Here is a 69,288-nt window from a genome sequence, read left to right as displayed (position 1 = left end):
ATGAGTGTCCCCAGTGTGGAAAGCGGTTTTGCACCAGCTCAGTTCTCCGTGTGCACCAGCGCATCCACACTGGGGAGAAACCCTTCCAGTGTGGGGAATGTGGGATGAGTTTCAGATAGAGGTCCCACCTGATCGACCACAAGAGGACCCACACCGGGGAACAGCCCTACAAGTGTGGGGAATGTGGGAAGCGCTTCAACAAGAGATCCAACATGATCACCCACCAACGCATCCACACGAGGGAGGGGCTCTGTGCGTGTCCCGAGTGTGGGAAAAGGTTTCAGACCAACTCAGATCTCCTTGAACACCAGTGGATTCACACAGAGGACAGCCCCTTCGCACTGCCCCAACTGCAGGAAGGGCTTCAAGCACAATTCCCACCTCATCACCCACCAGCGCATGCACAAAGGGGAGAGGCCCTACCAGTGTGGGGAACGTGGGATGAGCTTCAGCAGGAGCTCCCCCCTGATCTGCCACCAGAGGATCCACTCCAAGGAACAGCCCAACCAGTGTCCCAATGGTGGGATGAGCTTCTGCAGGAGCTCCAACCTGATCTGCCACCAGAGGATCCACAGCAAGGAACAGCCCGACCAGTGTCCCAGTGGTGGGATGAGCTTCTGCAGGAGCTCCAACCTGATCTGCCACCAGAGGATCCACAGCAAGGAACAGCCCGACCAGTGTCCCAATTTTTTGATGAGCTTGTCCAGGAGCTTTCACTTTAACAGACACAAACAAAGCCACCACAAAGGGAAGCCCTGTGAGTGCCCTGACTGCAGGAAGAGCTTCCTGCACTGCTCCAACTTCATCCAGCTTCAGAGGACCCACACTGGGCAGCAACCTGGTGACCCACATTCCCAGAGATGTGCCTTGAGAAGACAGTGGGCTGATGGGCTTTTGGTTTGGTGGTCCCAAATATTCTTTTGATTCATCTTCCTCCCTTTATAAGACAGAAAACTGGGGGGGAAATCCACAAATTCATCAAGGGTTTTTAAAGCCCGACTTTTTATTAGTGTTTCAAGGACATGTAGGATTCAGGGAGATACTTTGGAGCATTCATGGGGTTTTGGGGATATTTGGTGCAGTTGTCTCCATGTCTTGGCTCTCAAAGAGACAAGAGGGTTTGATCTGTCATCTCAAAACCACTCAATGCCACTGAAAACTACTCAATCCCACCCCAAAAATTGCTTGATTCCACAGCCTGTCAGGGTGGGATGGGGTTGGAAGTGGATTGGGTGAAGTGGGTTGCAAATCAGGAGGGGTGAGGTAGGCATTGCATGGGGTGGGATGGGGATTGGGAGATGTGAAATGGGGGAAATAGGGCTGGAGAAAGGGGTCTTAATGTCCAGCATCGGGGGGGGGTGGCTTGAGTTAGGACTGAGGAGGTGGGGTGGGGTCTGAAATGAGACAGCCAAAGCTTCGGGATGATGAAGGGAGGGAGAGCCCATTATGAGGGAGTTTTTGATATTCCAAGTTCTTGTAGAGATTTTGGGTATCTCACATTTTGAGGCGGTTTTGGGGCACTCCCCAACTCTTGGGGGCTGTTCCTGAGAGGAGCTCCATGGAGCCCCACTGCCAGGGGTGGTTGCCTTGGGCACAAGCTCAGAGCTGCAGCCACAGTCCGTTGCCTTAGTGCTGGAGAGCAGAGAAATGATGAATGGCCCCAGACATCTCCAGGGTGTGTTTGGAGGCCAGGGCAAGTTCTGTGTAGATAGGTGGAGCGGTCACTGCCCCAATTGTGGAAGTGACCCAGCCACTGCAGCCTCTGGGCCAGCCCCAAAGTGGCTGCCAAGCCCCTGGCGCCCCAAAAACCCCACCTGTGAGAGGGACCAGAGCAGGTGAGGCTGTGACACGGCTGTGACACTGACACATCCCACAGCCCCAGTGCTCAGGGCAGCTGAGATGGTGCTGGATCCAAGGGCAACTGTGGATCTCTCTCTGCCTCTCTCTCTTCTCCTGACTTCCTCTGCCCAAAATCTGGAGAACTTGGACAGGTTAGAGTTTGCTCAGTCAGTACTGTGTGCAGTGATTTAATAAAGTTCCATTTTCATTTAAGATTTCCCACGTACCTCATTCTCTGAAGTTTGCAACTAAAAGTTTGTTCTCCACCCTCCTGAGGAGTTTGTTGTTTTCTCCCATGCGCCGCCCAAGGGGATTGAAGTTCCTCAAGTCCCTTTCCAACGCCGGCCCAGCGAGCCTGGGGCACAGCAGCAGGAGCTGCAATGCTGAGCAAGGCCTGGCTTGGCTGCAGGAGGCAGAAAGGCCAAGCCCTGAGCCCAGGCCTGGGACAGCAGGGCCTGTCCCTCACGGGTGCCTCGGGGCTCTTTGTGGGGCAGTGGGATGGCAGGGGCAGCAAGGACAAATGTCACAGAACTGCAAGCCCTGCCAGCCTCCTCAGGGAGGGCCCAGGCAGAGCCAAAGCGCAGGCCCTGAAAGGAAAGTTCCTTCTGTGGGGCTGCAGAGGCGCTGCCAGAGCCCAGGGGACAAAGGCGTGGGTGCCTGTGGCCCTGCCAGCCCTGCCCAGCCCGGGGCCATCTCTCCTGCAGGCTGTGCCCCCTGTGCGTGCTGCTCCTGTGCCCTGGCCGGCTGCACTCGCCCATCTCGCTGTGCCCCCAGCATTTCTCAGCCCAGCATTTCTGGGCCCTCCCTGGGCTCCCTGCACCCAGCGCTGCCGGCTCCTGGCACACACAGCCAGGCCATGGCCCAGGCTCACGCTGGGACACCTCCTGCACCAACATTCTACCCTGGCAGGGACTTGGCTTTCTCCTCACCTCCAGGCTGACCCTTCCCAGCTGCACTTTGGGGAGCTTTCCTTCTCTTGCCACTCCCAAGAAAACTCTGTCTCCTGCTGTTCACACACAGAGAAGGGCTGCTGGGGGATGTGGTGCTCGGAGGCCATCTGGGGTACAGTGACCATGAAATAATCGAGTTTGCAATATTCACTTAAAGAAGGAGGGGGCATCAACAAAACTTCTGCACTGGACTCCCAGAGGGCAGGCTTTGGCCTGTTCAGGATGTTGATTTGGAGACTACTGAATTAGGTACTGATTTTTTCAGGGAAGGAGGCCTTAAACAAAGGGGTCCTGGAAGAACTGACATACTTCAAGAAAAACTCTTGAAGACACAAGACTGTGCCTATGTGCTAAAAGGTGAGCTGGCAAGGAGAACGACTGGCCTGGATAGGCAGGGAGCTTTAGCAGGAACTCAGGGCGAAAAAGAGGGTGCACCACCTTTGAAATAAAGAGAAGGCTGCTCAGGAAATATTTAAGGATGTCATTAGGTCATAAGAATGAAAATTAGAGATGTGAAAGCTTAAGAAGAGCTTAACCTAGCCACTTCTGTGAAGGTTAATAAACAATGTTTTAAAAAATACATAAATGGAGAAAGATGGGGCAAGGACAACCTGCACTCTTTATTGAATGCAAGTGGGAATACAATAGCTAAAGATGAGGAGAAAGCTGAGGTCATGAGCACTTTCTTTGCCTCAGTTTTCAACATGAAGACAGGTTGTCCTCAGGACAAATGTCCTCCTGAGCTCGTGGATGGGGTCACAGAGCAGAACAGCCCCCTGTCATCCAGGAGGAAGCAGCTGGTCACCTGCTGAGCCACTCAGATGCCCACAGGTGTATGGGATCAGATGGGATCCACCCTAGGGGGATGAGGGAGCTGGGCAATGAGCTCCCCCAGCTGCTCTCCATCCTTGCCCGTGGCACTGTGGAGGTGGCCAAAGGGACCTTCCCGGAGCTGTGTGCACAGGAATGCACAGGAGGCCAGAGCTGGGCCGCTGCGTTGTGGGGCCGGGCCGCAGCTGTGGCCGCTGGCCTTGGGGCGTCTCCAGGGAGGGAAGGCTGGGCCTTCCATGGCTGTGGTGTCACAGAGAGGGGAAGGCTGGGGCTGCCCTGCTGCTGCGCCGTCCCCGACAGCTCTGTCAGCACCTGCAGTGCACACAAAGGCTGAGGCAAAGGGGAGAAGTGCACAAGGGCCTTGGCTGGGAGGGAGGCAGAGGGAGGATGGAGTGCAGGCAGTGGCAGGCTGGGCATCCCTGGGAGCAGTGTGCAAGGGCTCCTGGAGCTGCGGCAGCCTTGGGGCTGTGAGCACTCCTTGGGGAGCGTGGTGAGTGGCTGAAGCCCCTGCAGAGGAGGAAGCTTTTGCTGATCTGCAGGCCGGAGCTGGCCAGCCGTAGGCCTTTCCTGGGGTGCTGTCCCTGCTCCCCCGAGGCCCAGGTGGGAGCTGGCTGTTGTGATCCGATGGACAGTTGTGATGGTTCGTTTTGATTTCAAAGTGCAAAAAGAGCCAATGAGCACTTAGTTCATGTAAAATCACTTGTATCTTTAGTGATACACTCAATTATGCGATAGAAGAAAAGGGAAAGAAAGAGAGAGAGAAAAGAGGAAAAGGGGGGGTCATAGCTACCAATAAACAGACGTGAGTCCTCCTGACGCTGGAAAGCAATAGACCACCTTTGCAGTCCTCGTAGCGCACACCAATAGATCTGTCTTGTCTGTCCGGGAGGTCTCAGAGGTTCTCTCTTCAGGGGGAAGCTTTTATAGTCATTTCAGAAGCAGGGGGTACCCGATCAATGCAGGCAGAGGCCGGGGGGCACCCAGCCAATGTGGGGGGAGCCAAGAGTCATTGTGAGGAGGCTCGTGTCTCTGGGAATCAGGTGCAACCGTTCAGATCAGGCAGGTTTGGGACAAGCAGGTCTGGGCTTTGCAGCAGGTACAGAGCAAACACAGCCCGGCAACCACGGCCCAGGAACTGTAACAGCGTCCATTGTTTCTGAGGGGACGTCTCGGTCCAGTGGGTGCACCTGCAGGGAGAAACCTGGCTACCACCTGAATCAGGCCAGAACTCCTGTGCTGTGGCCCAGGGCCCCTGCGGGTCTCAGCTTCTGACAGTCATGAGGCAGATGAGGGATCATCGGACCGACTCTTACACTGCCCCAGCTTTGGGATGGGCCCTGGGCCTACAGCAGGAGCAGCTCTGGAGGGCCCCAAGGTGAGGGCTTTGCCCTGTGCCTCTGTCCCTGCAGGCTGTCCTCATCCCCCGGCTGCCCCACCTGGCTGGCCCCTTCCTTTGCTGACAGCTCTGCGTCCTGCCTGCCTCTGCCTGGGCACACAGAGCCTTGGGCTGCTCCAGACTCCTTCTGGGGATGTGTTGCACCACAGCCCTGCCCTGGGAGGGAAATTCCTTTCTCCTGATGTCCAGTCTGGGCCTCCCCAGCTGCCCTTGGCATTAATTCTTTCTTTCTCTGGCTGTTTTCCACTAGGTGAAAAGGATCCGCCATCTCTGAGACCACTCTTTAAACACTCTCATGGCTCTCCTCCACTGTCCTCAGTCTCCATCCCAAGGAGCACAGAGCTCCTTTGTCCCTATCTAGTGCTCATGTGCCTGAGGCCTCCAAATCCCACCTTGGGAGATCACTGGGCCATCTCCAAGGTGTTTACAATTGAAAACATTCTGCTCATAAGTCTGAGAAAAATCACCAGAGGACAGGGCCAACTTGACATTTTTGTCCTGGCTGATTTAGTCTGGAAGTAATCATTGGATATATGGAATTCGGGACGCCAAATTCTAATTTTGCTCATGGTTCCTGGACAAGAAGGCTGGTTCTTTTCAATAGGAAGGAAGGAACAGAGCCCCAGTGCTTCCCAGGAAGATGCAAGGTGTCCACCAAAGGCCAAGGCCAGTGCAGGTTTTTTTTCTGGGAGATACCCTTTCAAATAGAATATTTTTTTTGGAGAGTACCAATTTTGGCATAGGACATATGAAAAGACGGAAGGTCTTTTCCATAGCAAGGAAAGTATGGAGCCCCAGTGCTCCAGGAGCTGAGGAGAGGCTGCCCTTGACATTCCAAGATCAGACAGCCCTGTCAGGTGGCCCCAGGGAGGCCGAGCCAGCCAGACCTGTTCCATGTTCCCTCGGTTCCAGGGGCCCCACAGTGTCCCAATGGTCCCTTGCTTCCATGAGGCCCTGAGGTGCCATAATGTCCCCTTGGTGACACGGGGCCCTGAAGGCTCTGAATGGTCTCCATGGTTCCATGAGGCCCCCCAGAGTCACAATGGTCTCTGGGTTCCATGGAGCCCCGCTGTGTCACCGTGGCCCCTTGGTTTCATGGGCTCCAGGGGTGCCACAAGGATCCCTAGAGCTGCCTTGGCATCTCCATGCAGACCCCATGCCAGGGGTGGTTACCATGGACACCAGCTCAGCCCTGCAGCCAGAGTCCGTTGCCATGGCAACCATTTTCCATCCCATTCCCATTCCCATGGGATCCCAGAACCACAGAATTGGCTGAGCTGGGAGGGACCTCTCAGGATCCTCCAGCCCAGCTCCTGGCCCTGCTCAGAACACCCCAACAATCCCAGCCTGGGCCTGGCAGCGCTGTCCAAACACTGCTGGAGCTCCGAGAGCCCTGGAGCTGGGACCCTTCCCTGGGAGCCTGTTCAGTGCCCCAGCAGCCTCTGGGGGAAAAACCTTCTCCTCACATCCAAGCCAAACCTGCCCCGACTCAGCTCCAGCCGTTCCTGCACTCCTGTCCCTGGGCACCAGAGGGAAGAGGCTCCCACAGCCCCAGCCAGGGACCCGCTCCCAAGGCTCTTGCCAGGGCAGCCAGGGCTGGCACCAGCTGGGATGCTCGGTTTCCATGGGCCGGGCTTTAGGAATGGGATTCCCCAATTTCCTGCTCCTGCTAAAACCGTGCTGCCGCTCGCTGCCCTCCAGCCTCCCCCTGAAAGTACAAAAGGCAAAGATGCCAGGCTGGGAGAAGAACAATTTACTGGGAACAGCAACAAGATAAGGAACAAATGGGAACAGAAATATGATTGATAACAGAAAGGATAAGACAAACAATACACAGGGAAATCAATACCAACACCAACTGACTCTTTCTGGCCATGTATTTCCTCCTGCCTGGATAGGACACCCTTCTCCTTGGGCAAGAGAGAGAGTCCCTTTCCTGTCCCTGGCAATGACCTGAGGTGAGATCAAATACAATGACGAGTCCATGGCCAGACTCTCAAGTTCTGAAGTTCTTCAATCCCACCTCACATCAGTCCCATGGAGAATGGCAGAGAGAGGGACAGGTGACTTCCCAGCATGGATCATGGGAAATATGGGTCTTCTGATGGGGGACTATGTTTGAGACGCATATAGAGCTCTTCCAGCAATCAGAGCACTCACAGGGCTTCTCTTACCGGTGCCTCTGTTGGTGTCGGGTGAAGTTTGAACTCTGGGTGAAGCTCTTCCCACACTGGGGACACTCGTAGGGCCTCTCCCCAGTGTGGATGCGCTGATGGGTGATGAGGTTGGAGTTGTGCTTGAAGCCCTTCCCACATTCAGGGCAGCGGAAGGGCCTCTCCTCTGTGTGAATGCGCTGGTGCACGAGGAGATGGGAGCTGGTCTGAAACCTCTTCCCACACTGGGAACACTCGTAGGGCCTCTCCCCAGTGTGAATCCTCTGGTGGCGAGTAAGTTCGGCGCCGTGTCTGAAGCTCTTCCCACATTCCCCACAGACGTAGGGCCTCTCCCTAGTGTGGGTTCTCTTGTGGACATTCAAGTTGGAGCTGTGGCTGAAGCTCTTCCCACACTCCGCACACTCATAGGGCCTCTCCCCATTATGGATCCTCATGTGCACAATCAGGTCAGAGCTGTCTCTGCAGCCCTTCCCACATTCCCCACACTGGTAGGGCCGTTCCCCAGTGTGGATCCTCTGGTGGCGGATCAGGGAGGAGTTCTGGCTAAAGCTCTTCCCACACTTCAAGCACTCATAGCACCTCTCTTTGTCATGACGCTGCTCATGGGTCATGAGGTCTGAGCTCTCGCTGGATCTCCGGCCACGTTCCTGGCACAGGGTGGGTATTTCCTCATCAGAGGACCTTTGGATGTGTTTGGAGCCCCTCCTCATGTGACATCTCTGGCGCTTTTCCTCCCTGTTGGATTCCTGTGCTGTAGATCCACTCAAAACAGCCTCTTCCATGAGGTTCTGCTGCAGGGATTTATCCTCCCTGATCTCCATCCTCAGCTCCTTGTCTGGGGAGGAAGGACAAGGACAGGATGGGATTTGCCTCCGTGCCAGAGGGAAGAGGAAGGAGATCCCCCCAGTCCATCCTCGGCAGGACGGCGTCGGCAGCGGGGCTGTCCTGCAGCCGGGGCCAGGCTGGGCTGGGAGATGGAGCAGGAGAGAGGGGAAAGGGGCAGTGAATTCTTCCTCACCTGCCTGAGGATCCCAGGGCATCTTCCTCTTCCTCACAGCCTCCTTCTCCATCTGGCCAAGGTTTGGGAATGAGAAATCCTGGTTTGGGGAAAAAATGTGGGATGAGCACGTTGACTTTGAAGGTCCATCTGCCCAAGTCCATCTCTAGAAGTCAACAGCCATCAGGGGTCTATTAAAACTTGCCAAACCTCATGATTCAGCCCTGAAAATGCCTCCCAGTTCCCTGTCTCAGGGCTCTCCCCTTTGGTGTTCAGGGCTTCTCCCCTGTCCCAGCTGCCAGGGGTCACTCTTGTATTGGGGGTCCCCCATCTACTCAGTCCCTGCCCTCCCCAGGCTGCTGAGAGTCCCAGGAATATGAAAAGCTCCCTCCTCTTTGGTCTCGTCACTTAGGGATGCTGGGGAACTTGGGGTGTCCCAGGGTCCCTTCTCCCCTTATTCTCTGCTTGGGGTGCAAGGAGTCCCCCCTGCCCCTCTCCAGGCTGTTGAGGGTCCAGTGAATTGCAGCGCTCCCCCTTCTCTGGGCTCCCCACTTTGGGATCCTGGGGGTCACAGGGCTCTGCTCCTCCAGGCTGCCTGTGCCTGCAGCTGCCACTGGGACCTCCCAGTGTCCCCCCCAAGGGATATTTTGCAATCAGCTTTGGAGTTCTTAATTCTTCAAACATCCCCCTCCAGAAAAACTCAACCCAAGCCCCCCCAGGGTATCTGGGCCTAGTTCCCTGTCTTGGTTTGTAAGACAGATGTCTGCTAAGGAAGGCAGCAGCCTCTCTTCAAATGGAAAATATAAATCCCCTCCATGTGAATTATAATTTTGAAATTAACAAGCTCTCAAGCAAAGATATGGGAGTAGGAATAACAGTTCTTTAGTAGGAAAATTAAACTGAAAATGCAGTAGTAAAAAAAAAAAAAACCAAAAAAAAAAAAAACCCAAAACCCAGACACCGACAGAGTCAGAATAGAACCTGATACCTGGTTACTCAGGGTGTTGGTAGCAGTCCAATCAAATCGTGGCTGCATCCTCCTGGAGTCAAAAATGTGCTTTTGTTGAAGCAATGAAAGCAATGAAAGAAGGGTGTAGTTGTCCTCTGAAGGTCCAGTGCTGGTGTAGATGGGTCTGGTCTTCCTCTGGGAATCCAGTGGAAACAGGCTGCTTCTGGTGTTTCCCATCTCAGATTATATCCAGGTAGGAATGCCTGGCTCCTCCCTGTGGGTGGAGCATCTCACAATGGGATGATGAAATTTTATCAGCCATGCAGGGAGACTCAATGGCCCATTAACAGAAGATATTCCCCTGGAGGGAGGATGGGTCATGGAAGAGATAAAGAAAACTGCCCTGCCTGGTTTTAACAGTGGGCCCATTAACAGAAGATACCCAGCCTTGGAGATATGAGGGATGGGTCATGGAACAGATAAAGAACACTGCCCCACCTGGTTTTAACAGATGGTAATCGAATAGATAGTTTTGGTTACAGCTTGCATTGCAACCCAAGACAATTTATCAAATGCATATTCTTGAAGATTATACATATTTAAACATTTCTTTGAGTTCACTTGTTCCAGAAATTCTTTAGCTTACTTCCATCCCAGACCTCATCTTCTTAGAGTACATGTCACAACACAGACATGATTTTAAAACTTTTGTATTTTATTTCTTCACAAGGCCTCCTGGTCTGTGGTTTGACAGTTATTGATCACTAAATCAGTTATTGATTGGTCGGTGGTGGATTCCTCCTGGCTCTTAGAGTGTTATTTGCCCAGTTCTTTTTAATGTTATCTTATCATTCAGATGTTTATTTTTACTTTCAATCAACATTAGCTATTTCACTATTGTCAGTCAGTTACAGAAATGAAGGCATTAGTTATTTCTCAATCACTTCTGCAAAAGTTAATGTTATAATATACAGCACATTTTAATATTTAATATGAATATAGTTTATTTTATAATATAATTTTTGTATTTGTATTTGTATTTGTATTAGTATTTAGATTTGTATTCATATGTCTATTCATATTCTTTATATTTAAAATTATATGTTTATAATTTTATAATATACTCTATCTTTTGGTATTTTGCAAAAGCCTAAACTATAATATATATATTACACTAAAATATGCAGTCTCCAGAGGGATTAGGGTATTAACCATAAAAGGCCGATCAATTATACTATATCAAAAGCAGTTAAAAAGAGATTACAAACTGTATTCTATAAAAATAATTTGCAAAAGACAATAGTCTTGGTTTAAGAAACAGGTATCTGCTAGGGAGTGGTAGGACCTCCCTAGGAATGGAGAATTCAGATCTCTTCCCTCCAAATTATGATAATTTAGAAAATTAAAGGGGCTTTCAGGCAGACCTATGGGGCTAGGAATAACAGGTCTTTACTGGTATGTATAACAAAGCAAACAAACAACAACTACAGCATTAATAATAAACAGAACCAGGAACCTCGAGGGGCTTTGTTTCACAATGCCCGGGGCAGTCTGATCTCGGTGCCCCTGTGGGACTCTGAGAGCACCAGGCTGGAAGGGTGGAAAATCCCGGGGTTGTGGATGAGCTCAGGAGCTCTGCGATGGCAGCTGGAACGGCGGGGATGTCCCGGCAGGGCAGGGGCAGTGCGGGGCCACAGAGCAGCAGAAAGCCCCAAGGCAGGGCCAAAGAAGCAGCGGAGGTGGGGCAGGGCCGGCCCAGCTCCTGCAGGGCAGGAGGAGGCGAGCTCAGAATTCCTGGGCACACGAGCAGATGGTGGTGGATCTCCCAGGACAAGACAGGGTGGTGACAGTGAACTCCTCCCGCAGCGAGCAGCAGCCCGGCCGTCCTCTCTCCAATGCTGAGAGCAAGAGAGAGAAACTGCCCCCAGCCCTGTCCTTTACCTGCCCCCAAAACTCACGTTGTCTCCCCCCTCCTCGGAGAGAAACTCCCAGAGACCCAAAGAAGTGTAGCCAGGTGCCACACTCCTCTCCTCTGGCCCCTTTGTTCTGCTTAAGTACACTAACAACCCAGCATTTAGTTTCCTACCAGCTTATGGGAAAAGTTCTCTACGTAAAAAAGAAACAAATCTAACCCCCAACACCAAGATATAACAGCAAAAGCCAAGAACTACGCAGTTATTTCTAACAGGTTTCCTGGCCTAACAGAATGCCAGGACTGTGCTAAATTATCAGATTTCAGGAAAATACAAGTAGGCATACTAGGAATACTGAGGATACATGAAAGGTATCTAAATGAAAAGGCAAAAAATCATCTTGACAGTTTAAGGCTGTCTTGGCTTAAAAAGTCATGTAAAGGTGTAAACCAGAAAAATCTTCAATTGTGTCCTGTGATACTCCACCAACCCCCAAAACCTCCACAAATCCTTCTTTTTTTGGTCTAGGGTAATGGCCGTAATTGCTTACAAAAATTCTACGTACATAGTTCCATCTGTTCTATCCAGGAATGCTAGTAACGCTCCATTATGTTTTTGTTATGTCTAGGATTTAGTTAACATTGTAAAAGGTAATGCTACTGAAATTTAAACTAGGCTTTAGGGCTTCTCACTAATACCATCTCTTATTTACTCAAGGAAAATATTCTCTACTTGTTTCAAATTAAACTTACATTTCTACCTCATGTCTGCAAGGATTTCTCTAATTTCTTTTCTCTGAAGGTTTTGATTCAGCCCTCACATTTCTGAGTACTTCTGAGCCTGTGTGAATGGGGCCAAGAGTGATTTGCATCCCAACAACCTAGGGGTGCCAACCCCAACCCTGGGGGACTCCAGTCCCAACCCTGGGGGACTCCAATCCCAAACCCTAGGACTCCAGTCTCAACCCTGGACACTCCAACCCCACCCCTGGGGGATTTTAAACAAAACCTGGGGACCCAAACCATGGTGAAGCCACACCCCAACAGTGTGTCTTTGGTTGAAAAATGTAACCAAAAATGTGTATTCTATTTTCATCTGTTGAAGTCTGTTGGCATTATTGTTCTCTATCTCCTGTAACTCTAGGGGGGAAGAGGGCAGATGCCTTCTGTTAATGGGACACCTGATAACACCAGACAAGGCAGGGCCTTCTTATCTCTTCCTCCACCCATCCTACTCCGAGGGATATCACCTGTGAATGGGCCATTTAAGGCCTCTCACAAGACTGATAACATTACTTCGTTCATTTGTGAGATGCTCCACTCAGTGGGAGAAGCCAAAGCCTTTCCACCGGGATAAAACCTGCAATCCCAAACACCAAGATAGCCGGTTTTCCACTGAATTCTCCGAGTAAGACCAGACCCATCTTGCCAGCACTGGCCCTTTTTTTTTTCCTACAGGATCATTTCTACTTCACAGAACAACATCTGTTACTCCAGGAAGACTTATTAGACCTGCTACCAACACCCTGACAACAGGGTATCAGGTCGTATCTCTGACTCTGTCAGGGCTTCTGGGACTTTTGTTTGTATGCTTGGTGTTTTTATTGTTTTTTGTTTTGGGTGGGTGGGTTGTTGTTTTTTTGTTTTACTACAGCATTTGCATTTTTAATATTCCTAGTAAAGAACTGCTGTTCCTATTCCCATATTTTTTCCTTAAAGCTCCTAAATGCAAACTTGTAATAATTTGGAGGGAGGGCTTGTTTTACCATCTCCATTCCAAGGGAAACTCCAGTTTTCCCTGACCTGTCTTTCCAAACCAAGACACAAGCTAATGCTGGGAGTCAACTGTGCACACACTGGGAGAAACTGGGAGCAACTGGGAATGACAGGATGCATGGTGGTGAGAACTGGGATGTACTGGCAGTGACTGGGACAAAACTGGGGAAAACTGAACCACGCTGAGAAAACTGGGAGTGCCTGGCAATGACTACGAGAATATTCAGGGCAACTGGGATATACTGGGAGTGCCTGACACCATGCAGGTGGTGACTGGAACCACACTGGGAACCACTGGGAATGTGCTGGGGAGAACTGGAACCATGCTAGGGGAAACTGGGAGCAAATGTGAGTGACTGGGGCCCTGCTGGGAGAGACTGAGATCATCCTGGACTCGTTCTGGGATCGTACTGGGAGTTACTGGGGCTATGCTAGGGGTAACCAAGAGAACTGGGAACACACTGGATGAAAGTGGGAACACTGGGAGCAACTGGGACCGTGCTGGTGGCAAATGACATCATAACAGAGAATGACTGGGAGTGACGGGTGAAGGAAAGGGGTGACCGGGAGAACTGGGAGAGCAGGGAAGGGGCTTTGGGGCTTCCAAGGCTGGTGGAAAAGGGGAGGCTGGGGGTGGGTAGAGGTAGGATGGGTGGGGTTAAGGGGGTTCCTGTACTTTGGAAAGGGAGCTCCAAGGGTCCCCAGGGTCCCCATTCCCAGCACAGGGCAGGGAAACACCGGAAAGGTTTGCAATAGGGGTCCCGGGTGTCCTCGGTGTTGAGGAAAGGAGCGGCTGGGTGGTGGGAAGGGCAGGAATAGGGGACCAGAGGGTCTCTGGGTCACGGAAAAGGGGACTCTAGGGGCAGGGAGAGGCGGGATGGCCGGGAAAGGGGTGCGGGGGTGGTTGGAGCCGGATAAGGGGGTGCAGGGTGGAACCCATGCCCGGGAATGGGGGTTGGGGGGATGGCAGTGCCCAGGAATGGGGGTTTAGGGGCCCCTCGGTGCTCCGCAATGGGCGATCAGAGAGTCCCGGTGCCGGGGGTCCCCCTCACCTCTCGCCGCCCCCCGGGGCTCCGGGAGCGCCCCCGGCCCCAGCGCTGGAGCCATCGCGCTGCTCCGCTGCGGCCCCGCCCACAGCGCCGGCCCCGCCCCCAGAGCCGCCTCCGGCCCCGCCATTGGCGCCGCTCTTTGCTGCCCGCCAATGGCAGCGCGGGGGTTTAGTGACGTCCCCGCTCTCTGGGCAGATCCCGGCGGCGCAGGGCGGGGCAGGCGGCAGCGAAAGTGCCCGAGGGAGCGCGAGGGGAGGGCAGGGCGGAATTCCAGGGAATTCCCCGGGATCCCCTCCTGGCATCCCCCGGGACCCTCCTCGGCCACGCACTGCGGGACCCCCGCGCCGGGCTGTGCTCAGCTCCCGGGGCCTGCGCTCAAAGCCAGCCTGGAACCCCCTGCCTTCGGCCAAAGCCCGGCAAGCACCGGGAGCAGCGGATCCTTTTTTTCCTGCGGCTGCGGCTCCCGCCCCCGGCGGAGCAGGACTGGGCGCTGGGACTGCCATCCCTGATTGCCAATGGCCTGCTCTGGCTCTCTCCTGTTCTCTCCCTTTCCTTCGGGTGATCATCAATCCCCGAGCGGCTGCGGAGCCCCGTGCCCAGCTCGGCTTTCCCAGGAAAGGGAGGCCGGGGGTGCGGTGCTCCGGGCTGGCCGGGAATGGGGGTCCGGGGGTGCCCGGGCTGAGGCAAACAGGGGATGCAGGGGCTGGGAGAGGAGGATCCCCGGGAAAGGGGGTGCAGGGGGTGTCAGTGCAGGATAAGGGGGTGCAGGATAAGGAGATGTGGGGGGGTCCCAGTGCGCAGGAATGGGGATTCCAGGGGGTCCCAGGGGGACACTGGCAGGAGCTGGGTGGAGCAGGAGTTGGGTCACGAGCTCTGGGGAGATAAAAGGGGGTGACCCCGGCATGGGGGGACATGGGGGAGTCACAGGCGCTCCGAGGGGGGGACACGGCCCCCGGGGACCCCCCTCACCTTCTCCCGCAGCGGAGGCCGAGCCCCAGCCCCGGCAGACGGAGCCCAAGACGAAGCCCCCGAGCCCCGGCAGCGTCTTGGGGGGGCGTCCGGCGGCAGCTCCGGGGCGGGAGGGGCAGGATCCGGGAAAGGGCGGCGGCTGCTGGGAAGGGACCGGGATGGACTGGGACAGGCTGGGGTGGACTGGGACAGGCTGGGGTGGCCTGGGACACCGGCATACACTGGGATACACTGGGATACACCGGGATACACCAGGCCCAGGACTGGCACCCACTGGGAGCAGGATCAGAGCACACTGGGACCCAGCAGGACCAGGACTGGGCAACAGGGATCATTGTGGGATCAACTGGGATACTGGAATTAGACTGAGGGTGACTGGGATCATACTGGTGGAAACTGGAACCTTATTGAGGCACGTGGATGTGACTGGGAATGACTGTGAGTATGCTGAGGGAAACTGGGATATACTGGAAGTGTCTGTGACCATACTGGGGGTGACTGGGAACACACTGAGAGTGACTGGGAGTGAGTGGGTCTACACTGGGACCATGCTGAGGGAGACTGGGATCATAGTGGACTCATACTGGGATCATACTTGGAATGACGGGGTCTCTGCCAGGGGCCACTGAGTGTAACTGGGATCAGACTGGGAGGAAGTGGGAGCAACTGGGATCATGATGGCATCAGAATAGGATCATACTGGGGGTAACCGAGTCTGTGTTAGAGGTAACTGGGATCACACTGGGAGGAAATGGGACCATGCTGGGTACAACCGGGATTGTACAAGGAGCAACTGGCACGATGTTGAGGGTGACTGGGGTTCTTCTGGGATCATACTGGAAGTGGCTGGGAGCAGGCTGAGGGCAACTGGGATATACGGGGAGGGACTGGAATCATGCAAGGGTTGACTGGGAGTGGCTGTGACCAACTGGAACCATGTTGGAAGCTACTGGGAGATACTAGGGATGAGTGGAAACACACTGGGGGCAACTGGGCTATACTGGGAGTGACTGGGATCACTGAGAAACCATAAAGGAAGTTACAGGAATAATATTGGGAGTATTTGGGAGTAACTGATATCATACTAGAAGTGACTGGAATCATACTGGAATCATACTGGGAAGGATTGGAGCCATAGTGGGAGTGACTGGGATCATACTGGGGGTAGCAGGAACCATACTGGGAGTAACAGGAACCGTACTGGGAGTACCTGGGTCTATAGTAGGGGTGAATGGGAACACCTGGGACCATGCTGGGATCACAGTGGGATCATACTGGGAGTCACAGGGAGCCACAGGGCCCATGCTGGGAGTGACCTGGGCCCCCTGGGAGAACTGGCCCAGCTGGGGCTCAGGGTTGTTCTCCCCCAGGGCTGCCCCGGGTCCTGCTGCCACCCCTGGCCCCACAGAGCCGAGGGACAGGGGAGAGCCGAGGGACAGGGGAGAGCCGAGGGACAGGGGACAGCTGAGGGACAAGGGACAGCTGAGGGACAGGGGACAGCTGAGGGACAGGGGACAGCCGAGGGACAGGGCACAGCCAGGGAACACGGCCTGGCCCAGGGACACTGAGCTCCAGCACTTTGGGCTGTTGTGCCCGGGCTGTTGCCCTGGGCTCCCAGCACAGGCCAAGGAGGGGGCCTTCCACACAGGTGTGTCCCAGGTAATGCTTCATCTGCTCCACCATGGTCCCTTTGGATTCCCAGCACCTCTGGCTGATCCAGGTGGCACCGTCAGACACTGCAAAGCTCCCAGATCCCAGCTGGAAGGAGGTGAAATCCCACCCATCGTAGCCGTTCCTGTGGGATCCATGGAGGCTCTGTTGGACAGGAGGTCACAGCTGGAAACCTCCTGCACCGTGTGGAGACCTGGGAACCAGGGGAAAACAGACCCATGGAATCGTGTCCCCGCCCTGTTTGAAAGCAGATAGAAATCTTCCAGGGCCCTCTGCACACAGGTTTAGAGGCAGAAAAGAGTGCAGGGGTTGGTTTGAAACCCTCAGAGAAACTGGCAATACATAAAGTCACACAGACATCAAGTGGGAATGTAAGTTTTAGTTTTAGGTGGGTAAAAATATGCCTGAAGTGCCCTCAGCAAATAGGAGGCTGTAATAGTTGATAGAAAAGCCCTTAAGTCCAGTTTAAAGTTCAGCAGCATTACCTTGTACGAAGTTAACTAAGTCCTAGGCATAACATAAAGATAACATAGCACTGCTGACATTGCTAGACAGAATAGATGGGCTGTAGGTGTAGGCCTTGTGTGAGAAATGATGACCATTGTGGCACAACTGTGTTAGACCAGGACAGGTGCAAAAAGACAGTGATAGCATCGTGTTTGTAGCTGCTTGGATGATTTATGAATAGAATGCATTGTATCAGGCGTGCTGCTGCTGCTGCTTGTGCTTGGGACCTGGGGACTCTGTGCTAGAAGGCATTTTGCATGATGGCACGGACTGTAACGCTCTGACCTTTGTGAGACTGATGTAGCCATGTCATAAACTCCTTTTACAACAAGCAGCAGCCTCTCTTGGTGCTCGGTTGGCCCGCTCAAACTGACAGCTGTCCATCAGCAATGTGCCCGCTGCTCCTGCCTGCTGCCAGTCCTTCCCTGCAGTGACAGCAGGAGCTGCTCCCTGCCGCCGGCAGCTCCTTTGCCTGCAGCCCCTTCCCGTGCTGGCAGTGCGAGCTCCCTCTTGCCTTGAGCCAAATGCCTGCCTGCACCTTGGGCTGCCTTTGACAGCTCCTTTTCCAAGCCTTGGACTCCCAGGCTTCTTCCTCAGCCTAGAGACATTGGTTCTTTCCATCAGCTGCTAGTTTTACACCATGAACCATTCTGATTTTGCTTAAGAGGTGAATCATTAAGATTGTGGTGTTTTCTTGTACACAATGTCCTGTTGAGACCAAGAACAAGCTGTTCTTACAGCTGGGATTGTGGCTGTTCCTACACCATTTATTCCACACTGCATGACTTAAGAAAATCTATAATTTTCCTTACTCAGGTTAAGCTGCAGCTTCGTGCAAATCTGTGTTAAAAGAGAATGAATGCAATAATCCCCTTTTCTTTTTCTGTGTACGGATGGATACCTCCCAGACGGATACAGAACAACTCCAAAATGTTGTGCATACAATGAAGAAAATGCAACACAAAATTCCCTCTGGATGATGAGATTAGAAAACCTGTTTTAATCCATGTCAATGTTTCTCACCACATCTACTTAAACATGACAATAAATTAAGCTGATTTTCTCCACACTGAGGCAGGTTTGCAGTGAAGCAGCAGTGTGTCATGATGGTAAATAGGAATCTGGCATTACCTCTAATGTTCACTGCTACAAAGTATATCAGGACACAGCAAGGCAGACTGGGTTATCACAGTTATTCCTCCCTTCCCTCCTGTCCATCCCATTGTCTCCTCTGCAGAAGAGGCAGGCCATGAAAACAAGGCAAGGTTGCTGCCTATTTTTCTCCTCCCACAGAATTTGTTAGACACCATGTTTTTTCAAAGGACTGCATGTGCCTCTGCCCAGCTGGCTTATTTCTCCTTCTACAAAAGAATCGAGCTGAAGGAGTTTCAGGCATGTCAGTGCCTGATCTCTCTTTCCCTCTAAAGGCTCTGCCTGCCCAAGCCCCGGTTCCCTGCTGTGCTTTGGCAGGAGAGCCATTCAAGCCCCAAACACAAGGGCACTGGGCTTCAGCTGCCAAGCCTCCCTTTGCCATGGGATTGCTTTTACCCTGCAGCCTCCACGGGCAAGGGCTCTGTGGGAGCAGGGGCCATCCCAGCCTGTGCCCTGCACACAGAGCCAGGAAAAGGAGCAGATCCTGCTGCCTTGTGCTCCTGCTGATCCCAGCAGCAGCTGCCCTGGGAGTTCCTCCAGGGAACTTCCCACCAAGGGCTTCCATCCTTGCAGTGCCTGGGAGAACTTGTTGCTTCCCAGTTGTCCCCACCCTTCTGGATCCTGGAGCATCTCAGCACAAGTGTCCACGGCCCTTCCTGCATGCCCAGCCTGCAGCAGCCACAGTCACTGCTGCCTCCCCCTGGCTGCAGCTCATTTGCCCAAGGGCTGCCAAAGGCAGCGGGGCTGGCTCAGGATCCCTGTTGGCTTCTGGGCTCCAGGATGACCTTCAGGGGACACTTGGAGCGCTTCCTCAAGAGCTGCCCGTGCCATGGGGGTGGATTTGTCCTCCCTGGGGGCTCTGGTTGGAGCTGTACGCTCCGTGCAGTCCTGGAGTTTTCTCAGCAGCCTTTGCAGCGAGTTCTGAGCCAACGTGTGGCTCTGCTGCCATCCCAAATCTGCGCTTTCCTTGCCCAGCCTGAGGGCAAGGGGATGATGTGCTGGGCATGGATGGAGAATCCCATGGCCAAAATCCTCCAGCATTTACATCTGCTCACTGCTCTGGATAGCACAAATCACAAAACACCCATCCCAGCTGACAATTGTAATTTTGTGTAGATTGCTACAGCTACACTGCTGAATGACAAATACACAAGAATCGATTTCACATGAAAAATGTAATTTATTACAAATTATTGCAAAGCCCATTGACGATATACATCTATGCTGATCTCAATTTAAGTTAAAAAAGGAATTTATTAGATTTTTACAACAATGGTATGTAAAAATATACAAAGACCATTTCCAGTTAACAAAAGCTTAATTTATTGCTAACCTCTAAAACTTCTAAACCTCACTATACAAAAAGATCAGTTAAGTGGTTAACAACTTAATTTATTACATATTATCTAAGCTTAAAGACCATCTAGGAATACAAAAATATCAGTACTCTATCTAAATAACCCTCTATAAAGAACTGAATCAATACAAATCTCCACCCATATGTAAATAGAACTACATCAAGAAATAAATCAATACACGTACGTAAATATGAATATAGAGATATTTACTTATACAAATACTAATATACCTATTGAAAGAGCTGTATATCTACATTAATAGAAATACATACATGAGTGTATACATAGCAAATAGGACTAAACAAGATACTTATATATACATATACTTAGATACATAGATACACATGCATGCAATTACAAACATGTACACATATGCACACACATGTATGCATACCATACATTCATAAATATAACAATAAACATAGAAATATTCCTATACAAATAGCAATCCACATATATAAATATCCATATAAATATCCCTCTCTATGTTCAAGTCCAAAGATCTTTAAACAGAACTCGAAGCAGAGGGATTCCAGCGCCCCATCTTCAAAGCCTTTCCCTCCGTCCTTGCTTCCTCCCGTGCAGAGCAGCTCTCCTGGACAGGGACAGCAGAGGGGACATGTGGGAAGCAAAGGGAGCCCCGAGTGAGGATGGGGACTGTGATAAACGCCAATCACTCGTTTTTTTGAAATTTATGAATATTTAATAAAGAATAAAAATTGGTTACAAAAATATTAATACAATAATAAAAGTTAAAAAAATTTTCAGAGACAGGACAAATAATGAGACAACAAGAGCAAAGAAGGTAGCCCGGGCTTTTGTCCCCCCTCCCTCCCAGACAAAGGCTAGGAAGGAGAAGGGCCCCGAACAAAGAGAAGTCTTCTTTTTTAAGCCTTCAGTTTATGACTATTCATATCTTACGTAAAACGAGTAATTTTCAGCTGTTTCTTGTCACAAAAGTTTTCTGTTAATTAAAAGAACGCATGAGAGCATACGTCCTTGAGAAAGTTAGGTTCTGTGGATAAGAGGCCATAAATTCTTCTTCACTAGAAGGTTTAGAGGCCTCTGTAAGGTTTAGGGGCCTCTGTGAATGTTATCTCTGTGCTGAGGAATTTCTCTTCTTGAGCAAAAAAATATAACACACATACACAGCTTCTATTGTACTATAACTTACTGTTAATTACAAAACTACATTCACTATATTATTCTAATGTTAATATAGTATAACTTTTCTATCTATCAGATTACATATAGTAAATATCTGCGTAGAGCCACATATACAATATGCCTTTTTCACAATCCCTCCTCTTTCTTGTTATAATACATTGGCTCGAGCGGATATTTACTGCTCTCTTGCATCCCTTCTATGTTTATTTTCTTCATAAATCAGTCTAGCTTTTTGGAGGGGGTCTTCTACTTTATTTTGTTTCCTTAATACCATAATCTTTTGCACCGTTTTTTTGTTGTATCCATCTTTTGATCTAAGGTTACTAATTGCATACCTTGAACTACACTAGTGATTAATCTAATAAAACAAGGGATCAAGCAAGGAAAGAATATTAAACTAGCTGTAGCACATAAGAGGAAAAAGCCTTGTTTCTTTCACCATTCTACTCCTAACACATTATCTCACCAGCTGGTACTTAGCATGGATTCCCACTTCTGAACTGGTACATGGGTGATTTTTCTGATATCATTGATTATATCTAGGATAGTATCTCCATTATCATCTATTTTTAAACAACAATCTGATGTATTGAATTTTCCACAAACGCCCCCTTCTTCAGCTAATAGGTAATCTAGTGCTAATCTGTTTTGATACACAGCGGCTCTGATTTGAGTTTGTTGCCTGGATGTTAATTCCATTGCCAGACCAGTTTTGTTTGTTATTATTTCTACGACTGCTTGAAGCCTTATGATACAATTTAACATATAAATGGGAGTTCGATATCTCCAACTCCCGTCTTGTGCCCAGGTGGCTGGCCCTTACGTTTCCAGTATGCGTGCAGGGGGCCACTCATCCTCTCCCCAATTTTTTATAATCTTCCAATTATATCTCTCTTGCTTCTTTTTAGATCTTTATAACTAGTATCCCTAAGTGATCGCCTTCAGGTCCAGGCAAAAGAAAAAAATCCTGGTTGTATGACACCCAGAGTACAGCTCCCTTTCCACTTGTGGGGGGAGTTTTGGGCCAAATCCTTTGCTTTACTCTCAGTAATGTGGGTGAAACACATCTATTTGTCCCCTTTTGCACATTCACTTCCCCTTAAATTTTCCGCAATCCAATACTTTTTCCTATTGTGTATGCAGTTTCCCAGTTTGGAGGGGTTATAACAGTGACTGTTGATATGAGTGTGAGAAATAAAGAAGGAGCCTCGGTGTCTTTTCCATATACAGTTTTTGGTAACACTTGTAGCATGGCCGGGTCGACATCCCAAAAGGGAAGAGCCAGAAAATGAGTGACAGAACCAGGAGAGGTCCAGTATGGCTTATACTCCCACCTCCCATGCCTATGGGGTTGCAGCCCACAGCAGGTGTATGTGATCTTCTCGGTGGCGATTACAGAGGCCAATCTGGTCTTGCCCTCTCCTCTATTGTCACTTTCTCTTAGGTAATTTCTAGGCAAATCGTTCTTGACACTCCTTAACCGTGGTCTCCCACTTTTCCTCAGCTATCTCCCATTCAACAGGCACTAATAATTCCCATCTACACAACAAAGTTATTATTTTAGTTGTTTCAAATTCTGCTTGGATAGGGGGCTCAGGTGACACCCTACACTTCATGCAACGAGAGTGTCGTTTGGGTGAACTACAGTACCAATTTTTCCCACAGCTCAAACACATTTAAACCAACCAGCATGTCCAGTATTTGGGTGAATCAAACAGGGTATTTGGCTTGGCAATATATGAGGTTGTAATTCCCCCTCCTCTTTATATAAATCACAGGCTAAGGCAAAAACACAGGGGTTTTCTGTCCGAAACAATCTCGATCCTCCTGTCTGTGGTGGAAGTATTCCTCCCCATGGAGGGTACTGGAGGTGTCTTAAAGTTTTCTCAGGTGGTATTTGAAACCACTGATGCAAAACTCAGTCTAAGTTTTCAGTCAGGTGTGATCCTGCGTATGTTTCCTGGATCATGTGGATCTCCCCAGTTCATCACCTCTCATTCCCGTTTTAGGGTTAATTTCGTATCACCCGGTTCCGATGATATTGTCCACTCCTTAGGCTTTTCCACAGGTCCTTTGATTCTGCTGGCGTGGATCCACCCTCGTTCCCTGGTCCGGATCGCAGCCTCAGTGCCAGCAATACCTGAAAAGGACCTTCTCATTTTGGAGTTAGAGATATTAATCACAACAATTTTGATATGGTGCAATTTATAATTCCTTTGAATTGCATTTTGGCACACATAATCTATCTGTGTGTGCACCATATAGCTGACAGAAACGGCAGCATATTAAATTGATCATAGGTTTTAACAAAATCTTGGAATACAAGCTGTACAATGCTAAAATACTGTTATAAATATCACACCTAAGTTTTATAGGATAACTAAAAAAATGGTCCTGTCTTAGTCTGAAAGACAGGTATCTGCCACAGAAAAGCTGGAGCCACCCTTGTAATGAAGAATTCAAATTCTCTCCCTCTGAATTATTGTAATTTTGAAAATTAGGGGCCTCTCAGGCGAAGATCTGGGACTATAATAATAGTTCCTTTCTGGTGTGTATACACAGGTTAACAAACAACACCAACCCCAGCATTATTGACAAACAGAAGCAGAACTTAGGAACACTTCCCCAAGGACACCCTGGGGCTTCTGGGATTTCCCTCTTGGGGACAAAGACATTCATTCTCTTCTTAGACCCCAATGCTCAGAGGGGCCTAAGGTCAGGGGGGTCCTGGTACAGCTGCCTCACAGCTTCTGTTAGGGTTTTCTTACAAAGCCAGAGCTGCTGGGCCTGGGGTCCCCAAAGCTTGAATTAATTGTTGTAACACTTTTGATGTAAAGTGTGTTCCTCTGTCTGAATCTATTTTATTAACCATCTCACATCTTGGAATAATTTGTTTCAAAAGGGTTTTACTTACCACATTAGCAGTAGCCTTGGCAGTGGGAACTGCCTCCACTCAATGAGTTAAATGGTCTGTTATTACTAATATATATTTCCATCGTTGAACTTGAGGAAGTTCTGTAAAATCTACTTGGATACTTTGAAATGGTCTAAAGGCTAATTCCTTACCTTCCAGTGTAGTTCTCCTCATTATCTTTTTATTTTATCCTTTGACAAGTTATACATCTTTCAGTTATCTTCTCTGTTATCCTACAAATCCCAATGTATTCATAGTTTCTTAGGAAATAATCACACAAAGCTTGGGTACCTCAGTGAGTTTTCTGATGCATGTCTTCTAATATTTTTCTAGTAAGTACTTTATTAAGTAATTGCCTTCTATCAAGAAGTTTCTGTTTCTTTGATTCATCTGGTTTACCTCTTATCTCCTTCAATTCTTTTTCCTCTGTTTCACTAAATTCTGGAATTTTCAATTTTCCTTATTTGGAGTTAATATTAACATGAACCTTTTAGCTTCATTCTCTGCTGCACCTTAGCTTCCTGGTCTGCCAAATTATTTCATCTTTTGGAGCCACTCTTATTTCTAATTTCACTTGTAATTCTCATCTTAACAAATTACTCCTTGTTCCTGGGACTAACTAAACATCTCCTATCTAAATTCTGGTATCTTTCTATATCACCACATCCCTGATGACAGGCAAAAGTCTCTTCTTGCTCCTGCACTCCATCACATCTTTACTTACACCATGCCTCTCTGAAATATCTACCAAACAAATTCTTCTTGCTTTTGTACCTTCCACAAATTCCAACTCTTCCTCCTGTCTGCATCTTCTAAAATATAACATAGACTAAGCAAATAATCCAGTGAACACTAATACTTCTCTTTCTTCACTCCTCCTCCTTCAACTTTCACACACATTCATTCATCAACTGTAGAAGAGACACTTAAAAAGAACTAAACACTGACTTCACATGGCCAAGCTCTCTCTCACTAAGTGAAAAACGCTTGAAAAAAAATGTTAGCACATCAAGCAGCAGTCATTTAAAAAAGCACAGCTTCAGACACTGTCTCCTTTCTTCCCAAAAAAAAAAAAAAAAAAAAAAACTTACAAGTCCTTCCTAAAACATCCCAGAACACATGCACGCTGTCTGAATTTTACAGGCTACCGATTTAAAAGAAATTGAAGGCTAGCGCATGAGAAACACTGAAAAAATCTTTAAAACTTCTATGACCCGAGTCTCTCGGTCATAAGGAAAAGGGCAGCTGCGGGCGCTGATAAGCGAGCTGGAGGAGGGGCGGGCAGGGAGCTGCGCGTCCCACGCGCGGCTCGGCGCCGCCGCCTCCACCGGGCAGCCCCTCTGCCATGGCACGGCTGTGCGGCCGCCCCTCTCTTTCTTCCTGAGAAGATCTGCATTGACTGCGGTTTCCAAGGGAACGGCTTCCCTAACAGGAAGTGGGAAGCTCTGGAGGACTGATCACTGAGTTTTTGGTCCTCCAAGGACGGGGCATGGGCGGGGTCTGCCACCGGAATTCCCGAAGGGGAAGCAATTTCCAGTCTGCTCCATGCGGCCGCGCTTTCCGCATGGCCCACGCTGGCGGGTCCAGCCGCCTCCGGCAGTCAACGCCCAGCACCACCGGAGCTGGAATCGCTACTGAGGCAGCCAGGGACCGGACCAACCCGCCACACGCCGACAGCGGAGGAACCGCCGCCGGGAAGGGGAAGGGGGGAGGGGGAGCCAGCCGCCCCGCCGCCACCGCGAACGCGGGGAGAACCCCGCCGCCGCTAAGGGGAGGAGGGGAGGAGAGGGAGCCAGCCGCTCCGCTGCCGCCGCGAACGGGGTGGGGGGGAACCCGCCGCCGCTGGGGGGGAGGAGAAGGAACCAGCCGCCCTGCCGCCGCCGTGCCGCAAGCGGAGGGGGGCTCGCCGCCGCTGAGGGGGGAGGGGAGAGGGAAAAGCCCCCCCCCCCCCGCGCCGCAAGCGGAGGGGGACTCACCGCCGCTGCTGGGGGGAGGAGGGAGGGGAACCGGCCGCTCTGCCGCCACCGCCGCCGTGGGGGGGGGAGGACCCTCCAGGGTCGGCTAAGCCACCACGCGGCCACCCCCCACATGGCTCATGGCGACCGTACTCGCTGCTTCCAACAAAAGCAAGGCAGTGGCGGCAACGCTCAGCGCTGCCAAAACAAACTAGCAAACAAACAAAATACTGGGAATGAGGCTGAAAAAGCCTTTGCGGGAAAATAGCGAGAGGGACCGGGGTGGGGGCCGGGTACCGTCGCTGCAGAGAAGCTGCAGCCGGTCCCGAAGCGGTGGGCGGAGGGACCGGGGTGGGGGCCGGGTACCGACTGAGCCGCCGCTGCGAACAGCGAGGGGGGGGCAGGGGGGGAAACCGGCTGGGCTGCCGCTGCGAACAGCGGACTCTTGCCTGGGATGGAAACTGGGGCAGAAACAAGCGACAAGCCAGAACCTGGGGCAAGCACTGGGACTGAGACAGGCACCAACACCGGAGCCGGCAGTGCAACTCCCAGGGGACGATCTTAGGGTGGTATCTCTGTCGATGATTTCTCCCCACTGGACTTCTATCCCTTTTCTTTCAAAATTTTCTCTATTCTACCCATCCCTGTCTCTGTTCACCTTCCCTTTTACCCCCACAAAAACTACTTTTCTTCTTTCTCCCACACTATTTCTTAATACAATTTATCTTCTCTGAGGAACTATAATAAAACTTAAAATTAAATAAAAATCTACACTTTCTATACTTTCATTCGTCCACATTCACTCCACTCTATTTTTCACTTAATCTCACACACAACAAAACAATCACAACTACAAGGTACCTTTTACTTTCCACACACTTTTACACTCTTTAACCTGGCCAGACAATGCCCTTCACAAACCCTCAATCTGGCAGTGTTGGGGGGTTCTCCCTTCCCAACCCCAGGTGCTCTTGGGTTTATTTCCTAGATTCTGCAGAATTTAACATAACCCTGGATGTCTCGGAATTGCTTCCTCCAATCCAGCTGGTTATCAATGCCCTTCACAAACCCTCAATCTGGCAGTGTTGGGGGTTCTCCCCTCCCAACCCCAGGTGCTCTTGGGTTTATTTCCTAGATTCTGCAGAATTTAACATAACCCTGGATGTCTCGGAATTGCTTCCTCCAATCCAGCTGGTTATCAATGCCCTTCACAAACCCTCAATCTGGCAGTGTTGGGGGTTCTCCCCTCCCAACCCCAGGTGCTCTTGGGTTTATTTCCTAGATTCTGCAGAATTTAACATAACCCTGGATGTCTCGGAATTGCTTCCTCCAATCCAGCTGGTTATCAATGCCCTTCACAAACCCTCAATCTGGCAGTGTTGGGGGTTCTCCCCTCCCAACCCCAGGTGCTCTTGGGTTTATTTCCTAGATTCTGCAGAATTTAACATAACCCTGGATGTCTCGGAATTGCTTCCTCCAATCCAGCTGGTTATCAATGCCCTTCACAAACCCTCAATCTGGCAGTGTTGGGGGTTCTCCCCTCCCAACCCCAGGTGCTCTTGGGTTTATTTCCTAGATTCTGCAGAATTTAACATAACCCTGGATGTCTCGGAATTGCTTCCTCCAATCCAGCTGGTTATCAATGCCCTGGGTGCTCTTGGAATAATTCCTCAATCCCAGCAAAAGTTTTTTAGGGTCCCCTTTTTCACACACTTTACCTTTTCCCTGGGGGGTTTCTCTCACTCCTTTTTACCATTCACTTTCGTCCCGGTGCTGGCCGCCTCCCTCGCGGGACAACGGAACCGCAGCGTAGGGGACTCCGCACTCGCTTGGAAGGTCCGGGTGTTACCCCAGCCCGCCTCTCAGGCACACACTTTCAGCCCCCGTTCCGCGCCAAACGCTGCCCCCCCCAATCCCAGCAATTCTTACCACTCCGTTGTCCTTGGGTCTTTATTCTTCGTGTACACTTTGATGTTAGGAGCTGGTTACCGCGGTTTTTTTTTTTTTTTTAGGGAATTCTTTCCCTTCTCTTTGCCTTATTGTCTCCCTTTGTCCTTGGATCTTACCCCTTTCTGGGGTACTCTGCGAGGAACAGAGCCGAGGCCGCCTAATGCAGGCGGGACGCGTCTCCCTGGTCTCTAATCCTCCCACAGCACCCGCAGTGGGGTATTTTAAACCATCCTCTGCTACCAAATTGTGATAAACGCCAATCACTCGTTTTTTTGAAATTTATGAATATTTAATAAAGAATAAAAATTGGTTACAAAAATATTAATACAATAATAAAAGTTAAAAAAATTTTCAGAGACAGGACAAATAATGAGACAACAAGAGCAAAGAAGGTAGCCCGGGCTTTTGTCCCCCCTCCCTCCCAGACAAAGGCTAGGAAGGAGAAGGGCCCCGAACAAAGAGAAGTCTTCTTTTTTAAGCCTTCAGTTTATGACTATTCATATCTTACGTAAAACGAGTAATTTTCAGCTGTTTCTTGTCACAAAAGTTTTCTGTTAATTAAAAGAACGCATGAGAGCATACGTCCTTGAGAAAGTTAGGTTCTATGGATAAGAGGCCATAAATTCTTCTTCACTAGAAGGTTTAGAGGCCTCTGTAAGGTTTAGGGGCCTCTGTGAATGTTATCTCTGTGCTGAGGAATTTCTCTTCTTGAGCAAAAAAATATAACACACATACACAGCTTCTATTGTACTATAACTTACTGTTAATTACAAAACTACATTCACTATATTATTCTAATGTTAATATAGTATAACTTTTCTATCTATCAGATTACATATAGTAAATATCTGCGTAGAGCCACATATACAATATGCCTTTTTCACAGGGACGTTTCCCTTGGCAGCCCCTGCCCTTCAGTCAGGGCAGGGCCAAGCCCAGCGCCTCCCCAGGAGGGTTGGAAAGAAGCAGCAGCCGAGCGGGCCGGGCTGTGGTGAGCGCAGCCGCGGCGGGGCTGTCCCGCAGCCGCCGGCAGCCCGGCACGGCCGGCACAGCTGCCGGGCCCTGCCGGCACAGCTGCCTTGCCCAGGACAGCCCCTGTGCCGGCCGGGGCAGCTGCGCTGAGCAGCCCCAGCACGGGCAGGGCCCGCTCCTGCCCCGCCGGGCACTGCCCACGGCCAAAGCCCGCGCCACCCTCAGCCCCAGCCGGCCTCAGCGGCCCTGCGGCCTCACCCGGCCTCTCGGCTGGCAGCAGCAGCTCCCTGCTCCCTGCTCCTGCTGCCGGCCTGCAGCTTCTCCCTGCTGCCTCCTGCCAGTCTCCGCCTGTCCTCAGGCTCTGCAGGGCAGCTGTGGCAAAAGGGGAGGCTCTGCAATTGCTCCCAAGGCCGGCACAGCTGCAGGCCCGGAGCCCTCTGTGCTCCCTGCTGGCCCCTCCATCCCCTCAGCCCCACCGTCCCCTCAGCAAAGCCCCGGCCCCTTCAGTTTCTGCAGCCCCTCACAGTCCTCTCACCCCACTCAATCCCTTCTGAGCCATCCCGGGCCCTCACACCCACCACCCCTCAGCCTGTGCCCCTTCCCTGTCCCCTCAGTGCCACCATGGCCCTCTGCTCCCCCACAGCCCTCAGTGTCCCCAGCACCCCAAGGTCACCGTCCCTGCAGCGTCAGCGCCTCCTCAGCCCCCTCAGGCCCCTCTGTCTCACCGTCCTTCAGCAGCTCCTCAGGGGACCCTGCCTGGGGCCACCGGCAGCTCCCACCGCTCCAGGGACACCCGGGGCTGGAACTGCTGCTCCGCCCGGCCCGGCCCCAGCTCGGACCAGCACAGGGACAGGGGACACAGGGGCACAGGGGGAAAAGCAAGAAGGGAGAGAGGCAAAGAGGTTAAAAACTGGCCTATACCTATATGGATACTAATCTATGTACCTAAAAACCAGTATAGCTATCAGTATATAAGGTCACATTTATAAAAATAACTATCTATATATAAATGTGACTATCCACACAAATAAATGGAACTGTATATATCTATAAATATAATTTTATAAATCTAAATATATACATATATACATATATATATATATAACTCTAGATCTATAAATATACTGCATATCTATAAAAAAACATTTCTATAGATGGATAAATATCACTATATAATTCTAAACATATCACTATAGACAGAGGGATTCTACCTGCCTGGTAGTCACAGGCTCTCCCTCTGTCTCTTCCTGCCATGCAGGGCACCCCTCCAGGAGAGGTTGATCACACAGGATCTGGGAAGAAAAGAGAACACAGAGTCAATATTGGCCCTTGTGCACATTTCCCTTGGGCAGCAATTGTCCTTCTATCAGGGACTGTAAAAGACAGCCTGCAAGGCAGACTCTCACTTGGGAATTTGAAGCCTGCTCTTCAGAGAACAGGGATCCTTCCAAGTTTCCAAAACTGTGTAAAGCATTGAAGTACCTCGATAAAGTCTCAGCAGTCGCAGTGCAAATGGCACCATGAGAGCTGGAAACACAGACAGTCCCAGCTCCCCCAAAGAAGCCCAGCCTTGTTCTTGCTCTGTGCTGACAGAGAGGCCTCAGTCCTGGCTGAAATGGCTGAAGCTGAAGGGTGCTGTGAGCTGAGTTACAACCCAAACTGGGACACGTGGGTTGGTGACACAGCTCCCACAAGGGCAGGTTTGGTCCCTGCTCTCCTGCCCCAGCAGAGGACTCAGTGTCAGAGCCTCTGGAGAAGCGTGGAGAGGGCAGGGCTCGGGGAGCTTGTGCCAGTGCAGGATTGGAACTAAAGGCACCAGGAAGCACCAGCCCTGCAGACAAGAACTCAACTCTTCTGATCTCCCTTCCTGTGCCAGGCAGGCTCAGAGCAGCCGTCTCACACCTCTCTAAACCAGTGTGGGCTCTCTCCTTACCAGGCTCCTCGGGCTCTGGGGAACTGTTCCTGCAGCTCTCGGTGCCAGATGAAGCTTCCTCTGCTGCAGCCCTGTTCAAAGTGTCCTCTCCTGAAGGCTCAGGGGCAACATTAATATTCCCCTAGAAAGAAAAACAGAAAGAGAGGAACCCAAAGATCACTCAGGATTTTCTTGGAATCACATCAGGGATACAGTAACTGTTCTTCTCCACTCCCAAAGGCCATGGAACACGAGGCCCACTGCCTCACTGCCCATATGGTTCACATGACAAGCCTTTTCAACTCAGGGTTTGGGTGGCCAAGTGAAACTGAAGCTCTTCCAAAATGACCTTGGAGGCAAAACGTGAATGCAGAAAACCAGAAGACACCAAGTGAGGAGACGTGCCCTCACGCTCTGAGCCTGGCTTATCCCAGGAGCTGTAAGAAATCAGCCAGCACAAAGCCAGGGGCTCTCCTTGTTGCCAGCGTGGCTGTCAGCAAGGGCAGAGCTCGCTCCCAGCACTGCCCAGGGCTGTGCTGCAAACCCACAGGCAAAGCACACATTTCTGCCTGGGAATCCCACCAGCCCCACCCCACTGCTCAGACAATCCTTCACAAGGTGGTGCTTTTTGGAGCCCTCTGCTGCTGCCCCAGATGTAGGACCCAGGCAAACATTTATGGACCTGGAGAATTTCCAGGATCAAATTTTCCAGGGACAAAAATCTGTAAATTTGTAGGGCAGAGAAGAAAACCAACCCGAAAGACATGAAAAGTCAGACAATGTAGTAGTCTTTCTATTCCATTAAGTAAATTCCCAAGATTAATTTCCCACCTGCAAATTACGTTTGGACCGAAAGATATTCTCACTTAGGACCAGTTGCAGAATATTCATCTCTTTTGCAAGAGCCTGTCCATCAGAATCCTAAAGATTCTAAAGATGTTTCAGAGCCTGCAAGGCTTCCTTTTATTATGGAATAAAATGCTTTTGAAATTTGCTATGTATGAGTTTACAAAAGGCAAAAGCCATCCCACTAAGGATAAGATCTTGCTAAATCCAGAAAATCCCACTCCCCACCTTGAGTCTGCCCTTCCTCAGTCACAAATGTACTGCAGGCACTGGGTCTGCACATCAAGAGAAAGAGAGACATTCTTTGGCCAACACGTATAATAATCTGCACAAAGGCCTGTGCCAACACTCACTCTCCAGGCAAGTCTGGGAAGAGGCAAGAGTTCAGAGAAACGAGATTCCTAACCCAAAGACTGAATCTGCCAAACAAAAGGACCAGGAAGCTGCAGCTGCAGCCCAGCCCCACACACGGCTCTGGGAGCGCCTACACGCACGGCAGGGCTCACTCAGCAGCAGCAGCAGCTGCAGCCCAGCCCTTGCTTTGCTTTGCCCTTCCAACCCAAGAGAGGCAGAGCCCACACCTGCTGCTGGAACAGAGACACCTCTCGTGCCCCTCCCTGCACGGGACACTTTGCCTTCAGTGGCAACTCTCCAAACACTCTGCTCCTCTTTCCCACCAAACAAAGCCTGTTAGAACCTACAAAACATCACCACAAATGACCCTGCACGAGGCATTCTTCCCAGGGAAAAGGAACAACCAAATGTGGCCAGCACAGGCTCACATCTCTCATCCTCACTATGGGGGGAGACCTTTTCATTCCCTCCTCTTTTGGAAATCTTGCTTGACCAAGAATAATTAGATAACTAAACAAGAATGAAAAGAATTCACTTCAAGAAGCCTTTGCTTCCAAACCGTGTAAGAACATTCAAAAGCTCTCAGTCCAGCCTCTTTGATTCCCATCCAAGGGGGTTACCTGAGCAGAGGGAGACCTCTCAGGCAGGGAGCTCCTGATCTCCCGGATCATCTTCTCCACCTCAAGGCCCAGATCCAGCGGTGGTGACTCCTCTGCTGCAGGTGCACTCTGCGCTGAGCTGGAGGCCAATGATTCTGGAGACCTTTCGGACAGGGAGCTCCTGATCTCCCGGATCATTTTCTCCACCTCAAGGCCCAGATCCAGCGGTGGTGACTCCTCTTTCACAGGTGCACTCTGCGCTGAGCTGGAGGCCGGTGATGCTGCACAGCCAGCACTGCCAGCTGGAGCACTGGGGGCTGAAGTGCCCGGAGAAGCTGCAAGAATTCAAACACGCGGGTCAGGCTGCAGAAGGTGGCTTTGGGACACAGAGCTCTACTGCTGCCTTGGATCAAACATTACAGGAAGCACGCAGGAAAACCAGGCAGAGACTCTTGGGACTTTCTAGGTGCCCCTTCCTAGTAGACTTGACAATTTCTGTCTCAGAAGGACAGAGCATTGTGGAAAAATAATTCAAACGGTCACTTTGCATGACCTTTTGGAAAAGCAAGGCTAGAACTCTTTTCCTACCTGGTGGCCTGCAGGCTGGGGGCTGCTGCTCCCCGTGGAGCTGCGGGAAGCTGCAGGGCTGGATCCTGAGCACCTCCCGGTCGAGCGGAGGCGGCTGCACCCCGTAGAGCTCCTGGAAGCGGTCAGGGGGCCCCTCCCGCCCGAGCAGCCACAGCCGCTCCCCGTGGAAGCCGAGGAAGTGGCAGGGCGGGATCCGGAGCACCTCCCGCTGGGCGGGCAGCAGCCGCTCCCCGTAGAGCTCCTGGAAGCGGCTCGGCCCCTCCCGCCGGGCCGGCCCCGGCCGGGCCCTGTGCAGCAGGTGGAAGCCGCAGGGCGGGCGCCGGGCGAGCGGCGGCCGCTCCCGGGGCAGCTGCTGGAAGCGGCCGGGCCGGGGGCAGCGCAGCTCCCGCCTGTCCGGGCCCCGCTCCCTGTGCAGTGGGAGGAAGGCGCTGGGCGGGCGCCCGGGCGGCAGCGGCGGCCGCTCCCCGGGCAGCGCCGTGAAGCGCCTGTGCCCGTCCCGCCCGCCCGGCAGCAGCGGCCGCGCCCTGGGGAGCTGCCGGGAGCCGCAGGGCCGGGGGCAGCGCCCCTCCCGCCCCGCCGCCCGCCGCTGCCTGTTGGCCGCGGTCCGGCGCCTGATGCGGAGCAGGAGGTCGGGCGGTCGCGGCGAAACCAGGGGTTGCTGTAGTGCAGCCAGGCCCCGGCATCGCCCGCCGCAGCCACGCCAGTTCGGCCCGGCACCTTGTGGAAGCCGTAGCGGTAGAGCTGGCGCACGAAGCTGCGGAACTGCGTGGCCCTGAAGGTGCCCGGGGCCGGCCCCTGGGCGCCGCCCGGGCTGAGCAGCTCCCGCTCGAAGAGGGAGCGGTGTACGAGCAGCCCCCGGGCGCGGCTGTCCCAGCGCAGGGAGCGGACGCGGGGGCTGTTCAGCAGGCGCCACAGCTTGGCGGGGAAGGTGCGGGCGCGGAGCCCGGCGGGCAGCGGCAGCTCCGCCGTGGCTTCCATCGCCGACTGTCGCCGCAACGCCCGGGGCGCAACGGCCGCGGCTGCGCCGGCGGCGCGCGGCCTGCGGGGGGCGCTGCGCTCGGCCCCGCGCGCGCCCAGCGCGGCCCCGGCGCGGGCCGGACCCGGCGGGGACGAGCGCCGCGGAGCCGGGGCTGCGGGCTCCGTGCGGGGCCGGGGGCTCCCGGGGCTGGCCCCGCACGGCACGGCAAGGGAAGCCCCTGGGGAGGGCGGGCTCTGCGAGCTGTGGCGGACTTTGCCCCCATGCTGCAGCCTGGGCCTGGGTCACTGTGGGTGACAGAGGAAAAGGACATTCCTCTGTCGTGGCTGGGGAGAGGATGGAAAGGGGAGATTAGAAAGCATTCTTTTGGCCACCTTCTCAGCAGACTAGCTGGTTTTTTCTCACCATCTCTGCCTGTCGTTGGCAGAGTTGGCACATTTCTCATGATTTGGAGTCAGCAACAGCAGCAGGAAGGGGCAGCAATTTTGTCACCACTGTCATCAAAACTACAGTGCTGCCCCACGGATGGATGTACTTTGTGCAAGAGATTAAAGGCCTACAGCTGTAGGGAACTCACGCTGGTGTCTTCCCAGGTGGCGTTGCCTTTTCCTTTCCTCAGGAATGGCTTTTGCTTTTTTTGCCTCCCATCTGGTGGGAGTTCCAATGCAAATGCCTCCTGCAGCCAACTCTTGTCAATGCAGACTGACAAAGGAGGTCTTGCAGTGGACAGAGACTGCCTAGATCTGATGTGGAGAGGTGAAGGGAGAAGGTTTGTCCTTTAGTCTTGGAGTCTTGTTGGGAAGCTGATTGTGCTTTGGGGGGCGGACACAAATGATGTGTCCTGACACACCACAGAGACTTTGGGGCTTTGGGGTTGTCACATTGGGGCAGAAATTTCTGTGTGGGAACATTTTCAAATGCTTCAATGCTTTTTTTTTTTTTTTTTTTTTCTCCTTGCAGAGGTATAGTCATAAACTATTGCTTCCAGAGAATCTTTTCCTACCTCTTGGGAAACTTCCCTCTGCTGGGCTCCCAGATCAGGCCATTTCCCAGGGATCCTTCCCAAACTGAGGACCAGCCCATGGCCTTTGCTCTCCAGCTAGAAAAGAAGGGAGCCCAGAGCTGAGTGTTGTGGGAGAGGAGCTTCTCTTTCCTGCCTGCTTTCCCTTTGGCATGGGTTGGTGTGTGCTCATTTGATAAAGGGAGGTTTGAAGTCTGGAGGAGCTGTGTTCCAAACTGCTCCCTCCTCGAGCTCTTCTGTGGGTATCCTTGGACAAAAGGTCTCTCTGTGGGAGCTCCCAGTGGGCAGGTGAAGTAAGGAAGTTGATATTTCAGGGTTGTGACTGCTGAAAGCAGTTGGTTTCTGGAGGTATCCAGAGCTGGCAGTGACTACTTTACTGGCCTGGCTGCAGAAAAGGTAGCTGGAAAGTGGGAATTGCATTTGCAGAGATGGCAGTCAGGGGTGTTTTCCAAGAAATGCGCTGGCAGAGAGGCAAGTCTTGTGTTAAACAGGCTGTGTGTTTGTTTTGGTAGTGGGGAGATGTAATAAATCAGCCGAGACTCCATCTTCATGCAGGAAAAGCCACTTCTGTATTCATGTCTCTTATGTGATACAGTTTTCACAGACTTCATGCACCACACCCATTGCCTGATGGATTTCTTCCTACTTCAGTTACTGGTCAGAAGGTCATTTGTGTATACGTGCCAATATTGAGGTTTTTTACATTTTTCCTTTCGAGTTCTCATGGAACAGATCTAATATTTAGGCAGGTGCGCTTGTTTTTCTCCCCAAGAATAGGCTGTTTTGTTAACAAAATTCTCATTCTCACAGTAGTTTTCAACTTGGAACTTGCAAGCTATTGCTGGCTGCTTAGCTGGAGTAGCAGGCCCTAATCCATCTTTTATAAGACCTTTCTTGGATTACATTTTTTACCTGTCTGCAACAGGGAGAGTCAGAGACACAGACACCAAGTGAAGGAATAGTGTAATTTACCATTGTTATAAATGGATTCTGATTCCTGCTACTGACAATTGTAACTAAATCAGTATTTTAGAAAATATAGGCATCATTATAAAGCAATAAAGAAAATTAGGATACAAAGCAGATAGGCCCCTTTGCAGATGTTGTATGTAAAAATAGGAGAAAGGATGTAGTTTGAGATAAGCAATATCCTAGGATAGAGTCAGCTTTGGAAAGTAAACAAAGTTGGGATTGTTCCAAAGCAGGAAGTCAAAGTGGAAAATGGATACGGCCTTGAAGATGGACAGAGTAGAGATTATTCCAAGGCAGAGAATATAATCAGGAATTTTATCTGTAAAAAATTTATGTTTTGGAACATAATGCTTACTTACGTAACACAAGGCTCAATACGCAAGTGCAACCTGTAAGGTCGTTTGAAGGACAGCAAGGAAGAGGAGATGCCTTCATCCCAGAAGACCACCTGAATGACAGAAGATCCCCCTACCAACAAGGGGAGCATGGGCTGTAGAACATCTGTGATGGATAGTTTAAAAATTGGAAATAGGAGGAGATTTACGGGAAAAATATTCCATATGCATTAGCCTATAGGGAATAAACTCCAGATTGGATAGCCTTGCTTTGTACGTGAGGTGGGAAATGGTCCTACTCCATACCCCATCGGTTGTGCTTATGCCTTATCGGAACCTTAATCTAATTATGTTTGTATTCATCTATATTAATCTCAATATAATTATATGCACCTAAATAAAAACTTGCTGCTAAAATTTAATTTGGATGTGTTTTGTGACCTTCATTTATAACAAGGGAAATGCTGAGGAAAGAACCCATTTGAGCCTTTCTGAACTCATGGCTGTGAAGGGAGCAAAATAAAAGCAGAACAGGTAGGGCCCGACCCCTTCTCCTTTGGAACTTCATGAAACCAAGGATCCATGGGAACAGTACAGAACCTCATGGAACCAAAGAGTCCATTGTGACATTGCAGAACCTCATGGAGCCAAGGGTCCATGGTTACACTAAAGAACCTCATGAAATCAACATGTTCATTGTGACACTACAGAACACCATGGAACCAAGCAGTCTTTTGGGATTCTGCAGAACCTCATGAAACCAAGGGTCCGTGGTTACACTACAGAACCTGATAGAATCAAGAATCCACTGTGACACTGAAGAACCTTATGGAACCAAGGAGTCCATTGGGAAACTGCAGAACCTCATGAAATCAAGGGTTCATTGTGACATTACAGCAACTCATGGAACCAAGAAGTCTATTGTGACATTGAAGAACCTCATGGAACCAAGGGTTGATTCTGACACTGCAGACCCTCATGGAACCAAGGGTTCATTCTCACACTGCAAAACCTCATAGAACCAAAGTGTTCTTTGGGACACTGCAGAACCTCATGAAATCAAGGGTTCATTATAACACTACAGAACGTCATGGAACCAAGGTGTCCATGGTTGCACTACCGAACCTTATGGAACCAAGGAGTCCATCGTGACACTAAAGAACCTCAGGGAACCAAGGTGTTCAGTGTGACACTGTATAGCCTCATGGAACTAAGGAGTCCATGGTGACATGGCACAACCTACTGGAACCAAGGTATTCATTGTGACATTGCAGAACCTCATGTAACCAAGGGTTCATTGGGACACTGCAGAACCTCATGAAATGAATGGCTCATTGGGACATTACAGAACCTAATGGAACCAGGGAGTCCGTTTTGACGCTGCAGAACCTTATGGAACCAAGGAGGCCGTTGTCATACTGCAGGACCTCTATGAATGAAAGAGTCCACGGCGACACTGCAGGGCCATGGAACCAAGAAGTCCATTGTGACACTATGGAACCTCATGGAACCAAGGAGTCCATTGGGACACTACAGAACCTCATGGAACCAAGCATCCCTTGTGACACTGAAGGACCTCATGAAACCAAGGGTCCATTTTGAAACTATAGAACCTCATGGAACCGGGGAGTCCATTGATATGCTGCAGAACCTTATGGAACCAAGGAGTCCATGGTGACATGGCAGAACCTCATTGAACCAAGGTGTTCATTGTGACAAGCACAACCTCATTTAACCAAGGGTTCATTGGGACACTGCAGAACATCATGAAATCAAAGGTCTATTGTGGCAGAACCTCATGGAACCAAGGCATTAATTGTGACACTACAGAACCTTGTGAAGCAAGGAGTCCATTTTGACACTGAAGAACCTCTTGGAAACTAAGAGTCCATGGTGACACTGCAGGACCTCGGAACCAAGAAGTCCATTGTGACACAACAGAACCTCTTGGAACCAAGGTGTTCAGTGTAACACTGCAGAACCTCATGGAACCAAGCGTCCATGTTGACAGTAAAGAACCTCATGGAACCAAGGGTCCATTGTGACGTGGCAGGACCTAATGGAACCAAGGTTTTCACTGTGACACTGCAGAACCTCATGAACTCAAGGTGTTCATTGTGACTCTAAAGAACTTCATGGAACCATGGGTCCTTTGGGACACTGCAAAACCTCATGAAATCAATGGCTCATTGGGATATTACAGAACCTCATGGAACCAAGATTTCCATGGTTAAATTACCAAACCTTATGGAACCAGGGAGTCCATGGTTACACTACTGAACCTGATGGAATCAAGGGTCCATTGGGAAACTGCAGAACCTCGTGGAACCAGGGAGTCCGTTGTGACCCTGCAGAACCAAAGGGTCCATGGTGACACTGCAGTACCTCATGAAATCAAGGTTTCATTAGGACATTGCAGAACCTCATAGAACGAAGGACTCCATGGTTACACTACAGAACCTCATAGAACGAAGGACTCCATGGTTACACTACAGAACCTCATGGAACCAAGTGTCCATTGGGACACTGAAGAACCTCATGGAACCAAGAGTCCATTGGGACACTGCAGAACCTCATGAAATCAGGGGTTTATTGTGACATTATAGAACCTCATCGAACCAAGGAGTCCATGGTGACCCTGCAGAACCTCATGGAACAAAGTGTCTATTGGGACCCTGTGGGGTCCCACAAACCAAGGGAACATAGAACAGCTCTGGCTGGCTGGGCCTCCTGAGGCCCACCTGACAGGTCTGGCTGCCCTCGGCATGTTGAGGGCTGCTTCTTGTCTGGCCCTTGAGCAGTGGGCCTCTGGGCTTTTCTTCCTGTGGGAGAGAACTGTCCTTCTCCTCCAGGAACCCATGGCCAAAACTGGGATTCCTCCTCCAAATTTGCTTCTATGCAAAGATTGTTCCCAGATGAAATGTGCTAGGAGAGACAGATCTGGCTGCCTTGGCCACCCGGGGGCCACCTCTCATCTGCCTTTGAGACACTGGGGCCAATGTGCTTTTGTTTCCTTTGGGAAAAAAAAAATCATCTTGGCACGGTGCCCATGGCCAATATTGGGAATCTGCCTCCAGAATTCACTTTATCCCAGGAGAACTCCAAGACAAAATCTGCCGGTACCGTCAAGTCTTGCTGGCCTTGGCCTCTGGTGACTGCCCCTGCCACCCTGGGGCTCGGTTCTTCCCTTCCTGTGGAGATCACAGGGACACTGTGGGGACCTCATGGAACCAAGGGGATCCTTGTGGCACCCCTGGAGCCCATGAAACCAAGGGGCCACGGTGACACAGCGGGGCTTCATGGAACCCAGAGACCATTGTGACTCTGAGGGGCCTTATGGAATCATGGAGACCATTCAGAGCCTTCAGGGCCCCGTGTAACCATGGGGACATTATGGCACCTCAGGGCCTCATGGAAGCAAGGGACCATTGGGACACTGTGGGGCCCCCTGGAACTGAGGGAACATGGAACAGGTCTGGCTGGCTTGGCCTCCCCAGGGCCACCTGACAGGGCTGTCAGATTTTGGAATGTCAATGGCAGCCTCTCCTCAGCTCCTGGATCACTGGGGCTCTGTGCTTTCCTTGCTGTGGAAAAGAACCATCTGTCTTTTAAGATTTCCATTGCCAAAACTGCTACTTTCCCTAAAAAATTTCCTATATGCAAGGGTATGTCCCAGAAAACCAACTGCCAGCTCTGGTTGGCCTGGGCCTTTGGTGGTCACCTTGCATTTGCCTGGCAAACACTGGGGCTCTTATCCCTTCCTTCCTATGGAAAAGAACCAACATTCTTGTCCAGGGACCATGGCCAAAATTAGAATTTGGTGTCCCAAATTCCATATATCCAAGGATTACTCCCAGACAAAAGCAGCTAGGATACACAGGTCAAACTGGTCCTGTCCTCTGGTGATTTTCTCAGACTATGAGCAGAATGTTTTCAATTGCAAACACCTTGGAGAGGGCCCAGGGATCTCCCAAGGCAGGGTTTGGAGGCCTCAGGCACATGAGCACAAGATAGGGACAAAGGAAAGGAGCTCTGTGCTCCATGGGGTATAGACTAAGGACAGTTGAAGAGAACCATGAGAGTGTTTAAAGAGTGGTTTCAGAGAAGGTGGATCCTTTTCACCTATTGGGAAACAGCCAGACAAAGAAAGAATTAATGCCAGGTGCAGCTGGGGAGGCCCAGACTGGACACCAGGAGAATTTCCCTCCCAGGGCAGGGCTGTGGTGCAGCACATCCCCCAGAAGGAGTCTGGAGCAGCCCAAGGCTCTGTGTGCCCAGGCAGAGGCAGGCAGGACGCAGAGCTGTCAGCAAAGGAAGGGCCCAGCCAGGTGGGGCAGCCGGGGGATGAGGACAGCCTGCAGGGACAGAGGCACAGGGCAAAGCCCTCACCTTGGGGCCCTCCAGAGCTGCTCCTGCTGCAGGCCCAGGGCCCATCCCAAAGCTGGGGCAGTGTAAGAGTCGGTCCGATGATCCCTCATCTGCCTCACGACTGTCAGAAGCTGAGACCCGCAGGGGCCCTGGGCCACAGCACAGGAGTTCTGGCCTGATTCAGGTGGTAGCCAGGTTTCTCCCTGCAGGTGCACCCACTGGACCGAGACGTCCCCTCAGAAACAATAGACGCTGTTACAGTTCCTGGGCCGTGTTTGCCGGGCTGTGTTTGCTCTGTACCTGCTGCAAAGCCCAGACCTGCTTGTCCCAAACCTGCCTGATCTGAACGGTTGCACCTGATTCCCAGAGACACGAGCCTCCTCACAATGACTCTTGGCTCCCCCCACATTGGCAGGGTGCCCCCCAGCCTCTGCCTGCATTGATCGGGTACCCCCTGCTTCTGAAATGACTATAAAAGCTTCCCCCTGAAGAGAGAACCTCTGAGACCTCCCTGACGGACAAGACAGATCTATTGGCGTGCGCTACGAGGACTGCAAAGGTGGTCTATTGCTTTCCAGCATCAGGAGGACACACGTCTGTTTATTGGTAGCTATGACCCCCCCTTTTCCTCTTTTCTCTCTCTCTTTCTTTCCCTTCTCCTCTATCACATAATTGAGTGTCTCACTAAAGATACAAGTGATTTTACATGAACTAAGTTCTCATTGGCTCTTTTTGCACTTTGAAATCAAAACGAACCATCACAACTGTCCATCGGATCATAACAGCCAGCTCCCACCTGGGCCTTGGGGGAGCAGGGACAGCACCCCAGGAAAGGCCTACGGCTGGCCAGCTCCGGCCTGCAGATCAGCAAAAGCTTCCTCCTCTGCAGGGGCTTCAGCCACTCACCACGCTCCCCAAGGAGTGCTCACAGCCCCAAGGCTGCCGCAGCTCCAGGAGCCTTTGCACACTGCTGCCAGGGATGCCCAGCCTGCCACTGCCTGCACTCCATCCTCCCTCTGCCTCCCTGCCAGCCAAGGCCCTTGTGCACTTCTCCCCCTTTGCCTCAGCCTTTGTGTCCACTGCAGGTGCTGACAGAGCTGTCGGCGACGGCGCAGCAGCAGGGCAGCCCCAGCCTTGCGCTCTCTGTGACACCACAGCCATGGAAGGCCCAGCCTTCCCTCCCTGGAGACGCCCCAAGGCCAGCGGCCACAGCTGCGGCCCGGCAGCACAACGCAGCGGCCCAGCTCTGGCCTCCTGTGCATTCCTGTGCACACAGCTCCGGGAAGGTCCCTTTGGCCACCTCCACAGTGCCACGGGCAAGGATGGAGAGCAGCTGGGGGAGCTCATTGCCCAGCTCCCTCATCCCCCTAGGGTGGATCCCATCTGATCCCATACACCTGTGGGCATCTGAGTGGCTCAGCAGGTGACCAGCTGCTTCCTCCTGGATGACAGGGGGCTGCTCTGCTCTGTGACCCCATCCACGAGCTCAGGAGGACATTTGTCCTGAGGACAACCTGTCTTAATGTTGAAAACTGAGGCAAAGAAAGTGCTCATGACCTCAGCTTTCTCCTCATCTTTAGCTACTGTATTCCCAATTACATTCAATAAAGAGTGCAGGTTATTCTTGCCCCACCTTTCTCCATTTATGTATTTGTTAAAACATTTTTATTAGCTTTCACAGAAGTGGCTAGGTTAAGCTCTTCTTAAGCTTTCACATCTCTAATTTTCATTCTTATGACCTAATGACATCCTTAAATATTTCCTGAGCAGCCTTCTCTTTATTTCAAAGGTGGTGCACCCTCTTTTTCGCCCTGAGTTCCTGCTAAAGCTCCCTGCCTATCCAGGCCAGTCTTTCTCCTTGCCAGCTCACCTTTTAGCACATAGACACAGTCTTGTGTCTTCAATATTTTTTCTTGAAGTATTTCAGTTCTTCCAGGACTCCTTTGTTTAAGGGCTCCTTCCCTGAAAAAATCAGTACCTAATTCAGTAGTCTCCAAATCAACATCCTGAACAGGCCAAAGTCTGCCCTCTGGGAGTCCAGTGCAGAAGTTTTGTTGATGCCCCCTCCTTCTTTAAGTGAATATTGCAAACTCGATTATTTCATGGTCACTGAACCCCCGATGGCCTCTGAGCACCACATCCCCCAGCAGCCCTTCTCTGTGTGTGAACAGCAGGAGACAGAGTTTTCTTGGGAGTGGCAAGAGAAGGAAAGCTCCCCAAAGTGCAGCTGGGAAGGGTCAGCCTGGAGGTGAGGAGAAAGACAAGTCCCTGCCAGGGTAGAATGTTGGTGCAGGAGGTGTCCCAGCGTGAGCCTGGGCCATGGCCTGGCTGTGTGTGCCAGGAGCCGGCAGCGCTGGGTGCAGGGAGCCCAGGGAGGGCCCAGAAATGCTGGGCTGAGAAATGCTGGGGGCACAGCGAGATGGGCGAGTGCAGCCGGCCAGGGCACAGGAGCAGCACGCACAGGGGGCACAGCCTGCAGGAGAGATGGCCCAGGGCTGGGCAGGGCTGGCAGGGCCACAGGCACCCAGGCCTTTGTCCCCTGGGCTCTGGCAGTGCCTCTGCAGCCCCACAGAAGGAACTTTCCTTTCAGGGCCTGCACTTTGGTCCTCCCTGGCCCCTCCCTGAGGAGGCTGGCAGGGCTTGCAGTTCTGTGACATTTGTCCTTGCTGCCCCTGCCATCCCACTGCCCCACAAAGAGCCCCGAGGCAGCCGTGAGGGACAGGCCCTGCTGTCCCAGCCTGGGCTCAGGGCTTGGCCTTTCTGCCTCCTCCAGCCAAGCCAGGCCTTGCTCAGCATTGCAGCTCCTGCTGCTGTGCCCCAGGCTCGCTCGGCCAGCGTTGGAAAGGGACTTGAGGGACCTCAATCCACTTGGGTGGTGCATGGGAGAAAACAACAAACTCCTCAGGAGGGAGGAGAACAAACTTTTAGTTTCAGAGAATGAGGTATGTGGGAAATCTTAAAAGAAAATGGAACTTCATTAAATCACTGCACAAAGTACTGACTGAGCAAACTCTAACCTGTCCAAATTCTCCAGATTTTAAGGAGAGGAAGTCAGGAGAAGAGAGAGAGGCAGAGAGACTTGTGGACAGTCAAGTTGGAGCCGTGGCTGAAGCTCTTCCCACATTCCACACACTCATAGGGCCTCTCCCCATTATGGATCCTCATGTGGACAATCAGGTCGGAGCTGTCTCTGCAGCCCTTCCCACATTCCCCACACTGGTAGGGCCGTTCCCCAGTGTGGATCCTGTGGTGGCGGATCAGAGAGGAGTTCTGGCTAAAGCTCTTCCCACACTTCAAGCACTCATAGCGCCTCTCTTTGTCATGACGCTGCTCATGGGTCATGAGGTCTGAGCTCTCGCTGGATCTCCGGCCACGTTCCTGGCACAGGGTGGGTATTTCCTCATCAGGGCACACTGGGATGGATTTGGAGCCCTTCCTCGTGTGAGATCTCCAGGGCTTCTCCTCCCCATTGGATTCCTGTGCTGTGGATCCACCCAAAACGGCCTCTTCCATGAGGTTCTGCTGAGGGGATTTGTCCTCCCTGGTCTCCATCCTCAGCTCCTTGTCTGGGAGAGGAAGGACAAGGAGAGGATGGGATTTGCCTCTGTGCCAGAGGGAAAGGGAAGGAGATCCCCCCAGTGCAGCCCCAGCAGGACGGCGTCGGCAGCGGGGCTGTCCTGCAGCCGGGGCCAGGCTGGGCTGGGAGATGGAGCAGGAGAGAAGGGGAAAGGGGCAGTGAATTCTTCCTCACCTGCCTGGCAGTCCAGGGGCATCTTCCTGTTATCCACAGCCTAAACTAAAAATTTTAAAATTTGGATAAAAATGCAGCCGTAAAAAGAAAAACAAAACCAAACCAAACAAACAAAAAACCCAAAAAACCAAACGCAGAGAGAGTCAGAATAGAACCTGACACCTGGTTACTCTGGCTGTTGGTAGCAGTCCAATCAAATGGTGGCTGCAGTCCTCCTGGAGTCACAGATGTGGTTTTCTTGAAGCAATGATCTTCTAGAAGGGTGTAGTTGTCCTCTGAAGGTGCAGTGCTGGTATAGATGGGTCTGGTCTTCCTCTGGGAATCCAGTGGAAACAGGCTGCTTCTGGTGTTTCCCATCTCAGATTATATCCAGGTAGGAATGCCTGGCTTCTCCTTGTGGGTGGAGCATCTCACAATGGGATGATGCAATTAATCAGTCATGCAGGGAGACTCAATGGCCCATTAGCAGAAGATATCTCCCTGGAGGGAGGATGGGTTGTGGAAGAGATAAAGAAAACTGCCCTGCCTGGTTTTAACAATTGTCCCATTAACAGAAGATAACACTCTGGAGTAATGAGGGAGGGGTCATGGAATAAATAACAAACACTGCCCCTGGTTTTAACAGATGGTAATAGAATATCTACTTTTAGTTCCATCTTACATTGCAACCTAAGACAGGACCCCAGGCTCCTTGCCCAGGCTCTCTCCAGAACACGCCCAGGCCAATGCTCAGCACAGAAAAGCCCCGTCAGCAGCCCCAGGATGGCCGTGGGCAGGCTGGGGGCAAACAGCATGGCTGGGGCTCTGCAAGGTCCCTGGGGGAGACGGGAAGGAGCAGCAGAGCAGGGACTGATCCATCCCCACTGCGCTGGACACCCCAGGGCAGCGTCCCACAGCGGCCTCATGCACTGCCAACAACATCCCCCCTCTGCAGCCCTGGCCTCTCCCCCAGCTCACACAGGGGCCGCATCCTTGCAGGCACAGCCACGGCAGCACTGCCTCAGGAGCCCCTGTTTGCACTGCACACAGCAGGCGTCAGCACCGCCATGGTGTTGGTGTGGGGAGATGAAACTGAGGGAGCACAAATGCCATCAGCCCCTGGGGCCAGCAAGGGCTGCGGGACAGCAGGGAAACCACTCAGGTTTGTGGTGGCCTCTGCAGTCAGCCACAAAGTTTGTTCCCATGGGCTGTGAGTTTCCTGTGCCCCTGCAGACGTTGTTGCTCAGAGCCAGCACTGCCTGGCAGCCACCCCTAAACTGCCCTGAGCATTTCCTTTGCTTCACCTTGGCTTTCTTGACTCTTCCTGCTACAAATTTCTTCCTGATGCCCACCTCTCTTCCCTCCCTGGCAAACAGCCCATCCCTGTGTCCTGGGTTATGCAGCAATGTTTATTCTCTTTTTCCATCTGTTCAAACTGCTTGGGGAGATGTTTTCTTTATCTCTTGTATGACCCATTCCTCATAACTCCAGGGGGAGGGGGCGGGTGCCTTCTGATAATGGGCCAGCTGTTAAAACCAGGGGGAGCAATGTTCCTTATCTCTTCCACACCCTGGCCTCCCTCCAGGGGGATATCTTCTGGTAATGGGCAATTAAGGCTCACCACATGACTGAAACCATTACATCATCCCATTGTGAGATGCTTCACCCAGAGGGGAGAGCAAACCATTCCTACCTAAAACCCCCTGAGATTCAGGAACACCAGGTATCCTGTTTTCCACTGGATTCCAGAGGAAACTGGACCCATCTCACCTCAACTGGAGCCTTTCTTCAGGATCATATCTACTCCAACAGAACCACATTTGTTTCTACAGGAGGATTTATTTGGACTTCTCCCAACACCCTGACCAACAAGGTGTCTGCTCGTCTTCTGACCCTTTCAGGGTTTCTTGGATTTTTGCTTCTTTGCTTGTTGTTTTGTACTACTACATGGGTATTTTTAATATTCCTTGTAAAGAACTGTTATTGCTATTCCCAAATCATTGCCTGAAAGCCCTTAATTGCAAAATTATAATAATCGGAAAGGAGGGTAGTTTACATTCTCCATTCAAAGGGAAAGTCCAGCTTTCCCTGGCAGACACCTTTCTTCCAAAACCAAGACACCCTGGTTGCCCTTTCCTCTCTGGGCCCAATCCCCATTTCAGTTCCTTAAGCTGGCACCATGGGAACGTCCCTTGGAGAGCAGGATCATCCTCCAAGTGCTTCAGGAATTGTCTGCAGGCTCCTGCAGTGCCTCCTGCTGCTCCCTTGCCAGAGGCACCACAGGCCAGGGGGGCACATCTGGCCTGCTGTGTCTGGCTGTGGGGCTCCCTGCTCTGGGCAATGAGGAGGGGCTGCAGAGGCTCTGCAGGACTGACAGGATGGGCTTTGGGGCTGTGAGGAGAAGCTGAGGGACCTGGGCTGCTGCACCTTGTGAAGAGGAGGCCCAGGGCTCATCCTGCAGCTGCTGCAAGAGTGCTTTCAGAGAATCCCAGAATCAGCAAGGTTGGCAAAGACCTTGGACATCATCAAGTCCAAGCCGTGCCCTGACACTGCCTTGTCTCCCCTGAGCTTCCTTTTCTCCAGGATAAACAACCCCAGCTCCCTCAGATGCTCCTCACAGGACTTGTGATCCAGACCCCTCACCAGCCTTGTTGCCCTTCTCTGGACACCCTCCAGCCCCTACATTTCCTTCCTAAACTGGGGGCCCCAGAACTGGACACAGCACTCGAGGTGCTGCCCAAGCAGTGCCCAGCACAGGGGGAGAATCCCTGCCCTGCTCCTGCTGGCCACACTGTTCCTGATCCATGGGAGTGCCAGGGGTGGGATGAGGGAAATCGTAAGGTGGGGACAAAGTGTGATTGCAAGCCATGAAGGGTCTTAATGAAGCCAAACTCCAGAAACTGTAAATCAGGCTCAGCTTTCCAGAAATTCCTTTTGACTGGATTTGCTGCATCCCCCAGACTGGGGATCACCAGTACATTTGCAGGTTTTGCTCTGCATCATCAGCCTGCCCAGACTCTTCTCTGTGTTTCACAAATGGACAAGACAAGGGATCTCGTGCCAAGCTTCCTTTCAAACAGCCAAACCCGGGTCAGCATGACAGAAAAGAAGGAAAAAAAAAGAAAATATTCACCAGTTGGAACAGAGGCAGTGTCCCACCATCTTCCCCTCCACCAGTATTATTTTGTACATTTAGAGACAAACGTGGCTCTAAAGCTGCCATCTCTCAGTCCCTGATGCTATTTGCTGCCCCTCAGCCCTGAGTGCCACTGCTCTGCCTGCCTGCTGTCCCTGTGGGGCTGGGGGTGCTCAGCCTGCAAAGAGAGGGCCATGGGGAGGCCTCAGTGCAGCTGTGCAGGGCTGGGAGGGTCCCACAGCAAAGATGGGCACAGAGTGTTCAACAGGGCCTGTGCAGAGAGGGCAGGCGGGGATGGCTTTGCACTGCAGGAGGGCGACTGGAGTTGGGAGTGGAAGTTGAAGGAAGATGTTCTTTTCCACTGAGTCTGGTGAGGCACCGGGCCAGGCTGTGCATGGAGGCTGTGGATGCCCCATCCTTGGCAACATCCAAGGTGGGAACAGGGCTCTGAGCAACACGGTCTGGGGAAGGATTGCTCAGGTTGCCACAAGATGATCTTCAGGGTCTCTTCAAAGCAATTCTGCTCAGGGCTTCCATCATTCTCTGGTTGCCAGTGTCCACTTTGGATCCCCCCTGCACTCCTGGGAGCTGTGATGTCACAGTCCATGTTCCAAGTGGAACTGGCAGCATCCAGCAAAGAGCACAACACAACCACTGGCCGTTGTGTCAGCCCAGCCTTCACCTGCTCCAGGAGCACTCCTGTCACCCTGCTTGTCCCCTGCTCCCTGAGACCCCATCAGGCCTGAGCTGCCTGGACTGCCTGGATTTTCCCATCCATTGCTGCAGGATGTTCACTTTTGTTCTGATGAAGGTACAGGGTCATTCCATGGAGATGGACACACCTGGACTTCCTGGCTTGGCTAGAGTTCTGTGGGGATGGTGTGGGACAGGGACCCCACTCTGAGGTTTTGTACCCTCTGCAGGCTGTATCAGCCCTGAAAGCTGGCTGTTTTCTGGAGTGTGCCATCCGTCTCTGCTGCTGGATGCTCACAGATGTCCCAACAAAGGTACGGTGCCAATCCATGCAGGTGGACACCCCTGGACTTCCTGGCTGGGCTGCAGCTCTGTAGGAATGGTGTGGGACAGGGACCCCACTCTGAGGTTTTGCTACCTCTGCAGGCTGTGAGAGAGACAGAAGAAGAGATGGATGTGGATTTTCAGATGGATAGAGAGGAAGTAATGGAAGTGGATGGAGAAGAGAGCAAAGCAGAAGAGATGGAAGTGGATGTGGAGGAGGACAAAGTGGAAGCCATGGAAGTAGACCTAGATACAGAGGAGAAGATGGAGGTGGATGGAGATGAGACCAGTGAGGAAGAAATGGAGGTGGATTTGGAGGAGGAGACGGTAGAAGAAATGGAAGTGGATGTGGAAAAGGAGAAGGAGGAAGAAATGGAGGTAGATGTGGAAGAGGAGATCGAATACATGGATATTGATGTCAAAGATGAGGAGGAGCCCATGGTGCTGGGATGAAGACCGTGCCAGCAGCAGGACAGGCATGTGCTCCCCACAGGCAGAGTGGGTCCCCTGCTGCCAGGCTGGGGCTGGGCTGGGTGCTCCCTGCTCAGGGACACGGTGCCCTCTGCACTGGATGCTGGTGGCCGTCCCCGGCCTGCCCTGTGCTTGCTTTGGGCCACACAAGCCCCGTCCCAGCTGGGGCACAGCCCCCAGCCCCAGGCAGGCTCAGTTGTGGCAGCAGAGACCCTCTGTGCCAGCCTGTGCCAGCCTGGGAGCACATGGAACAGCCCTGGTGCCTGACTTGCACTCTCTTTTCCTCCAGGTCTGACAGAGATCCCGGGACAGAGATGCCACCCTTCTGTATATATGTTTTCGACTTTGTTGTTAGTTTTAGGATATAGGTGTTAGGTTTTGTCTGCTATAAATACGTTTCATATATATTTGTTAGATACGTTCTTCTGTAAATATGTTCTATAGATTGTTGTTGTTTACAAATATTCTTACAATGTAAATATGTTCTGTAGTTTATGTTTGTTGCTGTTCTTCTGTAAATAAACAATCTTTGTTTTACACAGCTCACTTCTCTTTGCATTTGCTTTGGGCACAGGCAGCATTTGCAAAGTTGTGGTCTCCTGTCTTGGGTTGAAAAATGTAACCAAAAATGGGTATTCTATTTTCATTTATTGAAACTAGTTGGGACATTTTGTTTTTCTATCCTCTTCCACCCTTTTCTTCCGAGGGACATCACCTTTTAATGGGCCATTGAAGGCCTCTCCCATCACTGACAACATTAGTTCATTCCATTGTGAGATGCTGCACCCAGTGGGAGGAGCCAAAGCCTTTCCACCAGCATAAAACCTGCAATCCCAAACACTAATGTAGCTGGTTTTGGGCGGAATTCTCAGAGGAAGACTGGACCCATCTCACCAGCACTGGACCCTTTGCTCTACAGGATCACCTCTACTCCACAGAAAACCTTCTGTTACTCCAGGAAGACTTCTTTGGACTTCAAACAACAGGGTTTCAGGGCATATCTCTGACTCTGTCAGGGTTTTCTAGGACTTTTGTTTGTTTGCTTGTTTGTTTCTTTGTACTACTATTTGTGTGCGGGATTTTTTATTGTTGTTTGTTTTTTTTTACTACTCCTAGTAAAAACCAGTTATTCTTATTCCCATATTTTTGCCTGAAAGCTTCTAATTGCAAAATTGTCATTTGGAGGGAGGGAAGGATTTTTTACATTCTCTATTCCAAGAGAAACTTCAGTTTTCCCTGGCAGATACCTGTCTTTTTAAACCAAGATAACCACACACCTCTCAGAGCTGTCCCTTCTATCCACCTCTCCCCGTCACTTCACAGACTTCACTCCAAGCAGTTTCTGAGAGAGCTCAGTAGCACATGGAATTTCATCCTGCTTTTCTTCATCTTCTCCTAAGCTGTCTCCACACACGGTGTGTGGGCTCTGACCCAGCACCAACATGTCACCTCCCTGACACTCGGGTTCAGGTCACAACTTTTCATCCAAAGCAGCAAAGAAATGATTCTCATTGGATCCCACACAGCTTTTGGGCACTTGGTGTGCCTGCAGCTCCAGCCCCAGCCCTGGTGCACAGGAATTTCAGGAGGACATACACAGAAGGCATCAGCCATTGACAGAAAAAACCAGCAGTTTGCATGGCCCAAATCCCTCACAGCACTGAAAACTGGTGGAACCCAGCCTCTGCATTGACACTTTGGCCTCTGTGCCTCACTTCTCCTCTCACTAAATTCCCCCCAGTTTCCCTCATGCTCACATTGCCAAGATCCTTAAAAGCAGCATGAGGAGCAGGGATAGATGATGGGAACTGTCCCAAGGCTCAACAAGGTTTCTCTTCTCAGGCCTGCCAAGTCCAGCCAAGGAGTGAGGAAAACCTGCATGAAAGAGATGTGCAATCAAAGCAGTAATCAAATTTAGGTTTAACGAGAGAAGAAGCTGAGGAGGTTTTCAGTGTTGGGAACAAGATCAGCAGCTGCAGGTACAGGGGGGATGTGACAAAAAGCTGAAAAGTCCTGAATACTTCACTCAGTAACAAACCCCACTGAAAGGGATCCCAGCAATCATCTCACAACGGGAGGAAATAACACAGGAAGAAAGGGCTGATGTGGAAAATTCATCTCCTCACATCCCCAGGGGCTCTCCACCCTTTTCCACTTCATACCTGGATGGAAAGGGGCTGCAGAGATGTGGGGTGTTTGTGCTTGGGAGCAGCAAATCCAAATGTTGAGGTGGCAGGGTGTGAGGGGTGCAAAACGGAGCTCTTACACATCCAGTGTTTCTGTTCTTGGAAGTCTTAAATTCTACCTTTCTGGTGGGATGAAATAATTGCTACTAATCCAATTTCCAAACTACCATGCATCAAGCTGACCCTATTTTAAGATGTGTTAAAAAACAGCAAACACACACAAATGTCTGCTCCTTTTCCATTTTCTCTGTTCAACATTTTATGACAGAAGACAGGAGAAAAAGATTCTTTTAGCAACAATGCTTTCAGGATTCTAAAAAGAATGTAACCAAGAATGTTCTGCTACAAAGATTTCTGACAAACACCCCAATAATCCTGAAGCAATGTTTTGTCTTACTTCCAACATAAATAACTTGATTATTTTGCTCCAAATGATAAGGGAATTGAATTTGGCTCCCTCAGCTTCAAAAGAAGTGTTTCTTCCTAGTTCTTCACAAAAAGGGACAAAACACTTTGTTGCAGCCAACTAAAGAAGTCTCTTTCCCCCTGAGCTGCACAATTTGTTACCAAGAGGCAACAAAACCCCAGGCAATTTCCAGTTCTTGTAGTTGAAGGGAAAAGCTCGGAGGATCGTAGCTGTGGCAGACACAGCGTGGGAGGAGCAGGGGATCTGCTGGGGGTTTTTGGGGTGGGGGACAGATTAAAGGAATGTTCAAGCTAAACCTGTCAGAACTCAAGACTCCATCCCTCAGAGGAGAAACTCCATTTGACTCAAATACCATTCAAATAAAAAAAAACCCCAAGAACGGTTGAGGCATTCCCCAAGCTCAGCTGAGCCATCAGGCACAACCCAAATCACTCTGCAGGCCCAGGGCAGCAGGTCCCTGGCATGGCTCTGGGATGCTCCCTTGGGAAGCCGCCTGCATCGCCCATGGGATTCACAAGATCTGCTTCTAAAGACCCCAACATCCAAAAGACTCCACATTCAAAGCCTTTCATTGGGGTTTCACTTCTCCATCTGTCTGTTGTCTCTAGGAAGCTGCTCCATGTCAACACCCTCCTGATGGGTGCAGATTTTCTCCGAATTTCCAGCCTGAACATGAACTTATTTCCATTCATTCTTCTGCAAGTACTGGGAGCTTGGACCTGATTTGCTCTTCCTCTCCTGGTGTGCATTTGTGCACATAAAGTGCCAAAGCCAAGAGCATTTCCTTCCTTAAATTATGTCATTTGTCCTTATTATTTCCTTCCCATAGAGTTGCATGAATTTGGTGCTAGCTCAACACTGAGAAATTTGACAGCACAAAGTCCAGTTTTCACACCGACTTCTCTGAGCTCTGGACCAAGCCTGCAGAGAAGGAAATACAGCAAAGAAATTCCAAAGAGAGGACCTAATAAAGATAATATAATGCCACATGCCTGTGTGTGCTGCAGGCAAGAACAGTGATGCTTATTAAATCACTACAAACAATTAAAGCAGCAGAGGGGAGGAAGACAGCGCTATCGTTTCCAGCTCCCCAGTCCTCCTCTGCCCCCAGCATGAATTTCATAAAGCACAATTCCCTCAGCAGAAATCCCTCAGCAATTGATTTCCTGCTCGTGGAATACAGCTGGCAGACACCCAGGCTTTCCTGGACAGAAAAGGAGAATTTGCCTTGATGTTTTTCCCAGCCATGCAGCTGTGATGTCAAATCCACCCTCCCTGCCCTGCCAGGAGATTCCTGAAGTGACATGTTCCTGTGGGGTGACAATGCTCTGGAGAAGCACAGAGATCTCTGTGTCAGTGAATGGAAGCCCCACAAGAGCAGATCCCTAATTCAGGCTCCATCTTTGTTCACAAGCAGTTTCCAGCAGAAAATTCTCAGTGGTTGCATTTCCCCGGAACAGCACATTTCAAGCACATTTTTCCCTTGAGCTTTTCTGCCTTCCACAAAAGCAGCATGCCCAGGATTGCTTTGGAGAAGAGCAAATAGCTTCAGCACAAAGAGGAGCACCAGGAAACAGAGCAAAACCAACAGCCCAGACCATCCAAACCCATTTACCGGCCCAGTGCCACATCTCCTGGACTCACCTGAATGCTCAGGGGAGTCTCAAAAGCCAACTGTTTTCTGAGAAACAGCTGTGCAAAAGAAAGGTAAATGGCAGGGGCAATCAGCCCCACACAAGCACCTCTGACAGGGTGTTATGGGTTAACACGGTTTGTTTTTTTAGTTAAAGAATAATGGGACTATTGCCCTGTCAGGACCTTGGATTTCTTTAGAAAAGCCGAGGACCTATCAAGCGCCAGTTCTTGACTATTGCCATGTGGTTTGACCACTGAGAAAACAGAATGCGACTTTTGGTAATAGCCATATAAAACGGAGGCTTTGTTGGAGCTCTCCCTCTCTTTTCTCCCGGTGAGCCGCCAGGTAACGTCGTGGGCCATGGCAGGGCCCGGCTTAGGCCCGCTCCGCCTTGGGCGGCCGGGCCCGGCCCAGCCGGGTCTCTGTGAGCCGCTGCCGCAGGGAGCGGCCCGGGCAGCCGAGCCCAGCTCCTCTTCTCTCCCGGCTGCCGCAGGGAGCGGCCCGGGCAGCCGAGCCCAGCTCCTCTTCTCTCCCGGCTGCCGCAGGGAGCGGCCCGGGCAGCCGAGCCCAGCTCCTCTTCTCTCCCGGCTGCCGCAGGGAGCGGCCCGGGCAGCCGAGCCCAGCTCCTCTTCTCTCCCGGCTGCCGCGGGGAGCGGCCCGGGCAGCCGAGCCCAGCTCCTCTTCTCTCCCGGCTGCCGCAGGGAGCGGCCCGGGCAGCCGAGCCCAGCTCCTCTTCTCTCCCGGCTGCCGCAGGGAGCGGCCCGGGCAGCCGAGCCCAGCTCCTCTTCTCTCCCGGCTGCCGGCGGGGGACACGGGGGGCTCTGGCTCCGCAGGGCTGGCCGCAGGCTGGATCAGATCGAGGGGTGGGTAAGAAAGCATCCACCCGCCTCCTCTACCAGCAGGGCTTTGAGATCTTTGCAGCTGCCGCCCGGCAAGAACCACACGAGCACCGCAGGCCTGGGCAAGCTTCAACTCTTTCCTGCCAGCAAATGGGACTCCCAGAGCACCAGCCCTTCCTGAGGTGAGAACAGACAAAGTGATTGGACTACAAAGGGACATAGCATGAAACTTCAAGGCAGTGAAGAGTGAGTGAAAAGACTGGAACAAAGGAGAAGTGGGCTAATTTGGCTGGATGTCTGTAGTACACTATGGATAATGGACATTTTGTTCTTGAGACATATGAATGCTGTTGGGGGCAATATAAAGCTCTAGTTAAAAGTGATAGGAAGCTCTTTGCTCCTAAGGAAAAGAAGATTTTTTTTTAGTTTTTGAGATGAAGATGATTTTGGAAATAGGAGAGAATCTTTGTTAATAGGAGAGAATATACTAGAATATACTAGAAAAGGCATCCTTAAACAGTACCCCTAATAAGCAGATGTGGCCCATATGCAGTGTTGGGAAAGCTGCTGTTGGGAAGGAGCTCACAAAGGCAGGTTCTTGGGCAGCTGTCTTTGTGAGAAATGAGATCCACAAGACAACTTTTATGTTGTTAGTGGAGAAATTCCATAGAAGGTTGTAAGAGAGACTCCTTTCCTAAAAGAACTGATGAAAGATTATATTTGAATGGTGAAACTGACTGAAAACTACAAGTTTTGTCTCTTTATGTTCTATGTGAGAAAGTAAACTATTGGTGGACGTTGTGAGAGTGCTTTGAAAGCTTTCATTTAATTTTTTTTCCCTCTTTCTTTTAGTGTGTGTTAATATTTTTTTTATCTTTCCGTTGACCCTGTTTTGCCTTTTCTCCTAATCTTATTTTCACAGTAAAAAAATATTTAAATCTCTACATAATTTGGGGTTTCTGTCCAGTTTTGAATTTAAAACCATTACAGGGGTCTGGCTGACCTTGGCATGGCAAGAGCTGCTTCTCCTCTGCCCCTGGAGCACTGGGGCTCTGTGCTTTCCTTCCTATGGCATGGAACTGTTCTTCTCCAGGCACAAATGGCCAAAACTGGGATTGCACCTCCAAGTTTCTGTATATCCAAGGGTTGTTCCCATATGAAACTTGCCAGGACAGACAGTTCTGGCTGGCCTTGGCCTCTTGGGGCCACCTTGCATCTGCCTTTGAAACACAGTGGGGCTTTGCTTTTCTTCCCATGGAATAAAGCAACTTTCAAGTCCAGGAGTCCATGGCCAAATTGGGAATCTGCCTCCAAATTTCCCTATATCCAAGTAGATCTCCCAGACAAAATCTGCCAGGACTGACAAGTCTCGCTTCCCTTGTCTTCCTGAGATCCTGCTCTCAGCTGCTTTGAAACACTGGGGATGTGCTTTTCTTCCTATGGAAAAGAACCATCCTTCTCCTCCAGGTGCCCATGGCCAAACTTGGAAGTTGGCCTCAAAAATTCCATCTATCCAAAGATTGCTCAGACAAAAGCTGCCAAGACAAACAAGTCTGGCTGACCTTGGCCTCTGGTGAGCACCTTTCATCTTTCAATACTGGAGTTCTGTGATTTCCTTCCATGGAAAAGAACCGTCCCTCTTGGCCAGGCGCTCTTGGCCTCAAGCACTTGACCACTGTAAAGGGACAAAGGAGCTCTGTGCAGAGTGGAGGGGACACTGAGGAGAGCAGAGGAGAGCCCTGGCAGGGATTGAAGGGTGGTTTCAGAGATGGTGGATCCTTTTGACATAGTAGAAAACAGGCAGAGAAAGAAAAGATTAATGCAAAGGGCAGCTGGGGAAGCTCAGACTGGACACCAGGAGAAAGGAATTTCCCTCCCAGGGCAGGGCTGTGGTGCAGCACATCCCCCAGAAGGAGTCTGGAGCAGCCCAAGGCTCTGTGTGCCCAGGCAGAGGCAGGCAGGACGCAGAGCTGTCAGCAAAGGAAGGGCCCAGCCAGGTGGGGCAGCCGGGGGATGAGGACAGCCTGCAGGGACAGAGGCGCAGGGCATGGACACCGTAGCACAGCCTGGGCTGCACAGGGCACAGGCATGGGCAGCAGCTGAAAGGCCCTGACACAGCCAACTCCTGCAGAACTTTGGCCGTGGCTGCTGGGCCTGGGCCTGAGGCCAGGAGGGGACAAGTGACCCTTGCAGGCCTGGGGCCTCCTTGCCTCCTTGTCCCTGCTCAGCAGCCAGAAGGCTGAGGAGGCAGTGCCCAGAGACTGTGTAAGGGAAGTAACAATTGATTTCATTTTTCTTAACTAAATGGTTACAAGAGCCATTTCGTTTTGCCAGCTGGGGGACCTTTTGCAGGTGGGGGGAGAGTTCTGGGGATCAAGAGCCCTTCTCTTTAGGGACACTGAGGATCAGGGGATCTGGGCCTGCTGCTCTGGGCAGATGAACCTGCCAACATCACCGCCTGCTGCTTTGGCTCCTCCTGGGGCTGCTCCTGCCCTGCAGACATGGGGACACTTGGGGGGTGGCTGTGACCTCTGGCCTGAGCAGCCTCTCCTGTGGCACCTTCCTCCTCCTCCATGGACACTGCAGGGCTGCTGCTGGCTGCAGTCCCCATCTGAGAGCTGGAGCAGCTGGAGCTCAGGTTCTTGGGGCTGGAGGAGCTGGAGCTGGATGTGGAGGAGCTGGAGCTGCTGCTGGCTTCTTGGCTCTCCTCCTCTGTGTCGGCTCAGGCAGGAACAGGACGGGACTGCTGAGGTAGCTGTTCTCAATCATTAATGGAGCATCAGTCTCATGACAGGGGTTGAGACAATTGGGAAAAAGCAACAGCACACAGCCAGCCCGTGACAGACCCTATTTTTTTTTTGTTACAAAGCATCTTATAAATTTTTCAGCCAGTAGTATACTGCTAAAGCTTACAGACAGTTGATTTAGCCAATCAATTATAGCACATGTACACCTGCTTCAAACAGTGCTCGCTTGTATGCTTCTCTATTAACAATACACAATACACTTATTAAGCTTAAGACCATTTCCTCTCTTGTCAGGCATACATTTCTGCAGTGCTAAGATTTATTCAAGCCAAATCTAGAAACTCAACCTTTGTTTCCCATGTCCTTGTTATAACACTGTATCTTCTCTCGTTTCAAATTCTTCAGTTGCACAAAATTCTGAATTCTCAGCTTCTTCTATCTGAGGCCTGCTTTTTCAGCTCCTAAAATCCTTTTTCCTTTTAGTGTTTCCCCCAGTCCTCATCTGCAGCAGCGTGAGAGCGCAGCAGCCTCTGGGCCTCTGAGCTGCAGTGTCTCAAATGCTGTCGATGGTGTCCTGGGCCAGTGGCACTGTGTGTTCCTCCAGGACTGCCTGCAAACTCTGGATCACGATCTCCGGGTCTGGCCCACACACGCAGAGCACGCACAGGATGCAGCTCTCTGCCAGCCACCACCGCTCCCCATACATGGCCTCCATCCTTTGGTGCAGCCAAGCCCACACAGGCTCCAGAAGTTCCCATTGCCAAGGGAAAAGCTGTGCCCAGAGCTCCGGCAGAACACCGCCGACAGCTCGGGCTGGTGGCTCTTGAGGAGAAGAGGGATGGGCTGGCACAGGGGCACGGGGATTGTCCTCGCCCTGGCCACCAGGAGGTCTCCCTGCCTGGCTCATGGCTGCTGGCAGCTCCTCAGGGCCTGGGATGACAATCTCCAGAGACTCGCCTGCCTTGTCAGAACACCTGACAGTCTCTATTGCTCTTGGGCAGAGTGGGCACAAGGATTTATCTGTGCCCACTGCAGGATGCAGTCCCAGCACAAACAGTGGCCACAGGGCAGAGCAGAAGCCATGTCGTCCCAGGTGTCCTGGCAGATGGCACAGTTGCCACCCATCTCTGTGGCCATTCTTGGCCTCGGCAGCACATGGGGAGAGCTGAGCATCAGGAGCTGCTCTCCATTGCTGGTGTCACAGCCTGCAGGAGAGGGGAGGAAGGAATGGCCAGGCTGCTGAAGAAGGACGTCCCCCAAGCCCCCTGAGTGCCGTGGCCACCCCAGGGGGATGTTTTCTTGCACAGCTCACCCTCAGCACTGCAAGCACCTGCAGTGCCTGGCTGCCCCAAGCAGGCAGGGCTGGGCAAACCCTGCTGGTTGCTCTGGGGCTGGCACTGGCACCTGCCAAGAACAGCCACCACTCTGCACCAGAGAAACCTGGCTCCATCCTCCACACCTCGCAGTCATGCTCAGGAGATCAGGCTAGAGCCAGACAGGCCTCAGCTCTGCCCATGTCTGAATAGAAGCTGGGAGGGATGAGATATCACAATCTGCCTCTCATTGATGTCACCCTGCATCAGCAGGCAATGTCCCCACCAGTGCATGTTGTCAGGAGAAAGAAGAAAATATTTTTTCTTGATTTCAACTTCTGCATTTTAGTGTTGCTCTCCCTTGGCCATCTGCATCATGTGTCCATGACCTTGTGTCTCATCCCCACTCCTGACACCTTGCTGAGGTTTTCTGTGAGGAGCAGAGTGGTGACACCAGTCAGCATGGGGTGCCTGTGGCTGGGTGATGCCTCCTCCTGTCACTGCCTTTCCCTGGGCAATGCTGGCATTTGGAGAACCTGGGTGCTGGTGGCCAGCCCTGGGCGAGTTTCCCACCCCTGTGGCTTGTGTCCCTGCTGCAAGGAGAAGCAGAAAGAAATGTTTTGCTCCAGCTGCATCCACTCGCACTGGGACTTGCCCACAGTGCCAGGTTCCTTTCCATTTCCCAAATTTTTTTTGTTTCTTGAAGCCAGTGCCTTTGTGCTTCTCCTCACAGCCTGAGGAAGGAGCTGCAGTTGTTGTCCCTCCAGAGTGGGGTACAAGGGCCACAGCTGTCCCAGTTTCAGAGACAGGTAAGTGACAAGAACACACCAAGATCATGCAGCAACAGCTGAATTTTATTGTTGGGCACCCCCTTCTATAGGGGCTTCAAATTTCCCTTACCGATAGAATTGGTGAAGGGTCTTAACTCTGCCCAGCTCACTGGCCAATGATATGGGAGCAGTCCTGATTCAAAGGGATTGGCTGGGGTCCCCTTTTGGAGTTGGAATCTGACCTATCAGTGACAGGCTTGGCAATTTGTTTTCTTCTATCTTCTAACAAGCTAGGCTGATGGAGTTGGTGTCTGTTAAGCCAAATTTTCTGTGCAGCTGGGGACCAGCTATAGCTGTCACAGTTCCCCCTTTCTGCTTTAAAAAATGTCGTTTTCTTTGTCATCCCTCTGCAGGTGCCTTGCAGACAGGATGACAGGACAGCATGATGACACAGATGATTCTACCTAACTTGACAAGCCCAGCCTCTCCCAGCCAGTGATGCATCCCACACAGCGCTGAAGATGGAACATTCCTGTGGAGGAGCTGTCAAACGGGATTCCCAACAATACAGGTTTTCAACTTGGTAACCTCCAGGCTTATTACTTGAGAGTTACAAACTTGCATCTTAACTCTAAAATCAAGAAACCTTTAAGCCTTAGAGCAGTGGGAAAACTAATCAACAGGGAAAACAATCTGTTTTAATTTGGGTTCCTTAACTCACATCCACAGACAAATCCTCAACTCCTCAGATATGAATCTATCAAATCTTTGTGTCCTTAAAGAGATAAAATCTTTAAATAAACTTGTCAGCCTAAAAAGTCCCAGATCTCTATGCAGTTTCAATCCTTGCTCCTTGATGTCTGCCGGGGCATCGGCGGAAGGGCCCTGCCTCTGGTCCCCAGCAGGATGTGGGGCACGGCAGACACACCTGGCAGGGATCCATCATGTTCTGTGTCCGTACAAACACAACATACCCATGTCCCCAGTCATGAGGTCCCACGGACCTGCCCACTTATTAGTGACAGAATCTTTTAGCATTACCATAGGTTTAGGTGTCTGAGCATCACCAGATACCTGCAGTGATAGGAAATTATCTCAAATTACTGTATTCTGGGATTGTTCTGGCACTGTTAAGTGATTCAAGGTATTAACAGCTTTTGCTACTCTGCTCTTTGTTCGAGTCTGAGTACTCTTAACTTAGGTTTTATCACTATGGTATTCTGTTGAGATTAAGTTTTATTATTTCTTTCTGTCAAAGTTCATTTACATCAGTTTTGAGTGTTATTTAATCTGAATTCTTATAGATTTTACTGGTAAACTGTTCATTGTTTTCTTTTGTTTCCTTATACTGTCATGGACACATAAGTTTTGGAAAATGTTATCTCAATTTTTTCAGATTGTTATGACTGATCTATTTTTAGGAGAAAGAATTACAGAAGACCTCGCCCCTGAGAAGTCACAGCCGTGTTTTGAGAGAGAGAAAAGGATGGGTTTGCTGGTGAGGAGAAGAGCCTGAGGAAGACAGAACTGTCCAAGTACTGAAGGAATGATTTGGAAAGACTAGAGGACTGACCAAATCAGTCAAGGAGAGAGAGGGAGAGACTTGCTGCTGTGAGGAATCTGCTGTCCACAGTTTGGGGAGGATCCCTGGGAAATGGCCTGATCTGTTAGCCCAGCAGAGGGAAGTTCCCCAAAAGGTAGGAAAAGGTTTTCTAGGAGCAACAGATTATGACAATACTTCTGCAGGAAAAAAAAAAAAAAAAAAAAAAAAAAAAAAAAAAAAAAAGAACAAAAATGAAAAAGATAATTGAAGCATTTGGAAAAGTTCCCGGACAGAAATTTCTGGCCCAACATGACAACTCCAAAGTCTCTGTGGTGTGTCAAGAAACTGAGGAATGAACCTGCAAGGCTTGGATACACTACATTTGTGTCTATACCCCAAAGCACAGTCAGGTCCCCAACAAGACTTCGAGGACAAACCTTCTCCCTTCACCTCTCCACACCAGCTCTAGGCAGTCTCTGTCCACTGCAAGATCTCCTTTGTCAGTCTGCATTGACAAGGGTTGGCTGCAGGAGGCATTTGCACTGGAACTCCCACCAGATGCGGGGGGAACAAAGCAGCAATTCCTGAGGAAAGAAAAAGGCAACGCCACTTGGGAAGACACCAGCGCGAGTTCCCTACAGCTGTAGGCCTTGAATCCCTTGCACAAAGTACATCCATCCATGGGGCAGCCCTATTGACAATAGTGACAAAATTGCTGCCCCTTCCTGCTGCTGTTGCTGACACCAAATCATGAGGAATGTGCCAACCCTGCTAAAGACAGGCAGAGATGGTGAGAAAAAACCAGCTAGTCCGCTGAGAAGGAGGCCAAAAGAATGCTTTCTAATCTCCCCTTTCCATCCTTTCCCCAGCCACGACAGAGGAATGTCCTTTTCCTCTGTCACCCACAGTGACCCAGGCCCAGGCTGCAGCGTGGGGGCAGAGTCCGCCACAGCTCGCAGAGCCCGCCCTCCCCAGGGGCTTCCCTTCCCTTGCCGTGCGGTGCAGGGCCAGCCCCGGGAGCCCCCGGCCCCGCACGGAGCCCGCAGCCTCGGCTCCGCGGCGCTCGTCCCCGCCGGGTCCGGCCCGCGCCGGGGCCGCGCTGGGCGCGCGTGGGGCCGAGCGCAGCGCCCCCCGCAGGCCGCGCGCCGCCGGCGCAGCCGCGGCCGTTGCGCCCCGGGCGTTGCGGCGACAGTCGGCGATGGAAGCCACGGCGGAGCTGCCGCTGCCCGCCGGGCTCCGCGCCCGCACCTTCCCCGCCAAGCTGTGGCGCCTGCTGAACAGCCCCCGCGTCCGCTCCCTGCGCTGGGACAGCCGCGCCCAGGGGCTGCTCGTACACCGCTGCCTCTTCGAGCGGGAGCTGCTCAGCCCGGGCGGCGCCCAGGGGCCGGCCCCGGGCACCTTCAGGGCCACGCAGTTCCGCAGCTTCGTGCGCCAGCTCTACCGCTACGGCTTCCACAAGGTGCCGGGCCGAACTGGCGTGGCTGCGGCGGGCGATGCCGGGGCCTGGCTGCACTACAGCAACCCCTGGTTTCGCCGCGACCGCCCCGACCTCCTGCTCCGCATCAGGCGCCGGACCGCAGCCAACAGGCAGCGGCGGGTGGCGGGGCGGGAGGGGCGCTGCCCCCGGCCCTGCGGCTCCCGGCAGCTCCCCAGGGCGCGGCCGCTGCTGCTGGGCGGGCGGGACGGGCACAGTCGCTTCACGGCGCTGCCCGGGGAGCGGCCGCCGCTGCCGCCCGGGCGCCCGCCCAGCGCCTTCCTCCCACTGCACAGGGAGCGGGGCCCGGACGGGCGGGAGCTGCGCTGCCCCCGGCCCGGCCGCTTCCAGCAGCTGCCCCGGGAGCGGCCGCCGCTCGCCCGGCGCCTGCCCTGCGGCTTCCACCTGCTGCACAGGGCCCGGCCGGGGCCGGCCCGGCGGGAGGGGCCGAGCCGCTTCCAGGAGCTCTACGGGGAGCGGCCGCTGCCCGCCCAGCGGGAGGTGCTCCGGATCCCGCCCTGCCACTTCCTCGGGCTCCACGGGGAGCGGCTGTGGCTGCTCGGGCGGGAGGGGCCCCCCGACCGCTTCCAGGAGCTCTACGGGGAGCAGCCGCCTCCGCTGGACCGGGAGGTGCTCAGGATCCAGCCCTGCAGCTTCCCGCAGCTCCACGGGGAGCAGCAGCCCCCAGCCTGCAGGCCACCAGGTAGGAAAAGAGTTCTAGCCTTGCTTTTCCAAAAGGTCATGAGAAATGACCGTTTGAAGTATTCTTCCACGGTGCTCTGTCCTTCTGAGACAGAAATTGTCAAGCCTACTAGGAAGGGGCACCTAGAAAGTCCCAAGAGTCTCTGCCTGCTTTTCCTGGGTGCTTCCTGTAATGTTTGATCCAAGGTAGCAGTAGAGCTCTGTGTCCCAAAGCCACATTCTGCAGCCTGACCCGCGTGTTTGGATTCTTGCAGCTGCTCCGGGCACTTCAGCCCCCAGTGCTCCAGCTGGCAGTGCTGGCTGTGCAGCATCACCGGCCTCCAGCTCAGTGCAGAGTGCACCTGTGAAAGAGGAGTCACCACCACTGGATCTGGGCCTTGAATTGGAGAAAATGATCAGGGAGATCAGGAGATCCCTGTCTGAAAGGTCTCCAGCATCATCGGCCTCCAGATCAGCACAGAGTGCACCTGCAGCAGAGGAGTCACCACCACTGGATCTGGGCCTTCAGGTGGAGAAGATGATCCGGGAGATCAGGAGCTCCCTGCCTGAGAGGTCTCCCTCTGCTCAGGTAACCCCCTTGGATGGGAATGAAAGAGGCTGGACTGAGAGCTTTTGAACGTTGTTACATGGCATAGAAGCAAAGGTTTGTTGAATTGAATTTTTTAGATAATAATTAGACAACTAAATTCTTATTTAGTTATCTAATTATTCTTGGTCATGCCTTTCAGGTTGGTTTTATTTTCTACCCTCCAAATTTACAGATTTTTTTTCCTGGAAAATATGGTCCTGGAAATACCCATGGTCCATAAATGTTTGCCTGGTTCCTACATCTGGGGCAGCAGCAGAGGGCTCCAAAAAGCACCACCTTGTGAAGGATTGTCTGAGCAGTTGGGTGGGGCTGGTGGGATTCCCAGGCAGAAATGTGTGCTTTGCCTGAGGGTTTGCAGCTCAGCCCTGGGCAGTGCTGGAGCGAGCTCTGCCCTTGCTGACAGCCACGCTGGCAACAAGGAGAGCCCCTGGCTTTGTGCTGGCTGATTTCTTACAGCTCCTGGGATAAGCCAGGCTCAGAGCGTGAGGGCACGTCTCCTCACTTGGTGTCTTCTGGTTTTCTGCACTCACATTTTGCCTCCAAGGTCATTTTGGAAGAGTTTACATTTTTCAGTTTCACTTGGCCACCCAAATCCAGAGTTGAAAAGGCTTGTCATGTGAACCATGTGGGCAGTGAGGCAGTGGGCCTCGTGTTCCATGGCCTTTGGGAGTGGAGAAGAACAGTTACTGTATCCCTGATGTGATTCCAAGAAAATCCTGAGTGATCTTTGGGTTCCTCTCTTTCTGTTTTTCTTTCTAGGGGAATATTAATGTTGCCCCTGAGCCTTCAGGAGAGGACACTTTGAACAGGGCTGCAGCAGAGGAAGCTCCATCTGGCACCGAGAGCTGCAGGAACAGTTCCCCAGAGCCCGAGGAGCCTGGTAAGGAGAGAGCCCACACTGGTTTAGAGAGGTGTGAGACGGCTGCTCTGAGCCTGCCTGGCACAGGAAGGGAGATCAGAAGAGTTGAGTTCTTGTCTGCAGGGCTGGTGCTTCCTGGTGCCTTTAGTTCCAATCCTGCACTGGCACAAGCTCCCTGAGCCCTGCCCTCTCCACGCTTCTCCAGAGGCTCTGACACTGAGTCCTCTGCTGGGGCAGGAGAGCAGGGACCAAACCTGCCCTTGTGGGAGCTGTGTCACCAACCCACGTGTCCCAGTTTGGGTTGTAACTCAGCTCACAGCACCCTTCAGCTTCAGCCATTTCAGCCAGGACTGAGGCCTCTCTGTCAGCACAGAGCAAGAACAGGGCTGGGCTTCTTTGGGGGAGCTGGGACTGTCTGTGTTTCCAGCTCTCATGGTGCCATTTGCACTGCAAGTGCTGAGACTTTATCGAGGTACTTCAATGCTTTACACAGTTTTGGAAACTTGGAAGGATCCCTGTTCTCTGAAGAGCAGGCTTCAAATTCCCGAGTGAGAGTCTGCCTTGCAGGCTGTCTTTTACAGTCCCTGATAGAAGGACAAATGCTGCCTAAGGGAAACGTGCACAAGGGCCAATATTGACTCTGTGTTCTCTTTTCTTCCCAGATCCCGTGTGATCAACCTCTCCTGGAGGGGTGCCCTGCATGGCAGGAAGAGACAGAGGGAGAGCCTGTGACTACCAGGCAGGTAGAATCCCTCTGTCTATTCTGATGTGTTTACAATCATATAGTTACATTTATCTATCTATATGATTGTTATTTGTATAGTATATTTATAGATATACTATAGATATTTTAAATATATATAGATACATATATATAGATATATGTATATAAATATACAGTATATTTATAGATAGACAGTTGTGTTTGTATGCCTATATAGTTATAGACCTATAGAGGCAATATTTTATATATATACATATTTTTAAATTTGTATAGTTGTAGTCATGTATGCATAGTTATAGATATACAGAACAACACATCTATGGGGATAGTTATATTTATATATATATAGTTATATTTATAAATGTGCATAGTTACTATACTTTTAGCTACATGGGTGTTTAGATACATAGGTTAATATCTGTATAGGTATAGGCCAGTTTTTAACCTCTTTGCCTCTCTCCCTTCTTGCTTTTCCCCCTGTGCCCCTGTGTCCCCTGTCCCTGTGCTGGGTCCGAGCTGGGGCCGGGCCGGGCGGAGCAGCAGTTCCAGCCCCGGGTGTCCCTGGAGCGGTGGGAGCTGCCGGTGGCCCCAGGCAGGGTCCCCTGAGGAGCTGCTGAAGGACGGTGAGACAGAGGGGCCTGAGGGGGCTGAGGAGGCGCTGACGCTGCAGGGACGGTGACCTTGGGGTGCTGGGGACACTGAGGGCTGTGGGGGAGCAGAGGGCCATGGTGGCACTGAGGGGACAGGGAAGGGCCACAGGCTGAGGGGTGGTGGGTGTGAGGGGCCGGGATGGCTCAGAAGGGATTGAGTGGGGTGAGAGGACTGTGAGGGGCTGCAGAAACTGAAGGGGCCGGGGCTTTGCTGAGGGGACGGTGGGGCTGAGGGGATGGAGGGGCCAGCAGGGAGCACAGAGGGCTCCGGGCCTGCAGCTGTGCCGGCCTTGGGAGCAATTGCAGAGCCTCCCCTTTTGCCACAGCTGCCCTGCAGAGCCTGAGGACAGGCGGAGACTGGCAGGAGGCAGCAGGGAGAAGCTGCAGGCCGGCAGCAGGAGCAGGGAGCAGGGAGCTGCTGCTGCCAGCCGAGAGGCCGGGTGAGGCCGCAGGGCCGCTGAGGCCGGCTGGGGCTGAGGGTGGCGCGGGCTTTGGCCGTGGGCAGTGCCCGGCGGGGCAGGAGCGGGCCCTGCCCGTGCTGGGGCTGCTCAGCGCAGCTGCCCCGGCCGGCACAGGGGCTGTCCTGGGCAAGGCAGCTGTGCCGGCAGGGCCCGGCAGCTGTGCCGGCCGTGCCGGGCTGCCGGCGGCTGCGGGACAGCCCCGCCGCGGCTGCGCTCACCACAGCCCGGCCCGCTCGGCTGCTGCTTCTTTCCAACCCTCCTGGGGAGGCGCTGGGCTTGGCCCTGCCCTGACTGAAGGGCAGGGGCTGCCAAGGGAAACGTCCCCATCCTCACTCGGGGCTCCCTTTGCTTCCCACATGTCCCCTCTGCTGTCCCTGTCCAGGAGAGCTGCTCTGCACGGGAGGAAGCAAGGACGGAGGGAAAGGCTTTGAAGATGGGGCGCTGGAATCCCTCTGCTTCGAGTTCTATTTAAAGATCTTTGGACTTGAACATAGAGAGGGATAATGATATGGATATTTATATATGTGGGTTTTAATTTGTATAGTAATATTTCTACATGTTTATTGTTATATTTATCACTGTATGCTATGCATATATGTGTGTATATATGCATACATGTTTGTAATTACATGTATTTTTATATATGTGTCTAGGTATTCGTATATATAAGTATGATATTCTGTGTTTAGTTCTATTTCCTTTCTATACAGTTATGTAGTTATTTCTATTGATGTCGTAGTTATACAGCTCTTTCAATAGCTGTATTGGTATTTGTATAAGTAAATATCTATTGTTATATTTATATATATGTATTGATCTATTTGTGGATATAATTCTATTTACATATATAGGGAGATTTGTATTGATTGAGTTCTTGGTAGAGGGTTTTTTGATAGAGATACTGATATTTTTGTATTCCTAGATGGGCTTTAAGCTTTCAGTAATATGTAATAAATTAAGTTGTTAAATGCCTAATTGATCTTTGTGTATAGTGAGTTGTTGTAGAGGTTGGCAATAAATTAGGTTTTTGTTAACTGAAGTTGGTCTTTGTATATTTTAACATAGCAGTGTTATAAAAATCTAATAAATTCCTTTTTTCAACTTAAACTGAGATCAGCATCGTTCTATAATGTCAGTGTGGGTGTAGCAATTAGTAATAAATTATATTTTTCATGTGAAATCAATTCTTGTCTATTTGTGTTTCAGCAGTGCAGCTGTAGCAATCTGCACGAAATTACAATTGTCAGCTAGGATGGGTGTTTTGTGATTTGTGCTATCCAGAGCAGTGAGCAGATGTAAATGCTGGAGGATTTTGGCCATGGGATTCTCCATCCATGCCCAGCACATCATCCCCTTGCCCTCAGGCTGGGCAAGGAAAGCGCAGATTTGGGATGGCAGCAGAGCCACACGTTGGCTCAGAACTCGCTGCAAAGGCTGCTGAGAAAACTCCAGGACTGCACGGAGCGTACAGCTCCAACCAGAGCCCCCGGGGAGGACAAATCCACCCCCACGGCACGGGCAGCTCTTTAGGAAGCGCTCCAAGTGTCCCCTGAAGGTCATCCTGGAGCCCAGAAGCCAACAGGGATCCTGAGCCAGCCCCGCTGCCTTTGGCAGCCCTTGGGCAAATGAGCTGCAGCCAGGGGGAGGCAGCAGTGACTGTGGCTGCTGCAGGCTGGGCATGCAGGAAGGGCCGTGGACACTTGTGCTGAGATGCTCCAGGATCCAGAAGGGTGGGGAGAACTGGGAAACAACAAGTTCTCCCAGGCACTGCAAGGATGGAAGCCCTTGGTGGGAAGTTCCCTGGAGGAACTCCCAGGGCAGCTGCTGCTGGGATCAGCAGGAGCACAAGGCAGCAGGATCTGCTCCTTTTCCTGGCTCTGTGTGCAGGGCACAGGCTGGGATGGCCCCTGCTCCCACAGAGCCCTTGCCCATGGAGGCTGCAGGGTAAAAGCAATCCCATGGCAAAGAGAGGCTTGGCAGCTGAAGCCCAGTGCCCTTGTGTTTGGGGCTTGAATGGCTCTCCTGCCAAAGCACAGCAGGGAACCGGGGCTTGGGCAGGCAGAGCCTTTAGAGGGAAAGAGAGATCAGGCACTGACATGCCTGAAACTCCTTCAGCTTGATTCTTTTGTAGAAGGAGAAATAAGCCAGCTGGGCAGAGGCACATGCAGTCCTTTGAAAAAACACGATGTCTAACAAATCCTGTGGGAGAAGAAAAATAGGCAGCAACCTTGCCTTGTTTTCATGGCCTGCATCTTCTGCAGAGGAGACAATGGGATGGACAGGAGGGGAGGGGAGGAATAACTGTGATAACCCAGTCTGCCTTGCTGTGTCCTGATATACTCTGTGCCACTGAACATTAGAGGTAATGCCAGATTCCTATTTACCATCAGGGCACACTTCTGCTTCATTGCAAACCTGCCTCAGTGTGGAGAAAATCAGCTTAATTTATTGTCAGTTTAAGTAGATGTGGTGAGAAACCCTTAAATGCATTAAAACAGCTTTTCTAACCTCCTTATCCAGAGGGAATTTTGTGTTGCATTTTCTTCATTGTATGCACAACATTTTGGAGTTGTTCTGTATCCTTCAGGGAGGTATCCAACAGTACTCAGAAAAAGAAAAGGGGATTATGGCATTCATTCTCTTTTAACACAGATTTGCACTAAGCTGCAGCTTAAACTTAGTAAGGAGAATGTTAGATATTCTTTAGTCATGCAGTGTGGAATAAATGCTGTAGGAACAGCCACAATCCCAGCTGTAAGAACAGCCTGTTCTTGGTCTCAACAGGACATTGTGTACAAGAAAGCACCACAATCTTAATGATTCACCTCGTAGGTAAAACCAGAATGGTTCATGGTGTAAAACTACCAGCTGATGGAAAGAACCAATGTCCCAGGGCTGGGGCAGAAGCCTGGGAGTCCAAGGCTTGGAAAAGGAGCTGTCAAAGGCAGCCCAAGGTGCAGGCAGGCATTTGGCTCAAGGCAAGAGGGAGCTCGCACTGCCAGCACGGGAAGGGGCTGCAGGCAAAGGAGCTGCCGGCGGCAGGGAGCAGCTCCTGCTGTCACTGCAGGGAAGGACTGGCAGCAGGCAGGAGCAGCGGGCACATTGCTGATGGACAGCTGTCAGTTTGAGCAGGCCAACCGAGCACCAAGAGAGGCTGCCGCTTGTTGTAAAAGGAGTTTATGACATGGCTACATCAGTCTCACAAAGGTCAGAGCGTTACAGTCCGTGCCATCATGCAAAATGCCTTCTAGCACAGAGTCCCCATGTCCCAAGCACAAGCAGCAGCAGCAGCATGCCTGATACAATGCATTCTATTCATAAATCATCCAAGCAGCTTTAAACACGATGCTATCACTGTCTTTTTGCACCTGTCCTGGTCTAACACAGTTGTGCCACAATGGTCATCATTTCTCACACAAGGCCTACACCTACAGCCCATCTATTCTGTCTAGCAATGTTAGCAGTGCTATGTTATGTTTATGTTATGCCTAGGACTCAGTTAACTTTGTACAAGGTGATGCTGCTGAACTTTAAACTGGACTTTAGGGCTTTTCT

General features: G+C 51.6%; 4 protein-coding genes and 1 pseudogene across 5 annotated transcripts; 3 read left to right on the top strand and 2 right to left on the bottom strand.

The window, feature by feature from the left end:
- The window catches only part of LOC134562325 (zinc finger protein 271-like), a 14,386-nt pseudogene extending 10,785 nt beyond the window's left edge, over window positions 1–3,601 (top strand).
- A 2,832-nt stretch (window positions 3,602–6,433) lies between these two features.
- LOC134562415 (zinc finger protein 239-like) lies at window positions 6,434–9,895 on the bottom strand. Its single transcript, XM_063419807.1, has 3 exons — window positions 9,176–9,895; window positions 8,209–8,287; window positions 6,434–8,025 (listed from the first exon to the last, which is right to left on the bottom strand). The coding sequence occupies exons 1-3, from the start codon at window positions 9,371–9,373 to the stop codon at window positions 7,187–7,189; spliced, it is 1,116 nt and encodes a 371-aa protein (XP_063275877.1). The 5' UTR covers window positions 9,374–9,895; the 3' UTR covers window positions 6,434–7,186.
- A 33,615-nt stretch (window positions 9,896–43,510) lies between these two features.
- Window positions 43,511–44,658, bottom strand: LOC134562324 (zinc finger protein 586-like). Its single transcript, XM_063419706.1, has one exon. The coding sequence runs from the start codon at window positions 44,009–44,011 to the stop codon at window positions 43,511–43,513; it is 501 nt and encodes a 166-aa protein (XP_063275776.1). The 5' UTR covers window positions 44,012–44,658.
- Window positions 44,659–48,130: 3,472 nt separating this feature from the next.
- Window positions 48,131–59,543, top strand: LOC134562323 (uncharacterized). Its single transcript, XM_063419704.1, has 7 exons — window positions 48,131–48,136; window positions 48,249–48,332; window positions 48,445–48,783; window positions 53,401–53,407; window positions 53,504–54,083; window positions 58,695–58,770; window positions 59,145–59,543. Exons 1-7 carry the CDS (start codon window positions 48,131–48,133, stop codon window positions 59,175–59,177), a joined length of 1,125 nt encoding a protein of 374 aa, XP_063275774.1. The 3' UTR covers window positions 59,178–59,543.
- A 1,856-nt stretch (window positions 59,544–61,399) lies between these two features.
- LOC134562401 (uncharacterized) lies at window positions 61,400–66,426 on the top strand. Of its 2 annotated transcripts, XM_063419782.1 has the most exons (7): window positions 61,400–62,451; window positions 62,705–63,018; window positions 63,799–63,919; window positions 64,561–64,641; window positions 65,139–65,245; window positions 65,599–65,712; window positions 66,116–66,426. In XM_063419782.1, exons 1-4 carry the CDS (start codon window positions 61,473–61,475, stop codon window positions 64,569–64,571), a joined length of 1,425 nt encoding a protein of 474 aa, XP_063275852.1. In that variant the 5' UTR covers window positions 61,400–61,472; the 3' UTR covers window positions 64,572–64,641; window positions 65,139–65,245; window positions 65,599–65,712; window positions 66,116–66,426. The 2 variants fall into 2 exon arrangements, with proteins under 2 accessions (XP_063275852.1, XP_063275853.1); XM_063419783.1 differs by lacking the exon at window positions 65,599–65,712.
- Window positions 66,427–69,288: the final 2,862 nt, after the last annotated feature.

Source organism: Prinia subflava, chromosome 27 (assembly GCF_021018805.1).
Source record: "Prinia subflava isolate CZ2003 ecotype Zambia chromosome 27, Cam_Psub_1.2, whole genome shotgun sequence".
In the NCBI taxonomy this organism is placed as follows: domain Eukaryota; kingdom Metazoa; phylum Chordata; class Aves; order Passeriformes; family Cisticolidae; genus Prinia; species Prinia subflava.
Note: the sequence above shows the minus strand (reverse complement) of the source record. Positions and strands in the feature narration are given on the sequence as shown.

Coding starts and splice junctions, on each gene's coding strand:
- LOC134562415 (XM_063419807.1), bottom strand. CDS start 9,373: ATGGGAAACACCAGAAGCAGCCTGTTTCCACTGGATTCCCAGAGGAAG. Junction 8,288..9,175: donor CCAACACCCTGAGTAACCAG/GTATCAGGTTCT, acceptor TCCCCAAACCAG/GATTTCTCATTCCCAAACCT. Junction 8,026..8,208: donor GCCCTGGGATCCTCAGGCAG/GTGAGGAAGAAT, acceptor CTTCCTCCCCAG/ACAAGGAGCTGAGGATGGAG.
- LOC134562324 (XM_063419706.1), bottom strand. CDS start 44,011: ATGGAGACCAGGGAGGACAAATCCCCTCAGCAGAACCTCATGGAAGAG.
- LOC134562323 (XM_063419704.1), top strand. Junction 54,084..58,694: donor GAGCACCAGCCCTTCCTGAG/GTGAGAACAGAC, acceptor TTCTCCTCACAG/CCTGAGGAAGGAGCTGCAGT. Junction 58,771..59,144: donor TGTCCCAGTTTCAGAGACAG/GTAAGTGACAAG, acceptor ATCCCTCTGCAG/GTGCCTTGCAGACAGGATGA.
- LOC134562401 (XM_063419783.1), top strand. CDS start 61,473: ATGGAAGCCACGGCGGAGCTGCCGCTGCCCGCCGGGCTCCGCGCCCGC. Junction 62,452..62,704: donor CCCAGCCTGCAGGCCACCAG/GTAGGAAAAGAG, acceptor GGATTCTTGCAG/CTGCTCCGGGCACTTCAGCC. Junction 63,019..63,798: donor AGAGGTCTCCCTCTGCTCAG/GTAACCCCCTTG, acceptor TTTTCTTTCTAG/GGGAATATTAATGTTGCCCC.